This window comes from Onychomys torridus, chromosome 7, assembly GCF_903995425.1.
Source record: "Onychomys torridus chromosome 7, mOncTor1.1, whole genome shotgun sequence".
Taxonomy (NCBI): Eukaryota; Metazoa; Chordata; class Mammalia; order Rodentia; family Cricetidae; genus Onychomys; species Onychomys torridus.
The window spans coordinates 41,806,452-41,878,540 of NC_050449.1; the positions used below are offsets into that span (position 1 = coordinate 41,806,452).

Sequence of the window (72,089 nt, forward strand, 5' to 3'; positions counted from 1 at the left end):
AAAACAAAATAAAGTTACAAATTTGCTCAACTGTTAAGAGACAAAGCTGGGATTCATTCCATGATGTTCAGAACCCAGTCTCTTTAGTAACCCAACACTATGATGCTCATGGTTGTATTCATTTATTGACTGATGTATCTGATATCCATTTATCCATACAGCCATTACTTACCAAATGGCTCTGATAGTCAAAACAATTGAGCCAGATATTTTACCAATTAAAGGGGGAAAAAAATCACATTTATACACTCGCACGTGTGTGTGTGTGTGTGTGTGTGTGTGTGTGTGTGTGTGTGTGTGTTGATCAGAGAACAACTTTGGGAAATCTCTTCATTCCTTCTACATGTGAGTGCTAAGGAATGAAACTGAGGTTCCCAGGCTTAGTGGTAGGCAACATAACCACTGAACTATCTCACTGGCTTCGAGCCAGGATTTTATACACAGAGAAAAACAACCATAAAATGTATTCCTGAAAGTGTATCTAATGAACATGTTCTCTGTGGACAAGCTTTATCTTCAGATCAACCTATCCAGTTCCATCTTCTCCCAATTTTGTCTTGCTGGTAAGTCCCTGGCCAACTTGCTCAGATCTGAAATTATTCCTAAGATCAAATGCTTCTGTTGACCCCCACTTTCCACCACAGATCCAGGAGAAAGTCTACAGAAAATGCCTGCAGTCTTGACTAATGCAGAGCAAACTGCCTTGAAGATGAAGGAAGAGAATAAGTCTCCTCCAGAGGCTGGGGATGAGATCAGCAGATAGACTTGTCTAGCATGCATTAGGCCTGGGTTTGACCCCTAGCACCCTGTAAACTAGGCATGGTGGCACACATCTGCAATGCCAACACTCAGTAGGAGGCAGGAGGATATTTTTTAAGTTTAAGATCATCCTCAACATATTGAACATAGTAAGTTTAAGCCTAGCCTAGAACACATGAAACATCTCAAAAAATAAAATTTTAGGGCCAGAGAGAATTATAGCTCAGTGGTTAAGAGCACTTTTTTTTATTTGCAGAAGACTCAAGTTCAATGCTCAGCATCCATATGGCAATTTACAACTGTCTATAATTCCAGTTTTAGGAACTCTAACTCCCTCTTATGACCTCCTGGGACACCAGACAAGCATGTAGAGTGCATCAATATACATGCAAGCAAAACCCACATACTGGTTTAATTAATTAAAGTAAGAAAAAATTTTAAGATAAAGTTTCCTCCACACACACTGGTACAGTGCCAGGGCAGAGAAAGCAGGAAAGTGCCCTCCAGGGCCTATATCATAAACTTATATTTAGGTTTATTGTTTCTAAGCCTTTGTGTCTCAAAGGCATGTGGCATTGTCTTCAGAGTTACAAATGAGAAAGCAAATTTATGAAAGTCAAATGACTGGCGGACCTCAAACTCATTGAGTAGCGAAGTTTGAATTTCAGTTGAGGAAGGCTTAACCAGTTGATTATAATGCCCTTTCCCCCATGCCAGATACCTCAAAACTGTTAGCTGGGACAATGGTGTGCAGGAGCCGGCCAGCATCAGATCTGATCACATGCATGACTTTCTGAGTCCACATTCAGGATTTCATCTTGAAATCAGCTGTAAAGAGAGTTTCCACAGAAACTGGCAGAAGACAAATGGGGCTTTGATGTCTTCAAAGTTGGCTGTGGGACATTAACCTGGGAGATGGAGAGTGGTTATGTAAGTGGGGTTAGGGGCAACTCTGTAGCTGATCTTCATGGTAAAGCCAAAACGAGTTAGAGAAGAGTTATCCTCCTAAAAAAGGAGAACCATCCTGGTAGCACCCGCACTCACCGGCCTCAAAGAGTTCTGAACAAACAGATATGGTACCTATGAGGGAGCAGGGTAAATCTTTTGGAACTTAGCAGCAATATTCTTTGCTTTGCTTCATTTTTATGACATTTTAAAAGGGGTTCTAAATTTATTTTTGTCTCTGTCTTTTTAAGAACATGCTAACAGCCTAGATCCAACCAGTAGCCATTAGTTACCTGACTTCGGGTGTCAACGAACACCAAGAGATGAAGAAGAGCAACAAGAGAAGCTATTGAGTCCACATTTTATTAATGAAGGCATTCTGCTGGTTAATTGATGGAATACTTCAATCTAATCGTTTAAAGTATGTGAGATGGTTAATATTGATGGTCATCTTGATTGGATTAAAATACCCAGGGTATTAGTGAAAGTGTGCTTTGGGTGTGTCCTTAAGAATGTTTTCAGGCCCTGCAAGGTGACTTGGTAGATAAAGGTACTTGCTGCCAAACACAAAGACTTGACTTTAGTCCTCAAAATCCAGGTAGTGGAATGAAAGATCCAACTCCAGCAAATAGTCCCATGAGTTCACACAAATACCATATCATACATACCCCCCACTCCCACACATAGACACTAAAGAAATATTGTTTTTAGTAAATGATTTAAAAAACTTTTAAAGCAATGTTTTCCGAGATTAATGGAAAGGCTTCAAGTGTCACCATGGGCCAGGGCCAGGACTGAACAGGAAAGCTAGCTGGACACTGGCATTCTTTGTTCTCTTCTTTCTGTCAAATCTGTCAAAATGTGAGCAAGGAGTCACCTGTTGGCACAGACAGAAGCTGGTCCTCCTGCTTCTGGGTCTTCATGTCTCCCTGCCATGATGGACTACATCCCCCGAATTATGAGGCAAAATCAACACTCCCTTCATGCAGTTGCTTCGTATCGTGTATTTGGTCAAACAATAGGAAAAGTAACACACATACTATGGAATATTGAAACACATCAGCACATGCCTTAGGGCACATAATCGAGAGGCAGTAGCCTGACACCAAACTGCCTTCAGATTGAGCAGGCCTTTTTGACCACAGAGCTTTTGTGTGGCCTAGCAGGGAACACATCTTGGGGGGCAGAGCTGAACTTCGGGGTGCAGTCAGAAAGGCACCACATTGTCGTACCTTGATTTCTCTGCATACTTCCAGCAAATATTTGCAAAGTGGTACAGAAGTCTCTTTTCCCAGATCTCACCTTGCAAAGGGGACATGATAGATCTTATTCCTAAGGTCTGGCTAATTACAAAAGAGATGAGTTGAGGATTCAGAACATACATCCACATACAGCCTTCATCATGTCTCCTTTCTTCCTCAGGTAGCTTTTTCTATGAAAAAAAGGAATCTTAGAAGGTCTTATTAATAAAAACAAACCTGGCCATTATTGGGGTGAATACTAGAAGATCAGAGAAGCAGAACAAGCCACAGCTACCTCACCTTGCCAATTCCTCAGCTGATCTCGTTTGCTCAAACTGGAAGCCTCTGTGTCCTCATCTGAATGGATCTCAGCTGACTGCTGCCAAAAGCCTAAAAGCTTAACCAGGATCTAGTTCCTCATCCTCATGCCTTAAATACCTTTCTGCTTCCTGCCATCACTTCCTGGGATTAAAGGCTCTTGTTACCAGCCTAGCTGTTTCCAGTGTGGCTTTGAACTCACAGAGATCCAGAGGGATCTATGCCTCCGGAATGCTAGGATTAAAGGCATGTATGCCACCATTTTCTGGCTTCTATATCTAGTGGCTGTTCTGTTCTTTGACTCCAGATAAGTGTATTAGGGTGCACAATATTTTGGGGAATACAATATCACCACAACCAAGTTTAGATCCAAGTTATCAAAAGTAGAGACAGGCTAACAAGTAATAAGGCTGTTGACAAAGCTTAGATTTTGAACTCTCTGTCTTGACTGGCACTTCTAATGCCCTTTCTGGGGCATCAGATAGTGAGGACTCACTCAAATGGGAGGTTAAGATGAGTACCAGGGGGAAGATGGGTGGGACAAGTGTGCCTGAATAAGTTAACTGTTTGACCTGAAGTTAAGAAGAAAGAAAATTCTTTAGATGTTTATTTCTAAATTGCTCCCATTGCAAGTGCCAGGGTGTATGAGTTAAAAGAGTGAGAAGTACAGATTCCCATGCACCATCCAGAAAACCTCATTCAGTTGGTCAGCAGTTCAGTCTAGGTGTGTCTATATATCTCAACATCTTCTTAGCCAATTAAGCATGCATACTCAGAAAAACACATGTCACATTTTTCTCATCTGTAGAATTGTGTGTGTGTGAGAAAGAGAGACAGAGACAGAGAGAGAGAAAGAGAGAAGGAATACATGTAAGGGAGGGAAAGGACCTTGGGGAGAGAAGGATGAGTATGCAGAGGATATGAGCAAAGTACTATGCTATATATGTGTGAAAATGCCATACAGAAATCCATTATTTTGCACACTAACTTAAAAATTAATTAACATAATGCTAGCTTATCAGATCATGAGTATTCAAGCACTTGAGGGAGGCTAACTCTGAAAATGCCCTTCTGGGAAAAACACAAAGTATGTCCTGCGGTTGCTGATTGGCTATGGGAGATGTCCCGTAGCTCTCAAACAAAAACACTTGAACATTTTCTATAAGTTTAATTATAATAGTCTTGGTTTCTCTATAATCTCCATAAAATTGCTTTCTAAAGGTGGCATATGAATCACAAAGTCTGTTTTGTTTACTAATCTTGACTAGTGGTATACTGGACTATTGTGGTCTCCATAAACATTTTTATACAATATTTTTTTCTGTGTAAATTTACATTGTATTAGTGACTACTATATAATCTTACTAGCAAACAAACAAAAAGCTTAAAGGGGGCTGTTGTATGTAAAAGAAGCTGGAAACATTAATTCAACTCTAACTTTTAAATGTAAAGAGTCTCTTTTCAAATCAAATGTTAAGTGTGGTGGCTTTGTGCAACAAAGAAAAATGAAAAAGTGCAAAAACAACCATGAATCCAACAAATAAATCTTCTTGGACACTTAATCTACTTGCCCCTTGGGTATTGTTCTTGTAAAACTTTCCACAGTAGCTTGTACAAAAGAAGAAAAATACTTTGCATCTACATTCCTCCCTTTGCTTTTGGCGGTTAAGTCTGGCCACAGGGTGTGCATATGGTCTAGGCTTGATAATCAAAATAATCCATCCCCCTGGCCAGTGGTCCCTGGTTCCAACATGGACATGTGACCCAGACTGGGAAAGTCAGTCTTCCCTGTGACTTTTATCTATATTTATGCATGACGAGAGAGTTCTGTTGCTCTGGAATCCCAAGTCATGGGGTTCATATAACCCTTCTTCTTCCTCCACCAGCAACAAATCTTTCTGAAAAGGGAAGTGAAAAGAAAACTTCCATGCTAAGACATGTGGCAGGAAAGAAGCCTGACAATGTCTGTTAAGCATCAGCACACATCGGCACACAGCATCCCTCACCTTCTCTGTCTCCTTGCTGATGAGCTAATTCAGGGCTTGCCATCTCTTTTCGGCTGGTGGGAGGCAGATCTCTATCACTGTATAAGAGTCTTATCATCTACAGAGGACTAAAGCTATCAACGGTTTTTATATCATCGTTAGAGAAACCACAGGCACTGCTCTGCTAAAGCAATTTGCCTTTCTCCAGAGCAAGGACAAGATATTGTCTGCCAGTACAAAACGATGAATTTTATGTATCAAGTAAAATAAAAAAGACTGCAATTCCCCAAGTATTATTTGACCTTGCATTCATGACAATGGGAAAAGATACAACTCGAACCACTGGCCCACAGAAAGGCGATGATACATACCATTAATGTTACATCAGAAGGAACTCCCATAAAATTCTGGTATCAAATGATACTGTTATACAAATACAATGTCCATGCCATATAAAGTGAATGAAAGTGTGTGGACTAGAACATATTTGCTTCATGTGGTAGAAATGATTGATATTCAGTGCATGAAGGAATTCCTGGTTCCTATGCAGCATGTAAAAGAGTTTGAAGCGCTTACTGGCTTTTTTTTGCATTCAGCTGTCACTGAAAAGTTCTACTGTACAAGAATTTTCGTGTAAGTCATTTTGTGATCCATGGAGTAGACTGGAAAGGGACACTGGGATTGTTCTACTACTACAGCAGCTGCGTGTCAGCAAAGATGTGCACCTGAATGCAAATGCCTGTGTTCCTTTATCATTAGGGAACTCCTCAGTTTAAATTACCCAAAGCTAATGGGAGTAAAAGTGTCAGGTTGTCAACAGTCACTGAGCAACTACAGCCACTCGATTTCAGTGGGCTAGACAAAGAAACAACACACTCAATTTCTGCATTTAGGTTTATCTGCTACAAAGCAAAAACATGTTTGAGACTAATTCTTTATTATTATAGTAAGACATACAAGATTAAATGTGTCATCTCAACCATTTCTAACTGCTGTCCAGTGCTATTAAGTAAGTTTATGTTATTACAGCAGCAATCCCTAGAACTTTCTCCTCTTACAATGCTGAAGCTCTATACCCAGAGAGTATTTATACCTCCTCCCAGTAATACCTTCTTCCTGCTCCCTGTATCTTCCCAGTAATATCTTCTTCCTACTTCCTGTATCCCCCAGTAACACCTTCTTCCTGCTTCCTGTTTCCTATATCTCCCCAGTAATACCTTCTTCCTACTTCCTGTATCTCGCCAGTAATACCTTCTTCCTACTTCCTGTATCCCCCTAGTAATACTTTCTTCCTACTTCCTGTATACCTCCCCTAGTAATACCTTCTTCTTACTTCCTGTTCCTATAATGTTTGATTACTGTAGCTAGTTTGTAAGTATGAAATCATACAATACATATTTTTGTATGTATTTGATGAGCTTAATATCTGTGTTCATCCATGTATGCATTGTCCTTTTTAAGGACTGCATAATATTCTGCATTTATATATGGATATACAGATATGTAACAGGCTTTCTTTTAGCCACCAACCAGCTCCCGAATCATGACATGGAGACTTCATATTAGTTTTGAATGCTTGGACTTATCTTAGCTCTTATTTTTTGCTAGCTCTTATAACTGAAATTATCCTGTTTTTCTTCATCTACATTTTGCCTCAAGGCTTTTTACCTTCCTTCCTTCCTTCCTTCCTTCCTTCCTTCCTTCCTTTCTTTTCTTCCTTCCTTCCTTCCTTCCTTTCTTCCTTCCTTCCTTCCTTTCTTTCTTTCTTCCTTCCTTCCTTTCTTTCTTTCTTTCTTTCTTTCTTTCTTTCTTTCTTTCTTTCTTTCATCCTTTTTTTCTGTCTGCCTGTGTGTCTTACTTTCCTGTGTCTCATATTTGGCTAGCGGCTGCCTGGCTTCTGGCCCCAAGTATGTCCCACTCATTCTCCTTCATTCTCTTCCTTCATGTCCTCTCTTCCTAAATTTCTCCTCCTACTTAATCTCTCTGCCCACCAGCCCCACCTGTCCCTCACCTGCCTAGCTATTGGCCATTCAGCTTTTTATTGGACCAATCCAGTGCCTTAGGCAGCCAAGATAAAACAAATGCAACACGTTTTTACATAATTATACAAATGCAGCACAGACAAATGCAACACATCTTTACATAGTTAAAATAATATTCCACAACACATATGTATATATATATACAGAGTAGACAGAAATGATGGGTGGACAAGGAGCTCTTCATGTTCTGTTCTCAGGCAACACTCAGCTTCTTGGTGTTTGGCTGCAGTGAACAGCAACAGTAGGCAGGTGGGAGCAGCAGTCTGTGTCATGCCCTCATGTTCATCATCTACAAAGGACTAAAGCTATCAATGGTTTTTATACCATCCTTAGACACACCAAAGCCACTGCTCTGCTAAAGTGTGTTTTCCAGGCCTCGGTGGCAGGACCCTGTGATTTAACAGTGTTAAAACTTCAGTGTAGGTGTAGGAAGTTGAGTTCTTCAGCCAATATCACAGCTTCCAAGTAGCTCTAGGTATCAGGAGTCCTCTGCTCTAGGGGGCAGCCAGTGTTACAGGTCATGTGCAGGTCTAGAACACAGGGATTCCTTAGCCCTTAACACTGGCCAGTGCTACGGGTTTTAGCCTAAAGTCTGAAACCCCCATTCCTAAAGACTTGATGGTATTTTAATACTTTCAAGTGGCCATGACCTGCGGTCTCTCCTCTCTGGTTCCTTGTAGCCTTTTACTCATCTTCAGTCTCAGCTTCCCAAGCACTCTCCATGGCCCTTCTTCCTACTCTAGCCACTCTTGAATGGTTCAGCTGCTTCCTCTTCAGCTAGCTGTCCAGTAGAGCTCCCACAAGTCTGTCTGCTAACCCCTGTCACTCTGCTATCCCTACCACTTCTTCCTCCTCGTGCCCACACTACTGAAAGTGAGCTAGAAAAGATCACATGGAGAGGAACCTTTTATCGAGGCTGATGCTACCACACCAGGGAAGGTAACATGGGAGTGTCTCTCGGCTGACTCCTTTAGAGTCCAAGCGGCCTGCTTGTATCACAGACAAAGTGCAACCGCTCGTTTTAGACTGTGATCACAGTCATCGAGATTAATAATTTGACCAATCACAGCTTTGCCTTTTTAGCACCACTTCTGCTCATTCCCTTTTAGCCAACCAGGGAAAGTGTTCCCTTCTGATCTAGTTGGAGGTGATCACAGGTCATCAAGGTTGCAAAGGTTAGTGATCCTCAGTCTGACATAAGTGATTTCTGATGGCCCTAGCTGAGGTGGTGATTTCCAGAGCTGGGGCAAACAGCTGTGACTGTTAGGTAGCTTTCTCAAGGTGTCCACAGTGTTCCAGAGAGCTGGTTCTGTCTTGATGTTAGTCCCACCATTTGACTGACAATTCATTTGCTCAAGGTACCAAAGGCAAGATAAGAGACTCAAAGTGCCCATCCTCCAATGTTCTTGTTATTACAGGAAAGTGAACATCAACAGAAGAGTTTGCCATACATAAACAATGTACCATGAGCACTAACAAGACTTTTAAACAGCGCTTAACCTCTGAGGATCTCGATTCTGCCACCAAAGAAATCTGCAATAACCCCCCTATATTAGAAACTCCACAAGAGCAGATAGGATGATCATACCATTCAAAGGCAGACTCGTGGCAAATTAGCACCTGAGAAATTTGGCATATCTCAGATGAAGACAAGTGACCACACAGTACCCAGCCCCAACTGCTACATCTACAACATGACTCCTCCACCTAAGACTCAGGGAACATGGTGGGAAGAAAGATTATAAGAGCCAGAGGACTAGGAAGTCTAATATGAGATTGTGTCCCCTAGAAGTGATGGGGAAGTTACACGTGATACCTAAATAAGACCCAAACAATGGCAATATTAATAAGCATGCTATCAGGAGGGGGGCAGTTTCATAGGGTCTTACCCTTAAAATAGTTTTTTTCTAACTTTATTAGTTCTTATCGGTGTTTTTCAGAATCTTCAAGGTCTTTTAAATATAAAACAATGTCTTCTCTAACCAATGGCAGCCTTATTCTCTCTTTTTCTGCAGTCTGGTATTTTCCTTTTCCTTCCTAATTTCTCTTACTGAAATTAGTAGCACTGTGTTAATGTAACAGTGTCTGTGAAGCTCAACAATTTCTGTGTTGTTCTTGGCTTTAGAAATTAAACTTTGAGTTCTTTCCAACTGAGCATTATTTTTGCCATGACGTCTTTTATCCTTCTTCCTTGAGGTGACTTCCTACTATTGAGAACTGGGGTGTTTTTCTTGAAAAGGGATGTTGACTTTGTCAAGTGCTTGCTCCTTGTATGTTGAAATACATCATGTCCCTTTGTCCTCTGGTCTGTTAACAAGGTGCCCCCCAAAGCTGACTGATTTTCATATGTTGAATAATCTTCCTATCCCAAGCATAACTCCTCCCTCCCCCTTTATTGCTTATGGTGTGGTTTTTTTTTTTTTGTACAGTTTTGGAGCCTGTCTGGATCTCACTCTGTAGACCAGGCTGGCCTCAGACTCACAGAGATCCACCTGCCTCTGCCTCCTGAGTGCTGGGATTAAAGGCGTGCACCACCACTGCCCAGCAATGTGTGGTCCATTTAATGAGTTGCTGAACTCAGTTTTCTAAGAAACACCCAAGGGTTTTTAATGTATGTGCATGGGGGAAATGCTAGTTTCCTCCCCCTGTTGAGAACCTGTCTGGCTTTGTATCTGGGTAAAACTAGCCCATGAAGTGAGTTTTGTGGGTGCCTCTTCCTCTTCTGTTCATTGGAAGAATTTGAGAAGAATTTATGTTAATCCTTTCAATGTTTGGTGGGTTTTCCTGTGAAACCAGCTAGTCCTAACATTTGTTTATCGGCAAGTCTCACTGCCCTTCCAGTTACAAATGTGTTTTGGAAGTTTTTATTTCTTCATGGTTTAATCTTTATAGGTTGTTTATTTTCAGAAATTTCTCAACTTTCTCAGAGTTATAGAATTCACTAGTACATAACTGATTTTAAATAATCATTCTTTAAAGATTTATGTGTATGAGTGGTTTGGCTGTCTGTAATCTATCTCCTTGATCTCTCTCCTAACTCTTTTCTTCTCCTTCTGCCTACTGAGGTTTAGTTTGTTCTTTGTCTAGTTCTTTGAGGTGTGGAGTCAGTGGTTGACTGTCACATCTCCTTCTAGGATCTCCCTTTTACTACGGCTCTCCTTCTGCTCCACACACTTGACCTGCCGGGGCTCCCTCTTTGTCTCAGATAGTTTGAAAATCCCCCTGCATACACCTCTTTGACCCACCAGTTCTTTAAGAGGACACTGTTTAACTTCTACATGGCATGAGATGTTTTTCCCTTCTGCTATTGATTTCTAGTTTCGTTTCACTCCATTGTGCAGAAATGGGTTTTCAAAAAAGGCTTGATAATAACAGTAAAGAATATTTCTATGAATTCAAATGGCTTGCTCAAGTCATTATATGTTAACAGCATAGTCAATATCTACTGTAATGTAAAACTATCACTTCAAGGGTAGAACACTATGAGCTATTTAGATCTGAGGCTTTTAAAAGAATAAATAACAAGTAAATGACTTAAAAAGTCAAGAGTTTTCCACCAACATCTGATAGCTTTTCTTTAATTCTGTATAAAAATTTTAACTATCACTACCTTCATTAATTGATTGATTGACTGATACAGGGTCTTATAGACCAGGCTGTCCTCAAACTTGCTGTGTAGCCAAGTATGACTTTACACCCCTGACCTTACTGCTGCCATCTCCTGAATGCTGGGATTACATGCATGTGCCACCATGGCCAGCTTATGTGATGCTTCTGATCAGAACAGGACCTCATGCCTGTTAGTCAAGCAACCTCCCAACTGAGCCATTTCCTCAGATCACACTAGATTTGTTTTTGAAAAACACTCAAACATTCTAACAAAATATGAAAAATACCATCTAAAGAAAAATGTAAGCAAACACCGCTGTGGTACAGGATCCCTTACTGCTGTGGGTATTGATTCCCCAGAATGTGACTAGAGCTCCTGAAGAACAATGGAATTGAGTTTTGATTTCAACAATGACATGTGACTGTGTCTATCATGTGACACAGTGCAACTGTAGAGAAAGAGAAGTAGTAGTTATTCAGGGATGACTAAAATTAGAGAATGCAGGTTGTTAGTGAGAACCGGGTCTGTGGAAGGCATGTTGTGAGTTATTTAAGGAAACTCCGTTGCATTTGAAGAATCAGAGTAAGGAAACTAGAAACCAAATCACACGAAGACTCCGATGAAGGAATTTGAGAATGTGTGTGAAGATGAAACGTAAACAACTAATGACATGATGGTTGGAAGAGCAAGGAGGTCTATATCGAAGCTCCCTATGGGGAGAATGAGAACCTATCAGGAGCTCAATACAAGAGTAAATTTTGAGAGCTTTGGGAGATGCTTAGTTAGTAAAGTGCATGTTTTGGAAGTGTGAGGACCTGAGTTCAATTCCTCGGAGCCCTTTTGTTTTAATGGTGTAGTGATATATGCTTACAATTCCAGTGATGGTAAAGCAGAGATTGGAACCTCATCCATATTAAAAGCAGAAAATGGAAGACACCTGACAAACACCCAAGGTTGCCCTTTTACATACATACATACACACACACACACACACACACACACACACACACACACACACACAGAGGAAATCAGGCAGCTTACACCTGCCTGTAATTCCAGCTCCAGGGGATCTAACACTCTCTTCTGGCTTCCTTGGCACTTGCTATTATATGTACACACACACCCACACACACACATACACACAATTAAACATAAAATCAATCTGAAAGAAAGAAAATTTGATTTTTGTATTTTTATTGTGAATTGTTTTGAGTCTAGTCCAAAGATGTATGACTGGATGATTGTGTTAATGTAATAACATTATAGTTTCACTTCTTTTCACTCATAAACACAACCCAAACTTGGGAATTATCCTTAATAAAAATATAGCAAGTCTTGAGAAGTAGATAATTGTGTTTTCTGTCAAGAGAAAATCTCCAGGATGAAGCTTATAAAGTCTTCTGAGGTCCCTGGAAGAACTCTCATATCACACTTCTTGAGTCAGCTAGGATCAGAATCAAAGCCGGTTTTACTCAGTGAGTTTGCAGAATTATGACTGTGGCTGCAGAACTGCAGTGAAGTAGAACAACTGCTTATCACATCTTAAGGAATTTTTCTAAGCAAGAAGACTGCTATTGTGGTCCTGAAAATTTTTCTTCTATGCATTATATTTTCTCTGGTCAGATCACTTAAGCTATGTGTTTCTGGGCTGCACCTTCCTTTAAAGTTAGGATAATATTGGCTGGAGAGGTGGCTCAATGTTTAAGAGCACTTTCCACTCTTTCAGAGGACCAGAGTTCAGTTCCCAGCACCCACATCGGGCAAGTCACAACCTATAACTTCAGCTCCACAGGATCTGAAGCCCTCTTTCTGGCCTTTGCTGGCATCCTTGAACACACTTGACATTACTAACAGACACACTCACCAATACACCAATACATAAATAATAAAAAGATACTTTAAAAAGTAAGAAATGGATATGATGGTTTACTATTTAAACATCAAGCTTAGAAGTGGAAACAAGTCTTTAAGTGTGCATGGCTCTTCACAGCTTCATGATATACAATGCCCAAAAGACAAAAACAAACTAAATGTTCATCAACAAATAAACAGATAAACAAAGTGTAGTACATACATGATATTCACTCTTTGAAAGGGAGGGCATTCAAATACACTTGATATGGGTGAACCTTAAAGACATTGTGCCAAGTAAAATAATCCAGACATGACTTCACATGAATTTTATTATTTCATTTATATGAGATGTCTAAAACAGTCAAATTCATAAAAAAAGAAAATATAGTTGTAGATGCCAAGGGCTGTGGGTCAGGGGAAGTGGTGAGTGGTTATTTAATAAATAGGTTTGCTATTTCTATTTAGGATGAAGAAAATTGTTCAAAATGGATTAAAATGATGGTGGTGTGATATAGGACTTCATTTAGCACCACTGAGCTGTAGGACTGAAAATGGTTTGAATGGTAAATTTCATGTTATGTACATTTAACTATAATTCTCAGTATTTATTTCTTCATAAATTTGATTGCATTGTCTATGCAGAACATATGAGGTTGGAGAGAGTAGGGGTAGGGAGGGCTAGAGATATTTTCTGCAACTTAAGACCCTCTAGCAAATGTAGGTTAAGAACATAGCAACTTGACCTGCAACCACGTTGTCAGGTGGATGGGTGTTCTCACTGCAATATGCAATTGTCATGTCCCAAGCATCGATAATACCCACATTAAGGTCCCTGAAAATGTCCCTTAAAATAAGATTCTGAATGTTGCCATGGAAGTCACTGAATATCTCTGCATTTTCTTTTATTTCTCTGATATTTTCACTCTTAATTATCACCTTGGTCTCCGGGCTTCGTAAGAACAGTCTCTCTATGGCCTTTTTGACATTGATGACCCTACGAATGAAAATGTTGATGGGAAAGGGTCTGAAGTGTTGGCCCAAACTAACAACAATTGCTGTGCGACTGTCTCCTGCCACCTGGTCAATTTCCCGTGGGATATAGTTGTCATCTTTCACAGAGTACAGCGTTTGAGTAACAAAGGGATGGCTGTGTTTTTTCCACTGTACCAAAATATGTTGTTTAATATCCAGAAGAAGATGAGTTTGAAATAACCCAGTTCCATGAAGGTCAAGAAATGTCAGGGCTGTTGGAAAACAAATCAATAAATGTCTTAATAAAAAGAAATAGCATAATTTGAAAATGCACACAATCTGTAAAACTCTGACCATGATTACATCTAACTGAACAATGGTACTTTTACAAGGCAGAGAATTTTTATTAGGTGCCTTAAAACCTGCACAAAATTGTGAAATTTGTATCAGAATATATGAATAGAAAAGATAGTGCTAGTATCTATGATTAAATAACTAAATAATAACTCTTATTAAAACTTAAAGCCTGGGGCTAGAAAGATGGCTCAGCAGTTAAAAGCACTGGGTGCTCTTCCAGAAGACCAAGATTAGATTCACAGCACCCACATAGTCATTTCTAACCAACTGGAACTCAAGTTCCAGGGGATCTGATGACCTCTTCTGGCCTCCATGGGCACTGCATTCACATGGTACATAGACTATATATGCAGGCAAAACATCCATAGATGTAAAGAAAAACAAGTAATAAACCTTTTGTAAAAATAAAAATAGCTTAAAGCCAGAAGTTTAGCATATTGACAGTAGTAATAAAATAAAGATCAGAGGAGAACAAAGAATTCTAATTATTATTATTTAAAATGCCTCAACAGTTGACTATAATTTCAAATTAAAAATAAAACACACTTTTTGTAGCTTTTTTTAAGTAGTACACCCATTGGCGCAGTGTGGAATCACCCATGAGGTAAATCAGTTTTCTTGTCAAGCAGTTATTTATATCTTGCATCTCACTGAACTCATTCTGTTTACAAAATGTTGAAATCCACCTTCCTTTGAAAATATAGCCACTGGGGAAAGGCGTCTTCATCCCAACTTGACATTTCTCTTTCTTGATTTCATTCCCTAGCAATAAATAATAAAAATCCCAGACTCAGTCATTTTTTTTATTATCAGAAAATACTTGAAATATTTCAAATACTTCCCTCATCCTCTTCTCCCTCTTTTTCTTCCATCTTTGTTTTATTCTCTATATCAGCCTCCCTTTTTCTATAAATATTTATTTAACAAAATCATGTTCAAGGTATGAATAAAAAGTTCTCACAGGGTAGATGCTCTTAGAGCAGGGATCTCTTTTCTCTTGAGCCTTTGCAGTGTTTCCTTGGGATCTACCTTGTCCTGAAAGCCATTCAGAGGTGAGACAGTAAACTGTAGTTGGGAAGAAACTGTAAACAGGGGAATATTTCAACAATTACATTGTCATTGGTGAAACTTCAAGTCTCCTTATTCTCAAGGTGTTAACTCATGAAAGAGCTTAAACACACTTGGCTAATAAGAGGCCCACATTGTTTGTGCCAAAATTATGTTTTCTGGTTAATAATAATAACACTTGAAATATTCCATTGTGTCTAAGACTGAACATAACATTCTCACTGTGGTCTGCCATATGGTGAAAAATAACAGTACCACGAGTGCATTGTTCTGAACACTCCACTATTGACATAGCCTGGCTATCTTCATCAACTCATACTGAATGTTCCACCCGTATGCAAACTAGTTAGCGTTAACTGTCAATTTGACACAGAGTGAAATAACCTCTTCTAGAGGACCTAGGTTCAATTTCTAGTGCCCTCATGGCAGCTCACAACTATCTGTAATTCCAGTTACAGGTGATGTGACACCCTCACACAGACACACATGCAGATGAGACACCAATACACATAAAACAAAAAATAAATCTTAAATAAATAAATAAAAACATAAAGTAAAATAAATATATTTATAATTAAAAAATTCCAAGCATAAAATCCCTTCTTTAAAACCAAGGGTAGCTCATTTGTCCCAGAAAATGAGAGTTCAAAATGTTTAAGGAAGAATAAATATGTCTCAATGTAATGTAGTTGTTTACATTATCAAGTTGTGAATACAATGCCAAGAGCACACTGAACTTACTGTTACATGGAGAGACTGTGATGGCCAAATTCTTTATCACTTCAACCGCCATGTTGGACCTTCAAGAAATAGGAAAATAAGTAAGCCTAACTTCTGTCCAGACCTTTAAGAATGAGTATCTGGTTTAGATGGAGTGAAGCACTCTTAATTCTCTGCAAGTGGTTGTTGTGATTGTGATACATTTAAGATGTTCTGATGAAATAAATGGGTCAAAATTTTAGAAAATGGTTTCTCTGCTAATGGTGGGGAAATCTGCAAATCCATGGTGTCACTTACTTGCAGTCAACCAAATCTATCTATCTGTCTGTCTACTCAGGCTCCAATTTTAGCTCTCAAGCATGACCAACCTGATGCTTCATGAATCCCAAGGAAGAATGTGGCCCAAAATATATACAGACCACAACACCATGTCACAATGTTCCAGGGTTGGGCACTCATGTATGACTGTCTAACGCCAGCTATGCTCTTTACCTTTCCATCTGTAGTAATTCAGGGCCTCACCAAACATTTTCTGGCATAGTGCTTCTCCCATGGAAGAGTCCTACTCTCAGAATTTCTGATTCATTTTTTCCAGGTCAAGCCTAAGAACTTGTTTCTTTTCACTTCTTGGGTGAAGCTGAAGCTACTGGTCCAAGGACATCTCCTTGACAACACTAACCCAGGCTATTATATTACCTTTCTAGTCCTTTTGTTGAGGCCAGCCTATTTTATTATCCTATACAAAACCTTTATATGACTTTTCCTCAATGGTTTATAGAATAAAGACCAGGCCATATACAGCCTTCTAAACATATCTACCTCTCTGGCTTCTTCCTCACCCCCTTTTCACCTTCCCAAGTCCACTGGGAGTCTCTTTTCCATGGTCTGATATCTCCTTGAGAGTAGGAATGAGGTCACTCTTGTTTGCTCTAATATTCCGAATGTTTAGCCTGGTAAGCACCATCTCCAGGTATCACAATTCAACTGATGACTGTATCTCATGAAATCGAATTCATTTTATAAGGAATGGTGGAAGGCAGGATTCTCCAGAGCCAGAGCTGTGGGAAGGTAGGAAGTATAGAACCAGCACTTCAGAAAGTTCCTAGAAAGACACAGGGATCATTTTCCAACACTCAAGGATTGCTCAAATCCCAGAAAAGGAGTCTTTGGCACAAGTGAGAAGAATGTATAGTACAGCTAAGCATTTATTATCCTTCAGCTAGCCCAAGTAAGGTTGAATATAGTAAGAGAACAAGACCTGGCCACCTTGTCAGTTTGGTTCCAAAGGCCAAATTTGATAGTGTCTTAAAATATGTGTAGCTTGCATAAATGTATTCATTTTGATGTATCTTTTAAAATAATTATGTGTGGAAGCATTACATTTTAGAAAAATGTCTATAATATTACATACATGTTTGCCAGTCACTTGGGGACTTTGGATTTTCTGAGACAGAACCAGGAGACTATGCAAAGATGGGTCTTCCTATTGAGGCTTAATGAAGTCTACCTTAAGGAAGGTTGAGATGCAGCCAGTGAGAAAGGTGGAAATGACACACAAATGGCCCTACTCTGAGAGTAAGAGATGGTTCTGAGATGGTCAAGGCAAGAATACCTCTTCCTGTGTCCTCTTGATCATTTTTCTTTTTCTTTTCTCTTTGTAACTTTAATTTTTGTTTTATTTTATGTGTGTTGGTGTTTTGCCCACATGTATCTCTGTGCCCATGAAGGCCAGAAAATAACATTAGATCTCTGGATCTGGAGTTCTAGGTGATTGTGAGCCACTATGTAGGTGCTGAGACATGAATCCAGATCCTCCGAAGAGCATTAAGTGCTCCTAACTACTAAGCTATATCTCCAGCTCCATTAATGATCATTTTTTTCAAATTAAAAAAATTTCTGAAAAGGCCCAGTCTCTTTTAGCTGACCCAGAAGATAAAGGTGTGGATTTTCCCATGCATTTTTTGGTGGTGGAGGGGGAGAAAGGGAGTCTTGTAGGGAGAAAGAGTTGTCACATTTGAACTTGAATTTCCAGGACTCTGTTCTGTCCAGTTTGCTGGATACATATCATGAAAACAAGACCTTCCAACAGCAGTAGTTTCCAGACTGTGTACCTAAAGGCTCTTAAAATGAGTCATCACTTCAGCCTGGAAACTATTAAATCTAGTTTAATGGACACAAAATTCAAGTTTCTGAGAAAAAAAATTATTCCATCATTTTCAAGTTACATTTCACTTGTTATTGCACTCAGCCCAGTCACTGAGACCCCCCTTAACGTCACTGAACTAAGCCTGTGGCCCTCAGTGGCTCCCTGCCCCACAGATGACTTCTGAGGCTCTGCCTGCCTCATTGCCAGTTTCTGAAGCCCCCAGCATGCTCTTGTCCTGTACCCCCTCCCTCTCTTGAGAATAGTATTTTCCCCTTTGCTCACATGGCCTGGCCCCTTACTTTGTTTGGGTTGCTGCTCTTATTTTATTACTTACTAGTAAAAGCTCTATTTGGAAAAGACAAACCTCTTTGGCCAAAATAATAAGATAAAGGGGTTTTATTTTTCAGATCTTGATTAGGAGAAATAGGAAGTGAAGTTGAAGAAGGGATTGAAGGGGAAACATGATCATGGAGACATGGTGGGAGAGATAGTGTCTGACCTGGTTATTATTTTAAAGTAATGTCAATGTCATATTTGAATCCATTACCCAGGGTTTCCTGCTACATATTTTCTTACTTGTTCATTGTCTTTTTGTCTTATGAGAATGACCACTCCCTAGAACTCTGTGTGGGATATAGGAAGGGCTATTTATAGACTGATTGAACGAATGGATGTAGGAGCATGGAAAAATACATTCTCACAATTCTTACTTCTCAGAACATGAACAGTATAATGGCATGTTGGGAAAGAACAGCATGCAATTGGAACAAAGGACTAGCCCTTCTCACTGTAACACGGAACACTTCCTGGAAACAACAGCAGGTAATCTAGGGCTTGGGAATGTAAATTGTGAAATAAATGTTCAGCTTGATTGACAGAGAGGAAAACAGCATGAAGAGTGTAAACAGGTTAGAGACCAAATTCATCTTTAGAGCTGTGCAGCCATAGCAATGATTTGAAGCAAAGAAGCATTGATATGTATTACTATTATATATGTATTTTAGAAACACGAGTGAGGACACAAAGAACAGCCCTTGAGATCACTGACAGAGTCTAATTGAAGTCTGATGAGAGCTCATCCTAGAGAGAGGCAACAGTGACAGACAGAAATGAGTGGGTTCAGGAGACAGTTCAGAGGTACAATTTATAGGATTTGATGATTGATTGGATTAAAGGGTAAAGTAAACTGAGAAATGATCCTACTCATTTAATTAATAGTATGTGATACAGTATTTCGTGAATACATTATAGGCAATACTGGTGCATAAAAAGAGTTACTGAATCTGGAACTACCTTGCACCATGGAAAACAAGATGTATATACTTGTGTAAGACACTTCACAGCTGTGTTCCTTTCAGCCAATGGTCCCAGAGGTCACCCAGGGTGCCTGCTGAGCTACCTCTGGAGGATGAATCTAAGTATGATTTAGTCAACACTGGCATGACAGTTTGATTAGTCAAATTTAATATATTCAACAGTTTGGTCAGATCCAAAGTCTCCCTTTTGGTAGCCCTTAATGAATTTGAAGCCGTGTTTACCTCTGGAAAAGTAGGTGTTCCTTAATGCTGAGGTAGGAGACATTACTATTCTTGGTTTTCATGTAGGTCAGGGCCTCGCAGGGAACATTTGGAGGCTTCAAGCAGTAGAAGGCTTCATGATCCCGAGCATCCAGATATTGACACTGCTCGGCATCTGTGTTTAAGGTCAGGCCACATTCAGTGAAAACAGGGGAGGTGCCATTAAGGAACTGGCCAGTGAAGATTATTCTATCATAGCCTTGGTTCCTTGCTCTCCAGAGAGCTGACACTCCTTCACTGGAATGCATGAGCAGGATAGACAGGAAGACCGGGCCCTCCCAGAACAGAGTGAAGCTGACAAGGTAGGTGCCATTGTTGAAGTCTGTCACCTTTCCAGAAGCTCCTGCCTTCAGGGCTGGGGAGAATATCCTGGTTCTCAGGAAGTCCCCACCATACTCCTTTCTGTGACCAAAGTGGTCCTTGGCTACCAGCAGGACGTCCAGCTGGTCACCTATGCAGTATGTGCCACGAGGGTTGAGGATGGTGGCTGTGCTCTCTTTGGCGCTGGTGGTGGTGCTGAGGTTGGCAAAGGGTCTGGGTGGAATCTGCCGGTTTAGCTTCTCCAGGATTTCCATGACCATAAGCTCCACCTCTGCTGTTGGGGCTGATGTGTTCTGAAGCCCTTCGGTGTGCAAAATCTCCTTGAAGATGTGCCATTTTCTCAGAGTGATGGGGTTGTTAAAGCGAAACAAAAACTGGAGCATTGAAAAGGACACATTTACTAATAGCAGTTAAGAAAGCTTGCTTTCAATATAAATTAGTATGACCCATTTTATACCTTTCAGCATGATGAAATTACCTGTTAGAAATCAATTCTAATTCGCTTTCAGTTAGGGAATGAGAGGAATTGATCTCCACATAGTGTGCCTACGGTTGCCAGCAGATGCTCTTTCAGATTCATTGGCTTGAAATTAAGTAGGTATAATAAATATGTATTTCATTGTTGAATCTAAATTTTTTTCATCCTACTATCCCTTATTTATCTTTTCTTTATGAAAATCATCTCCCCATATTTACAAAATCTGGAAAACAAAGCAAATATGTCAAATTATATTCTCGCCTAAAGTTTATTTTATAGCACTGTATGTTTTATGGTCCCTCTCTTACCTCTCATTTGTATTTTTTACGAAGTTGCAATTGCACCAAATATATAGTCTTAACACTTTTTTTTGCAACTGTACTATATACTATAACTATTTAAAGCTTGCTAAATAATTTTTGTGATCTTTATTTTTATTGAGTTTGTTCTATCCCATCAAGAAAACACCATGGGCCATGGGCCCTATGATATTAGATAGCCATAATATATTTACTTTTTATCATTGTACATAATGCTTAGATATTTTCCAGTTTTTTACGTATAGAATTACCTTTTTATGGTAGGTTCTTGGGAATGAAACTACACAATCACACATTACTGAAGTAAGTACCAACCAGTCAAAGAAGGTGACGTTTTTGACTGCCAAATACATTCGTTCTTTTTCTGAGACAGTTTCTCTACTTAGCCTTGGCTGTCCTGGAACTCACTCGGTAGACCAGTCTGGCCTCAAACTCACAGAGATCCGCCTGCCTCTACCTCTTAGGTGCTGGGATTAAAGGCATGAGCCACCATTACCAGCTGCCAAATATGTCCAAAAGTAAAATTTTAAATTGTCACCAGCAACATATAAGACTAACTTTCATGCTACACTTGTCTCATGGGTCATTACAGCAGACAAATTAGAAGAGTTATAGCTAATGACCTTTTTCTAGAATGCCAAGAGAAAGATTTAATTGAATGAAATATTTGCTTACCATTCAATAAATGCCACTGTAAGCATCTGAATGATGAATTAATGGAAAGAAAATGTAACCCCCAATTTCAGATCCTTTCAGGTCTTGAGAGTCTCGCTTGCCTACAGAGGTGTGTATTTACCCAACAGGTTCCTGTTACAGCAGGTTGAAATGGCACAGAGGGGCCAGGGTCAGAAAGCTACTGTGTTTGTCTATTGGGTCATTTGAGTTTTGCTTTTTAGTAGCTGCAACATGCTATTTCATCTGTTTTCAAATAGTTTTCTGGTACAAAGTAATTATGGAAAAGTAACTATACGGTATCGTAAATGTCACAGAATCAGATAGCTGCCCAGTTGAAAGAACCATGCAGACTCCATCTTTGTTTGATGACTTTGGATGACTGCACGCTCAGCCAGAGAAGGGGGTTATCCTCACATATCTCAGAAGACTAAATCTCTCTCCCCAAATCTATCAGTTTAAATATTTCCGGCTAACTGTGGAGTATTGGCAGCAAAACTACTTGAAGATTTAACAGATGAAGTTGGAATTTTGCTACTGTATAAAAGTGTACTTATTCTAATATCTATGTTTCAAATTTCTTTTTGCTTGAATACTGTTTACTAATATATTTTCTCTTTTAAATTGTTTATTTTTCACATCTAATTTTTTTCATTTAAGTTTTAATTTTTTATTTAGTTGCTATCAGATTGTCATATGATAACCATTTAACTTGTAGTCCCTTCAGGGTTGGTTTTTTTGGGGGGGGGGCTTTGACATTTTAAATTTAGTGTAATTGTGTGTGTATGATGAGTAGTTGAGGCACAGTGCATGTGGAGGTCAGAAGACAACTTCGTGGAGTCAGTTCCCTCATTCTTCTTTTAAGAATAGTTCAGGGATTGAACTCAGGTCGGCCAGTTGGTGCAGCAAGCACCTTTTCCCACTACCTTGCCAATGGCAGTCTCTCGGTCTCTCAGTTTCACAGAAAAATATCATTCTTTTCTAAAATTGCTTGACATTTTTAGACAAATTTAATGTTCATATTTGAAGCCTTGAACAATTGATTGTTTTCTAGCATTTGACTGTTCCTTCATACTTTCATTTTCTAAATATTAAATTCTAATTTAAAATATTTTATTGCTTTGGCCATTCACATTTCATCATGTGTATTAAAAGGTGTATCTTGGGGCCAGGAAGATGGCTTAGCAGATAAAGGCACTTGCTGCCAAGCCTGATGACCGAGTTCAAACCCCAGAATCTACTGTGTGAGGGAAGAACTGTCCCCCACAAGCTGACCTCTGACCTCCACATGCAAGCTGTGGCATGCACAAGCACACTGAATTTTAAAAGGCAAAAAGCAATTTTTACAGTATGTTTACCAAAATAGGTTCACTCTACTGGTCATTCTGATAAAGATGATGTGCTATTTTCATTTATCTTAATAATAATCGGATTGATTATTGCTAATATATCACAAAAGGAAGATACAAAAAGTTGCTTACAACAATTTTCTCAGGAAGCCAAATGTACCGAAATTAACAAACATGTGGACTTATGTAGTAGAATATTATTTTAAGGTGTGTTACTTTTGTTCATGTTGCATTTGTTTAACTCTGTGAAGCTGTGTTACTGTGCCTGTGTAAAACACTTGTTGATCTAATACAGAACTAGCCAATAGCAAGGCAGGAGAAAGGGCAGGTGGGGCTGGCAGGCAGAGAGTATAAATAGAAGGAGAACTCTGGGGGACGGGGGAGAGAGAAGATCTAGCAGCCAGAGGAGGAGGATGACTCCAGGGGCCAGCGACCTAGCTACACACACAGCAAGCCACAAAGTAAGAGATTTACAGAAGTTAGCGATAAGTAAAAGTCCAGAGGAAAAAGACAGATGAGATAAGTAAAGTTAAGGAAAGCTGGCGAGAAACAAGCCAAGCTAAGGCCGGACATTCATAATTAAGAATAAGCCTCCGTACGTGATTTATTTGGGAGCTGAGTGGCACCCCCCCAAAAAAAGAGCCTAAAAACAACAACAGTAGACATACCTTATTGGAGACAACTTAGCAAATTGCAAAGACACCATGAAAAAAAAGAGATTGCAATAAATTGGCCTGAGACAGTTTAGGTAGCAAAAACATTTTTAAAAAGAATTTATCATTTTTAATTGGCAAAAGGTATGTGTATGTTGATAATGTATAATGTGATATTTTGATATATGTGTATGTTGAGAGATAATTTAATCAAGCTAACTGACATACCCATCATCTCACATTTATCTTTTTTTGTGTGAGAACATTTAAAATCATTTTTTTTAAGATTTATTTATTATGTATACAGTGTTCTGTCTGCAGGCCAGAAGAGAGCACCAGATCTCATTACAGATGGTTGTGAGCTACCACGTGGTTGCTGGGAATTAAAATCAAGACCTCTGGAAGAGCAGTCAGTGCTCTTAACCTCTGAGCCATCTCTCCAGCCCCCATAAAATCTTTAACAATTTCAGTTACATGATATATTATTGTTAGCTAGTCACCGGCTAGATGACTGACTCTCTGGAATGTATTTGTGTAGATGCTTTGAACCCTATGACCAACATCCCCTCATCTCCATTAGCGTCCAGGTTGTAGCCCCAGCTCACAGCTATTCTACTTTCTACATGTAAGTTCAGTTTTTAAAATTGTGACTACAAGTGAGATCAGGCAGCGTTTGTCTTTTTGGATCTGGCTTGTTTATTTAGCATGTCTTCCATTTTTAACCGTGTGTGTGTGTGTGTGTGTGTGTGTGTGTGTGTGAGAGAGAGAGAGAGAGAGAGAGAGAGAGAGAGAGAGAGAGAGAAACAGACAGACAGACAGACAGAAAGTATATTTTTTGTCTATTCATTCCTTAGTGGATATTTGGGCTAATGGATGCTTAGGTTGACCTTGTCTATTATGAAATTAACTGAAAGTGTAAATGCTGAATCACATAGTAATTCTATTTTTTAATTTTGAAAAATTTATTTTATTTTCAATTATGTGTGTGTAGGCATGAGTACAGGTGCTCTTGGATGCCAGAAGAGTGTTGAATCCCTTAGAGCTTGAGTTTCAGCTGATTATGAGCTGTCCAATGTGAGTGGTGGGAACCTAGCTCAGGTCCTCTTCAAGAACAGCAAATACCCTTAACCATTACACCATCTTTCCAGCCCCTATTTTAAGTTTTTAAGGAATCTTCATAATGTTTCCCATAATGCATGAGCTAGCGTATATTCTCACAAACAGTGCACAAGGTTCCTTTTGTGCCTCATTCTCACTGCAACTATCTTTAGTCTTCTGTATATAATGGCCAGTCTAACAGATACAAGGCTGTATCTTATCATAGTTTGTCTCTCTGACGATTAGTTGTGTTGAGGGTTTATATGCATGTTGGTCATTCATATTTCTTCCTTTGAAAGATATCTATTCCAGCCCTCTATGCATTTTCTAATAGCATGGTTTATTTTCCTGCCATGGAGGTTTGAGTTCCTTACACATGTAGTTATCAAACCTTTTATCCAATGTACAGCTTGCAAATATTTTTTTTTTCCATTGTGGTACACTCCTGCTTTACTCTGTGGATTGTTTCCTTGGCTGCATAGGTTTAGGATGCATTCCCATTTGCCTTAGCTTTGCTCTTATTTCATATCCCTTTGGAGTTCTATACAAAAATCCTTGCTAATAACAATGTCAAGAAATTACCTATTTGCTTCTAGTGTTCTATAACTTCAAATCTTCCCTTTCAGTCTTTGCTTCATTTTGCATGAATTCTGTGCACGATGTTGAAAGAGGGCCACTGACATTCTTATGCATAGATTTCCAGCTTTCCCAACACTGTATGTTCTTGGCATTTTTAGAAAAGAACAATTGGCAATAAATGCATGGATTTGCTTCTGGCTCCCTGTTCTATTTTGATGACTGTATTTTGTGGTAGATTTTTGAGAACAGACGCTTAAATATTTCCAGCTTTGTTATTTTAGATGGTTCAGGGATTTTAATGATACTTTCAAATTTTATAGATTTTTATATGTCTATGAGAATATCTTTGGAATTCTGATATTTCATTGACTCTGTGCATGGTTTTGGGTCATATAGAAACATTCTAATCTATGAACACACTCTACTTTTCTCTGTACCTTCAGTTTCTTTCATGTTTTATAGTTTTCAGTGTACTGGACTTTTATCTATGTGGTTTAATATATCCTTAAATATGTTACTGTCTCAGATACTTGTACACATGAGATTGTTGCCTTGATTTCTTTACTGGATTCATGCAGAGTGGTTCATACAGAGCAATGTTGCTGGTTCTTGTATGTTGATTTGTACCTTTTGTTTTGAAGATCCTAAATTGTTTCATGTTCCCCAGTCCATCTGACTTAATATGACCAATCACTATGTAATCCCCCCCCCATTTCTGTTATCTTCTCACCCTGGTTTCTATTTAGTTAACCATGTTTTAAGAACTTGGCTCCCAATCTTCATCACTAAAGGTTCTGATATTCTCCAGGTAAACCTTTAGTATCCATGGCTGTAGATCCTTCAATGCCTGCATGTCTTTGTGTCTGACCCCTTTCAGACCTATAGCAATACTCCTATTGTAAATCTGTTTCTATTCTCTACCCTAACTTAAATACAACTGTACATTTTCCTTCCTATTTTATGCTTTCTTCTATTATATCATTTCCTTAAGATTTTGAATCTATTCGAGTATCTCTATTACATTTGTGTATTTGGGAGGAGGGCATGTGCCACAGCACATACTTGGGGTCAGAAGACAACTCTTGGGACTCCTCCCTCCAAATGAGTCCTTGGGATGGAGCTCACAATGTCAGGTTTGATAGCAAGCACCCCTATACCAACTGTTCCATCCCACTGGTCCTCAAGTATCTCCAGTATGTGAACACCTAATTCTCCTTTAACTGCTGTCCTCCCTCCTTCAAGTTGAGTGTCTTGAGAGTTCTTGCCCATCCCTGGAGGCAATTTCTTTGCCACCACCCATTATTTGACTTAGTGTTCACTTTTTACCTCATTATTAGCTACACTTTGTTCTCACTCTACAGCTCACTCATGACAATGTCTCAGATTTTCACAACTTCAGCTATCACTAGAGTCTAATGCTTAATAAATCAGTTTTTAAAAAAGCATGCATTTCTCAACAGCAGACTTGTGTATTCAATTGTGTATCAAAGGAACATCTTTACTCAGGTGACTTCAAAAGACCCTAAAGGTAAACATTCATATTTAAATTTATCTTTTGTCCTCCAATATCTTTCCTCCTACTTTACCTCAATAAATGATATCACCATCCATGAACTTGTACAAACCTCATATGTAGTGCCTGATTAGCCCCACATCTTCACTTCCCACGGTTAATCAAATTTGCTACCAATTCGTTAATTGCTCAATGAGCTGGCCCTTTTTGAAGCTATGGCCCCATTAAAAGATAATGAATGCCTATGCCTTCAAAGTTAATCTTTCTCTTCTTTTTCCCCCAACTAAACCATATTAGAAACACTTACAGTGCATCAGCTAGAGTCATCAAGTCACTCTGACTTGTGTGTGTGCATGTATGTACATGTTCACGTATGCATACATATGTAGATGCAAGTGAAGGGCAGAAGGTAATGCCAAGGGTCTTCCTCAGTGGCTCTTCATCTTATTCTTTGAAACAGTCTCTTTCTCCCTGAAACACACAGATTCAGCTACACTGGCTAACCAGAAAGCCCCAGGCTTCTCCAGCTCTGGAATTACAGTGTATGTTGCTACACCCTATTGCTTTTTTTTTTAATGAGTTTTTAGAGTCTGGAGAGATGGCTCAGAGGTGAAGAGCACTGACTATTTTTCCAGAGGTCCTGAGTTCAATTCCCAGCACCCACATGGTAGCCCACAACCATCTGTAATGAGATCTTCTGTGTACATAATAAATAAATAAATCTTTTAAAAAAAATATGCCACCAGCTGCCAAGAATTGGACAGGTCTTTTTAAAAAATGAGTTTTAAGGAACTAAACTCGGGTCCTTGCATTTGCATGGTGAGCACTTTACCAATCATATCATCTCCCTAGCCCTCTAACCTTTGAGGAAGCTTTGAACTAAACATACCAACACATGTTCATATCCACTCTCTTTCCTTTGTGAACACATAATCTACAACTTTACACTGAACTTGCTCAGAAATGTGCCCAGTCTTACCTGTTCTTTCCCATAGACATATATATGGTTCCCACATTAAATCCTCATACTTATTTTATTGAGAGAGGGTGTTGCTTTGCAAATAGCCTGGTGCTTCACTTATCTGCTGCAAACAAATCTTTATTTGCTCTCTTTCTTTATATCTTGATACTCACCAACATGCAAACCCACTGCCTTTGACTACAAAATTAATGACCCATATAGGATCATTTGCTTGAAGTCCCTGAGCTTTTGCTACTCAGTTCCTGATAGGAGGGACCAGTGACCAATGGCACTTTATCACAGGCATGCTTTCCTCCTTGCTGGAAGCAGATTCTGAGCCTATAAAGGAAAGCCCTGTCTTAGAGATTAATTCACTATATTTGCAACTTCTTCCATTCTAGAAAATTCCTTAGCCATGCTGAAACTTTGGTTCAAAAGTTTCCTTGGACCAGCAAGTATTGTTGGAAGCATTAATCTATTAGTGAAGCCGTGATAACAGTCTGGAGAAGGACTAGGTGGGTAAAATGCATGTGAGGGTTCTTAGCGGGTCTAGCAGATTGCAACGTGTAGGGATCTGGGGGAACTGAGAGAAAACTCTGTCCCCACAGGGGTCTGTTTGGAGACACCTGGCACAGGAAGCCTCAGAGCAGATCTGGAAAAGCAAAAGGAATCTGTCCTTGTTGTTGACCCCTGAAGTTTCAGGAGGCTGAAAAACATTGCCATCCTTTAGACCTGACCAAGGTAAAGGACACTGAGGAGATTACGGCAGTTTTATTTTGTTTACTTTTTATGTTTAAAAACACCAGAGGCAGGGGCATAATTTTACAGTTTAAATATTCTGAAATCCTTTGACAGTGGATCAAATTCAAACCTGAAACCCAAGTAAAGAGTTATAAAACTTATATATTCTGATAAACTAATTTTCAGCATGAATATGGGAGGCCTCCCTCTTAGGGAGCCCATGCCCACACTGGAGTGTGTGATGTTCTCTCTTTCTAGAAAGTCCTGCTTCATACTGACTCATCCCAAAATTCTTTTCTGTTGTGAAGTCAAGAATTCTGACTTTGATTAGAGGTTTCTGAAAAGAGCTCAGTCTGTAGGAGGCAGCAGGCTGGGGCTCCTGTTTCCACTCCCAGCATCTTTACCAGTGACCAGCACAAGCACTAACTCTAAAGCAAGGTCTGGAGGTCCTTTGGCTTCTCCCCAACTCTGCTCTGCTCTGCACTTTGGGCTTGCATCTTATCTTGTTCCCTTCGCTTTTGTTTTCTGAAACTAGGACTCCCTGGAGAGCTACCCCCCCCCCCAAAAAAAAAATACTGTAGCAGAGTGGAGAAAACCCCAAGTGAGTGGTCCTGATAGAATGTGTATGTTGACATGGACTTAGCCTGGCCTGGAGAGGACTCTAAAACTAATTGTTAAAGCCATCGCCCTATGGGCCAAGCTCAAGATGCATGGCAAAGATTTCCTTGGAAGTCTGAGCATGAGTGTTTATGAATGATTAGTGTGTACAAAGACTAGCAACCACAGCTTCCTCCTCCTGGATGTTTGCAGCCTGAGAACTGGCCTACATAGATCTCCTACCAAGACTAGCTAACCCCTCTCCCGTGCTGTGCCTAACAAACATGCCGAGGTTTCAGGATGCAGTGGTAGCAACAGCAGTCAGAGCAGTGGTGTGGGGGCAGTTGGAGAGGCCCACCTGATCCCAGCTTCATTGTGTGGTGTCTATATGTCTGTCCTTCCTTTGTTCCCACACCACCCCTAGCCAGGGTTCCAGGACCCAAGCCACATGGAATGTGGCAAGAACTGATCTCTAACATTATAAGCAACTCTCTTGAATGCATGATTGATAGCTTCCAAGAATTTGTCAAGGTGTCCAGCTCTAGGGTGGTACCCAGGTGAGTGACTGTAATCAGGCAGGACATTTCTAGAATTCAAAACACTTCAGAGGCAGCTGCTTTGTGTATGACCTTCTCTAGCCTCTCTCTTGACCTTGAAAGCTTCCTCTTTGCTTTCCCAGTTCTGGCCTCTTCCTGGATACCACGTTTTCATTCCCCTCTTGGTTGCTTTGTAGAGCCAAGTAAAGGGTCAATACCCTTTCCTAAAGGCGGTTTCTAAGGCCTGCTTCAAGTGGACTCAGATCTGTAACAAATAATTCATCAGAATCTGTCCTCCAAACCACTGTCTTGTTTTAGCAACCCTTAGATATTTAAGGTACAATGCTCATGCGTTCTGTGTTTCAGCTTCCTATATTTTCATCAGAATATAAAGTTAAATATTATTAAAATGTTTTCTCAGTTCTATAATGAAACTAAAGTTAAGAAAGACAAAAAGGAACCATAGGATTAAAAACAAATACATACGAAGTTATAGGTATGAAATATATTTTTGTGTAAAAAAAATGCATTTAGATAAAAGAATTTGAGTTGGTAAACTAGTTTTGTTCAAAAGCAAAGGATTGTTCCAAAAGGAAACAGAAGGAATTAAGAACAAAACCAGAAATCTCAAACATACTGCAGAAGGTCCAAAAAGTTGCCAAAAAAGATACATGAAAGCTAAAGTTTAAAGTATAATTGTGTGGTATACCTAAATTGCTATAAATAAGTGTTATTTTAAAAAGCTGCCAAGTTGGGTTTTACCGATACTTAATAACATTTCATCAGTCGGTTCACTCTGGCACTGAGAAAAAGAAACAAAAGCAAATGGTAAGATCCCCACATATTCTCAGGCAGTTGACTTTTCATTTTGCATTTGGGGTATTTTCAACATAGAGATTAAAATAAAGACAGTCCAAACGGCCCACAGCAAATGATTACAGACAAAAGAAGAATGCCAGCTGACAGGCTTGGCCCTGGGGAGGAGCACGTGTCCCTAGCTAGGTAGGTAAGAACTTGACTCAACAGAGAGAGCTTACAGAAGCAGGGCAGGGTTCTAAAGGGACTGATGTTTGCCACAGCTGTGGGGAAACAAGAGGTCTAGAAAATAACTGTCCTCGGTGGAGTGGGGAGCGGGGAGAGAAAGAGAGAGCAAGCCGTGATCCCTCTGAAAGTAGGAGGAGGGAAACCATTGTAAGGGAGGATGTCCTGCCCTCCCAAAGCAGGTCATCCACTCCAAGGCCAGCTGCCCTCGAAGCCTGAAGTTTTCCCAGAAAAGCTCACTCAAGCAACTACAGACCACCACAGAGATTCCTTGGGTAACTCTTGGACATGGCAGATGAAAATGCTAATTTTCTTCTCACTGCCGAGGCTTTCAAAATGAGTCTTTGTAATAATAAATAGTGATGTCTGTACTTCAAAGCCAAAGATTATTGTCAGCCCCAGGACTTGTGTGTGTGACAGAGATCCCAGCTGGACTCTGTAAAATGGTATCAGTAGTGCTCCAAGGCTTCAGGAACAGTCCCCATAATCCTTCCCCCAAATTAAATGTAAGCCCATCTTCCATGGAAACAGAAGGAATGGGTGACATGGCAAGGCTGCAGACTGACCAAAAAAACAGCTGGGAGACTCAGAGCTACAAGAGATTCTATTATCCTATACAGACTATTAAGGACTTTATGACTTGTGGCACCCCAAAAACAGACATTAGCTGCTCTAGTCACTTGTGTTCTGGGGAATAAAAATGAGTATAAAGTCCATGATCTAAAAAGTCGAACGGACTTGTCTGTTCTGTCCCTCTGATAAGCCAGGAGGAAGGAACAAGCCACTGCCTTTCCTTAGCCTGTGACACAGGAAAGGTACATCCTGCGAAACAGAGAAATAATTAGAATTTACACAGACACTTGCCATGGAATAAATAAATACCTTTCAGTGTTTGCTCATACAGTCTCAGAATGGATGGGGAAACTTGACAAGGCCAGATTTTTCTAGAATAAAACCTCTCCCTTCTAAGTCTCCACAGCCTCAAGTACCTCCTGATGAAAAGACCACCTAGATCTATGAACTGCTAAAAGTCTTGAAATGTTTCTTCCAACAAGAGAAAAAGACAATTTAACTTTTAAACTACACGAATTTATAAACTACATAAATTTATAAATCTTTCAGTAATCGAGCCGGGCGGTGGTGGTGCACGCCTTTAATCCCAGCACTCAGAAGGCAGAGGCAGGTGGATCTCTATGAGTTCAAGGCCAGCCTGGTCTACAGAGCGAAATCCAGGACTGGCTCCAAAGCTACACAGAGAGACCCTGTCTTGAAAAAAAAAAATCTTTCAGTAGTCATAAACTTATTTGGTTAGGTTTGTTTTATTTTTTTTGTTTCTGTTTTTCCGTTGCTCAGCATGGTTGGTATAATAAAATATACTTGACGATTACAAATTCATACCATCTTCCTTCCCATCCAGTCTGATACTGGATTTCTTCTTGAAATTGCACTTTTGTGCTTTGCCATAAGCTCGATATATCACTATCAGTGTGAATGGTAGTGGGTTTGTTGTTGTTGTTGTTTTAAATTAATTTTATTTAATATTTTTTCATGCAAAATATTTTGGTCATGTTCTTTCCCACTCTCTTAGCTACTGTGAGATCCTCCCCGCTTCCATTCCCACTCAACTTCATGATCTTTCTCTCCCAGTGTTGAGAAGGGGAAGTAGACACAGGCCCACCCCTAACCAAGAAGCTATTGCAATTGATATCTGCTGGGAAAGGAAAAATCCAGTGGAGTGTTATTGTATATATCAACCACACTCCAGGGCAGGTCCCATGCCTACAAGTAGTTGACCAACACAAAACAGACTCCAATTTTGTTGTTGTTTTGTTTTGTTTTTTGTTGTTGTTTTTGTTTGTTTTGGTATTTTTTATCTTACTGAATTTGGGGGGGCATTTTTGGTTTTGTTTTTAGTTTGTTTATTTTCATTTTCACTTTTTGTTTTGGGGGTTTTGTTTTGTTTTAACACAAGGGATCTCATCCTTAAATTCAAAACCACAATGGCCATTCAGTATTCTGACAGTCTCATGAGGGAACTCTGGGTCACCATTAAAGTAGAAATGCTATGTATATACACCTGACACTAGAACATAACTACTACACACTCTAGGGTGCTTCATAGGAGAGGGGCAAATGTGCTAATAACACAGCTAAACACAAAGCCTCCTAATCATTTGTGGAGACGTTCCTGGTGCTCTGGACCCCCTCCCTGCTCTCTTCTGCTAGGAGCTAACAGATAGGAGAGGCCTCAAGTGTCTCCCATCTCAGGGAAGATATTGACAGACAGAACTAGGTAATTACTAAGTTTGCCCACAGTTCAATTCATTAAAAAAAAGAAACTCCATACAACCAGCTCAGGTTTAAAGAAGACCACCAGCTAACCTAACAAAATCATGAGTATATCGCTGATGAATAGCATTATGATGGGACCACCAGTGTGGTACAACCCTTCAAAGAGAGGCATTAAGACAGAGGTTTGCTGCCTGCAGATGTGGTCTGCATAGTCATGCCTCCAGTTAGGCTGCATGAAAGTTCTTACACCCATATGTAAAAGCTGACAATAAAACACATAACCAACCTAGAGCAGGTTCCCTCTGCTCAGAATGGTCTCCTGCAGGGACAAGACCCCACCCTATAAACTCAGAGATTGGATTTACTTTAAAATCTGAAAGGAGGGGTGTCCCTTTTGCCTCAGATTAACACAATTTGATAGTGCCCTATTTTATCTTACTAACTACTTAATCCCAGAGCCAAGATGGAATAGGAGCCAAAGGATTCAAGTGAGCCCAAAATACCTTCTCCTGTGGACTGGGGTCACAGCTCACACTGAAGCCTTTAAAAAGTCAAATAGGTAGAGAGGAGAAGAAAAGGATTCTCCCATCCTCTGCCCACCTTATTGCTCTATTTACTTATACAGGCTTTAAAATTTTTATTTGTTCTCTCTCTCCTCTCCTCTCTCTCTCTCAATCTCTCCCTGCCCCCCTCCCCCGTGTGGTGTGTGTGTGTGTGTGTGTGTGTGTGTGTGTGTGTGTGTGCGCGCGTGCACGCGTGAGCGAGCGAGCAAATGTACATGTAGATGACACACAGCAAGTGTACAAAGATCAAATAACAACCTTGAATGTAGGTCCTCCCTCTATCTTATTTTGAGACAGGGTCTCTCTTACTGTGCTACACCCACTAGATTAGCTGAGCTTCTTGGGATCTCCTGTTTTGGCCTCCATCTCCCTGTAGGAGTGCTGGGATTGCAGGCATACACTACTGCAATGCCAGCTCTCTGTAGGTTCTGGAGCTTCAAACTCAGGTCCTCATGCTTACACGCGAGCACTCTGCCCACTGGGTCCTCTCCCCTGCCCCCTGTTTATAGAGTTTTAACCTCCTACCTGCTCACGCTCTTCCATGTCTTACCAGAAACATTAACATACTCAGTGCTGCTGCACTGTAACTAATGGGTTTTAACATGCGAACTGTAAAACAGGTAAAACAACAAATAACTCTTTTTGTCTTCCTTTTTTCATTGACTATCTCTCAACTCAAGGATGATTGCTATTCTTGGTTGTCAACTTGACTACATCTGGAATTAACTACAATCCAATGGCTAGGCACACGCTTGAGGAATTTTTTTTCTTCTTTCTTTCTTTCTTTCTTTCTTTCTTTCTTTCTTTCTTTCCTTTCTTTCCTTTCTTTCTTTCTTTTTTTGTTTTTTGTTTGTTTGTTTGTTTTGTTTGTTTGTTTTTTGAGACAGGGTTTCTCTGTATAGCTTTGGAGCCTGTCCTGGAACTTGCTCTGTAGCCCAGGCTAGCCTCAAACTCACAGAGATCCACCTGCCTCTGCCTCCCGAGTGCTGGGATTAAAGGTGTGTGCTACCACCACCTGGTGAGTTTTTTTTTCTTAGTTAAATCATTTGAAGTGGGGAGACCTATTTTAATCAGGATCTTTGAGGTGGAAAGATACACCTTTAATCCAGATCTTCTGATCCAGGCCACACCTTCTGGTGGCAGCTTATATAGAGGACATGGAAGAAGGAAGCCTGCTCTATTTGCCTCTTTGTCCTGCTCTGGTAGCAAGTCCATTCTTTCACTGGAATTCAAGCCTATTTCTTCATGATACTAGTGTATACTGAAGACCAGCTGAGACATCCAGCCTCATGAACTAAACAACTACTGGATTCTTGGACCTTCCATTGGTAGATAGCCATTGTTGGACTAGCTGGGACCACAGTCTGTAAACCATTCTAATAAGTCCTGTAGATAGATAGATAGATAGATAGATAGATAGATAGATAGATAGATAGGTAAGTTCTGTTTCTCTAGAGAACCCTGGCTAACCCTCCAAGGTACCATTTTGTTCTTTTGTTTTGTGTAGCAGGAATCTTAAATGGTCTTATTAATAAAATTAAACCTGAGTCCAGTTATTGGGGTGAATGCTAGAAGATCAGAGAAGCAGAACAAGCCACAGCTTCCTCACCTTGCCAGTTCCTCAGCTGATCCTGTTTTCTCAGACTGGAAGCCTCTGAGTCCTCATCCAAATGGATCTCAGCTGAACTGCTTCTTGAAAGCCTGAATACTTGACCAGCCAAATGCTTCTAGTTTCTGGGCTTATATATCTTTCTGCTTTCTGCCATCACTCCCTGGGATTAAAGGCATAAGTCACCATGCCTGGATGTTTCCAAAGTGGCCTTGAACTCACAGAGATCCAGAGGGATTTCTGCCTCTGGAATGGTAGGATTAAAGGTGTGAGTGCCACCATTTTCTAGCCTCCGTATCTAGTGGCTGTTCTGTTCTGTTTATTAGGGTGTACATTATTTTGGGGAACACAAAACCACCACAGTTTTGAGGTAAGGTTTTGCTATGTACCCTATTCTGGTCCCAAATTCACTATGTAGCTGTGGTGGTTTGAAAGAAAATGGTCCCCAAAGGGAGTGGTACTATGAGGAGATGTGCTTTGTTGGAGTAGATATGGCCTTGCTGGATGAAATGTGCCACTGTGGGGCAGGTTTTGAGTTCTCCTATGCTCAAGCTACTCCCAGTGTCACACAATTCACTTCCTGTTGCCTTCTGATCAAGATGTATCCAGCACCATGTCTACCTGCACACTGCCATGCTCCCTGACATGATGATAATGGACTATCTGAATTATAAACCACCACCTCAATTAACTGTTTTCCTTTATAAGAGCTATCATGGTCATGCTGTCTCTTCACCTCAATAGAAACCCTAAGACAAAAGTTGGTACCAGGAACTGGGGTATTGCTGTAATAGGCCTGGCCATGTTTTTGTTTGGAGGAAACAGGACTTTGGTTCTTTGGGTTAGGAAAGCAGTGGAATGCTTTAAGCACTGCTTAAATGACCATACTAGTGTGGTTCTAAGAGTTATTTGAATAGTCAGGGGCTGGCTCAAGAGGTTTCACCAGAGAAGAATTTTAGTATGTTGCCTAGAGGTCATTTTTGCTATATTTTGGTGAAGAATGTGGCTTTTTGTACATGTCTGAAGAGTCTACTTGAGGCTAAAGTTAAGAGATTTGGATTAATTCCATTGGCAGAGGAAATTTCAAGACAGCTTAGTATAGACTCTGTCATGTGGATATTAGTGGTAACTCTAATGAAGATATATAATGAAAAGGAGCAAGCTGAATAAGGAAAAATACAAAACATACACTTTGAGGAGAAAAGGAGTTCCAGGACATGGAATGGAGCTAAGTCCTGTGTTCAAGGAGATAAACAGATTAAGAAAAAGGATAAGGCAGTGGTGGTGACCTCAGGGCAAGATCCGACCCAACTAAGTTTCCAACTTGTGAAAAGGAACTAAAGAAAAGCTTAGAGCTGAGTGTGGTGATACACTCCTTTAATCCTAGGCAGAGGCAAGTGGATCTCTGAGTTTGAGACCACCATGCTCTACAGATACAGTTTCAGGACAGCCAAGTTTGGGCAGTGAAGGAAACCACAAAAAACAGGAAGTTGGTGAAGATGTAATTGAATGAGGGGGCCATATGCGAGCCCCAGCAATAAGCAGAACTAGGCAGGTTTGGCCACATGATTCTGGCTTTAAGGATAGAAGAAATGGGTTTTTGAGTAATCCTCTGTGAGTAAAGAAAGCCATTGAGTCCAGGCATGTGTCAGGGTGTCCCTGAATGGAGGCCTAGAGAAGTCATTTCATGAAACTGTGAAGTTGAAGCCTGGATTGCCTTGGTGAATCCAAGATGTCAGAGATAGAATCATGGGATATCTGTGGAGGGGAGTTGCTAACAGGAAGTGGAACCAGCCCAGGAGGAAGAAGTATGTTGCAGTCAACAAAGTTGAAAGGAGTTGGAGATCTGAAGATTGTTTTGACATCAAACATGGAGATGCAGAGTTTGAATATTTGCCCAGCTGATTTTCAGTCTTGCTTTGGTACAGTATTTCCTCACTATGCTCCCTTTCCTACATTTTAGAATAGTAAAATATATCTTGTGCCATTATATGTTGGAAGAATGTGATCTGCATATTGATTTTAATTTTACAGGGGATTACAGTTAATAGATTTCCAGGAGTCTCAGAGAGACTTTGGACTTTGAAACAAATTTGAGACTATTATAGACGATAGGGACTTTTGAAGTTGGATTGAATGCATTTTTGCATTATGATATGACTACAAGCCTTTGAGGGCCAGGGCATGGATTGTGGTGGTTTGAAAGAAAATGGGTCCCAAAGGGAGTGGCACTATTAGGAAGGGTGGCTTTATTGGAGTGGGTGTGGCCTTGTTGGATGAAGTGTGTCACTGTGGGAGTGGGCTTTGAGTTCTCCTATGCTCAAGCTACTTCCAGTGTCACACAATTCACTTCCTGTTGCCTTCTGATCAAGATATATCCAGCACCATGTTTACCTGCACACTGCCATGCTCCCTGCCATGATGATAATGGACTGAACCTCTGAACTGTCAACCACCACCTCAATTAACTATTTTCATTTATAAGAGTTGCCTTTGTCATGGTGTCTCTTCACAGCATTAGAAACCCTAACTAGGACAGTAGCCAAGGCTGCTCCCAGATTTGTTACATAGCCCTGACTAGTCTTAAAGGCATACATGATCTTACTTCAGCCTCCAGAGTACTAGAATCACAGGTTTGTTCCATATCACTCAGTTACTAGGAGGTACCGGTAGGACTCCTCTGCTTACAGAGGAAAAAGAATCCTCCCTTTAAAAAGACTGTATGTACCTTCAGAGCTGTTTATTTCTATTTCAGCTGGAACACCTTGGAGATGCTTATGAGAAATCAGCCAAGGTCTCCAAGTCAATCTGACTCTTTATTAAAGACAATATGGAGTAAACATGGCTTATTACAATGTTAAACTGGGCAAGCCCAGAAGTGTTTGTGTCCACCATCTTTCCTTTTGAACACAAGATCTAGGACTGTACATTGAGCATGCTCAGGAATTTACATCTTAAAACTGGGCAATCGAAGAATATGCCTGCTTCTTCACAGACTTTTCTGTATGAGTAAGTATGAGCTCCCCTAATAAGATCCTTGACTGTCCATCATTCAGAGAGAACATTGCTTTGCAAATGATGTCAGCACCCTCCTTGCCTGCAACAGGTATATCTTCCTCCATTCTTTTATGACTGAGTTGTACTTTTGGATTCTGAAATTGCCAAGATATGAGCCCATGACATCTGATGACAAATTCTGCCTTAAATTGGTTGACTTTTCTCCCTCCTCATTGTTAATGCCCTCTCTCAAGTCATTGTTACTTCTCACCTAGGTCAGATCACTGAAAAACCTTTCTTTACTTTGTTACTGACAAGTTATTTACTGAGTGTCTGATACTTGTCTGGCATGGGGTTATGGCAACAAGTAAGTACATACCCAAATCCTTGCTGTCCTGGAGTTTATCACATGGTAGGTGAAGGTAGACAACTATCAGTTGACATCATGGTAAATTCTGCAGTATGGTAGCAAGTGAAAAGTACTACAAAGAAGAAGCCAAGCAGAGCAAAGGAACTGCAGAGAGGCAGAGTGGGGACTGTGTTGGTGTCAAGAAGATACCCTCTGAGCAGTCGGATGAAAGTGATTAGGGCAAGGAGAAAGGGGGAGTCAAATAAGACTGCAGAAAGGGTAAATCCAAGCAATGCTGAGTGGACTATACAAAGAATAGTAATTCTTCAGTGATGGAAGGAAAGAACTGAAACAGATACAGTTGAATTACAGCCACACAGGCTATAGGAAGAGATCATCTTGAGACAGATGGCAATGGCAAGCAGTAAAAAAAGGCACTAATGCACCTGCCACTAAGGAAGCAGTACCTGCATGTGTACATTTATTGTGCAAGGGAGTGGTGTAGAACAGACATTCTTCTTATGCTGCCTTGCTAGGGTAGTATACTTTTAACATCTGCTTCTCAAATTTTCAGAGTAGCATCCAAGTGAAGCCACTCTGACCCTCCCTGGGATATTCTGTAATAGGAAACGATTCTTACCTTTGCATGGTCTTTTGAAGTCATGAAGACTACACAGAAAACAATCATAAAGAACACCATCAGGAGCGGTTTCCGAGCTGGAGCATTTGGAAACAAACCAAGCAATGTCCTAGGAATGAAGACAGAACTCATCACACATTAATTAAGAACTGACTTGGATAAATCTGAGAGCTTTGCTTGCTCCTCCTCAGTTATTTCCAGAGTGGGCTCACTCTCCTAGGATTTTGCAAGTCACCACTAGAAATCACAGAGGGAGTCTTTCCCTGAGGCAAGGAACCAAACAGGTGGAGAGACTGCAGGTTTCTGACTTGGGAGAGGTCTCGGGGCTATGTGAAACCGGTCTGGAAGCTTTGCTCATTTTCAGGTCAGGTCAGCAATCATTTACATGAAGAACCTCCTGAAATTCCTCCATATTCATGCTGATCTGATGAGTGTCTTTCTCCCAGGGTCAGTGATAAATAGAGCTCTCATTTAGTTGTTCAATTTTTAAGGCAGCTTCCTTCCACCTCAAATTTTATTTTAGTTTTAGTTTATTGATTGATTGATTTTTTTTCAAGACAGGGTTTCTCTGTGTAGCCCTTATTGTCCTGGAACTCACTCTGTGGACCAGGCTGGACTTGAACTTACAGAGATCCACATGCGTCTGCCTCCCTAGTGCTGGGATTAAAGGCTTGTGCCCTCACTGCCTGGCTAGGTTTTACCTTTTTATGTCACAGTAGTTGAACAACAATTTCCCCCAAAGCATAAAAGTTTCTGAAAGGCTCAGTGTTAAGTGTCCAAAGTTTTTATCTTACCTTTTACTTTTCATCCAGAAACCCAAAAGTATGAGAGAAAGTGCTAACTTCTGACAGTGTTCCTCAGACATTTTATTATTAGAGTCACAGTATGGGAAAGATCTCAACTCAGCACATCTCCACATATGTACACATATTATTTACATAGCGTTAACACAAATCAATATTTATCCTTACTATACATGAAGAAGCAATATTTCCTAGCTGTTCCACTTGATTCCATGCCATTCTTTCCCACTTCAAGGTATGTTCATGCCCATATCACATGATTTGGCAATCCCCTGCAGCAAAGCCCCAGCTAGTCTGCAGTCCATCCACTTGCCCCCATAGTGAAGCCAAACAAGAAGATTAGAAAAAACACACCTATAGCTGAGTACCCTCCTCATGGTCTCATGGGCTCCTTCGGCATTTAGAGCTATCCAGAAAGGCTCCTCGGTCTACAGGCTCTTTATATGTCTTTCAGCGTTGGAGTTTCTATATAAAGCTTCAATGATCAAAGGCTGACATTTGATTTGTAGGCACATTGCCATCAGGGATTGCCAGTCTTTAGTGACCTGTTCATCACAATGGGAGGAAACTCTGAGGTTTGCTTTTAGAGAGGTCATGATGGTAGGGTACGGGCTGTTAGTTCTTCTCTGCCAGCAAGGCTTTGCACACTTATGGCAGGCTGTGCTTCCCTCACTCTGGTTTTATTTGGCTGCCCAATCTGTCTATAGTCGTTCACCTCCACATAGCAAAGGTGGAACATTGGAAAGAAGAAAAAGCAAGTCTTTTTCTAAGACTTACATGCCTGGTTCTTGGCAGTATTTCAAAAGCTTGTAAATTCTTCTCCTTTATTCTAAACTATCATTGATATCAAACACTCCAACAATTTCAGTAAACTCTGAGACCACAAGTACAGATCTCAATCCCACTGTAGCCTGCATGGTGTAGGAGGGACTGTGAGGGACAGAGGTGACATGATACCAGAGATGCCAGGCAGCTATAGAGAGCTACCTGTCAGGGGACATTCCATCACCACAGGACACAGGACCTAATATGTATACACTCTTTGCTCTTCAGAAGGGTAATCTGTAGATAGATTTTTCTTTGGACCACCGGCTCACAAAAGAATGACACAGAGACTTTTTGTTAACTATAAAAGCTTGGCCTATAGCTTAGGCGTGTCCCACTAGCTCTTATAATTTAAATTAACCCATTTCTATTCATCTATGTGTTGCCACTAACTCATAGCTTTTACCTCCCTACTGCATGTCTTGCTCCCTCTGTGTCTGGCTGGTTGCTAGGGTCCAGCCTCAGCTCAGGTTCAGGGTGTCAGTGCAAGGAAAACCTCTGACCACCAAGTGGGTTGCACCCAAGTGGCTCCCAATAGCTCAGGCTCTCTTTATTTATACTTAAACAGGGTTTTCTTTTTTTAACCAGGGTTATATGAACAGCTTTATTATTGGTTTCTATTTTTTACTTTAAGAAATACATCATAATTTAAGGAATACATCATGATTATTATGAAAATTGCCATTGTTCCCCTTTATGCTTCCCCAAATACACATTCCCACCCCCTGCATAACCTTATCCTAGACATAGAGTTCAGCACTTTTGCAGGCTTAACTAAGTATCAAGCCAGAAACAACCTGCTCTTGCAGCACTTATGTCAGCTGGCAGCTACTGAGGTTACAAAGTTAAAAAGTAATGACATGGGCACAATGCTTTAAGGACAACAGTATTCAAACCAAGACAATTCTTTCACGTCTGTGAGATATATTTTTATACAGTTCCTATTCGTATAAGAGGGTCCCATATCTCAACCTCTCTGTAAAAGGCAGACCTTGATAAAGCACTCTTTTCCCATCTCACTTTATATACCATACTTCTTCCACCAATATAAACTTCTTTAGATGTTAAAGATGGATCTATCCATCCCACATTTTGCATTGTATTTTCTCCTCTTGGAACATACAAGATCCTACCAAAGATTCTATGCTTGGTGTCCAGGGAATTTACTCTCAACAGTTGGCATGTATGTGTATTCCTGAGGCCTTTTCCCTATTCTGTGTATGCATGCCTTATTCTCCTGTCTAGAACTGTGAGATATGGTTAATGTTCCAAGTGTTGTTTTCTAATATGTACCTAACTATCTCTATTGAGTAAGAAAAGTTCCCAGGATTAGAAGTTGTAGTTACTGATTCCAGGTAAGAGATTTGAGAAGCATTAGCCCCCTGTTGAATCTTAGAGGAAAATATTCAAGAAAGAGCAAGAGCTGGAGAGATGGCTCAGCCGTTAAAGGCTAGGCTCACAACCAAAAATATAAGAAAGAGCAGAATATCTAGGGAAAATTGCAGCTATTGCATGTGTGACTGACAGAATAAAACTAAAAAAAAAAAAAAACACCCAAAGAACCACCAATATAATGAGAGAGAAAAGAGCCTCCAAGCTGCACAAATTTTGCAAATTCCCATGTTGTCTTGTGGACTACTGGTTCTTGCCAAGTGAGATTCTATTTCCACAGGTGCCTTGCCCTAAGGAAATCCATTGGATAGGTAGTCATATGCTGACCCGAGACTAGGCTGCATGGCTCCTGACAGCTGGTAACCCACCTTTCTTTGTCTCTGAGTCTTCTCTGACCCCAGAAGTCCCACCTAACCTCTTCCTGCCTAGCTATTGGCCATTTAGCTCTTTATTAAACTGATCACAGTGACACATTTCACACAGTGTAAAGGAATATTCTGCAATGTTTTATTTAGACAAAGAGGGGGGAAAAGAAAAGATTTTAACTCTAACACAGTAAAAGTATATACAATAAGAACAATTATCAGGTATTGTCTAAACAAAAAGGGAAGGTTTTAACTTTAATAAAGTAAACTATATACAATAAGAACAATTTTCAAGTAAGATTTACATTTAAAATGTCCAATCCCATATGTACTTGAAAAATTTGGAGAAAGTACTATATTATCTATCCTATCTCAGTGAGTCCAAAGTTTTATACCTAAACCACTTTTATCACAATTTGTATTATCAGTCTAAAAATATTTTTTAGACCTTAAAACATTTCCTTAGATAAACAACTTAAGCTATCATGTCTCTCAACCTTACACATTTTACATCTCTTTTGTAAGTTTCTTTTCTGAATTTGGTAACAAAGAAAACTTTAACTATAACTATTTCATCTTCCACCCCATCAGAGCCCAGAGAAGAATATAACATTACCTGAGTAAACAGGGGGTACAGACCAAACAACTTCCATAACTATAGAAATGATAGAAACAGCAGGATGCCTAGACAATCACCCAAGGTTCCTCTGTAACATTAGGACATCCATCTTTGGCCTACAGGCCTAAAATATCTGACAGACTTTTCTGTAAAGCAGAATTTTGAATGACTGCCCTACCTTGTCTTGGCAAAATTTGGCAGTTGTCTTCTTTTGTGTTCTGATTGTTCAGTTTGGACAGCATTCTGTCAGCGGTTGAGGCAAGGGCAATTTCTTTGCCCATTGACTAACCTTGCTACAAATGAAAGCAAACTCCATATTGAGGTTCTTTGATGCCCATTATCCTTTTTTGAAATAAATCTGTGCTGCCAGGAGCAGATGTATCTCACTTTCATGAAAAAGCCTTATGTTATTAAAACATTTTAAATGTCATATTCTATAGGTCTTTGAAGTGTTTGAAGATCGCCTGCCTCTATAAAATATATCTCTGACCTTGAAAACATACTCAATATGACTACAAATTTGATAATATAGCTGACTAACTATATTAACCTGCATTTCTTTATCATCCTAAATAGTTTGTAATAGTAATGTTTAAGGATTTATATTACATTGTTAAATGAGTTGCATGGGTACAAGATCTTAAACAAGAGTACAAAAATATGTACAGTATGTTCTAACAAATAACCTTATGTTTGTATCAATATACAAAATTCCATACCAATGTAAAATATTTGAGACTAGTGGTTGTTCAAAAGTAGACTCAACAATCTACTCTTTAATCCCATCATTTATATACTATTTCCCACTTTTTCCTTCAGAAAGAGATTCCTGAATCTAATCTATGTGGGTATTGGGAATCGAACCAGGGTCTCTGAAGGAGCAGCCAGTGTTATTAACCTCTGAGCCATCCCTTTAGTCCCTGCTGGGAGGTTTTTGATTGCTTTTTAAAAGCCTCTTGCCTAGCACACCTTTATTCAAACTTTCTACTGCTTTGTGATTTGGTTTTGGTAGTTTGTGTGTTTCCAGAACTTTGTCCATTTCTTAGACAATGTCAAACTTGCTGACAAAAAATAATTTTTTATTTTAGAATAAATAGTATACAATAATTCTCCTATGGTTTATCTGTTGAAATGTCTCTTTTTCTTTTATGATTAATTAAATTATGATTATTGAATGTATCTCCTTTCTCTGCATTTCACTATTACCTGCCTCTGTCATCAGTCTATTTGGGGTGGGTGGTCAAGCTTAAGCTGTTGAAACTACCAGGCTCTAACCCTAAGATCGTCAGTGGTATTAGTATGTTAGCTTTCACCAGCAGGAACAGAAAGCAGCTTGACAAGAGAAGTCCATTCCTCTCCTTCAGCCTGAAGTCTCACTATAATGCTCTTAGGGACAGATTAGAATGAAAAAAAAAAAAAAAACAAGCAAACAAAAACCAAAACAAAATAAAACAGATGAAGTCCCACAGTCCCTGCTCCAAAATCACAAAGGCAGAAGATATCTTGGTGTGAGGGTGAATAGTTTAATAACAAGCACGCTATCTATCTGCTTGGGTTTCCTTAGGGTTTTTTTGTTTGTTTGTATGTGCAGTTCTGTAGATTGAACTTAGAGCCTTGCATGTACTGGGGAAGAATTCTATCACCAAGATACACTCCCCTCCCACCCTCATCATTTCTTTGGGGGGGGGAGCATGTGTAGGCAATACATGTGCATATGTATATGTGTGTTTGAGTGTGTGTGTGTGTGTGTGTGTGCGCGCGCGCGTGCGCACACGCGAGCGCGCATATGTATGGAGGCCTAGGGTTCACACTGAGTGTTCTCCACTTTATTTATTGAGGCTGAATCTCTCAGTATAATCCAGAGCTCACCAATTTGGTTAATCTAACTACCCAGCTTGCCCTGAGGTTCCCTGGCTGCTGCCTCCCCTGAGTGCAGGGATTACTGGCAACTTCCATGCCTACATAGTTTTTCATGGGTTCTGGGAGATCAAATTTCAGCTCTTATGCTTACATATCATGTGCACTACCCACTGGATCATCTCCCCAGCCCTCAACTGTCATTTCTAAGACATTTTCCAGAATCCCCTACTGTCTGACTCAGGCTGGGGATCTTTTTTTTTTTTTTTTGCTTGCCCAGAGAACCTATCTTAATTTTCATCACATCACTACAGTTTTGTGTGTTCATCTATTCTTGTATATGTATATCTAAAGCAAGAACTGTGTCTTTTATTTTTTCTGTCTTCTGTGTTTCTAAGTTTGTGTAATTAGATGGTTTAAAACATTATCTCACAGTGTGTGTAGTTAAGAATTAAGGATTGGCTTGGTTGAAGAGCTCTGCCTCAGTGTTGTTCATGAGGTTACTGCCAAGCTGAAGGTGGGTGACTTACTTCTCTCAGCCCTTGGCTAGTGCAAGGAGACCTGTTACTAAAACGACATTCTCATATGGCTGATGTCAGAGGTTGGGGTTGTTGCCTATATGATAGCAAGAGGTGTCAGTTCCTCATGATGATATGGATCCCTCCACAAGCTATGTGAACATTTTTATGATGCCATAACAGGCTTCCTCCCAAGTGAACAATCCAAGAATAAAGCCAGGGGACATTACAATTCTCTCTAGGACTGACCCACACACTTCAGCCCATTGGGTGACACTGGTTAGAAGCTTACTCAAAAGGAGATTCAACTGTAGAGGAGTTCAGAGAACTTATGAACAGTTTATTTGTAGCATGCTTTGATTAAGAACTGAACTGCCATTTGGCAGTATACTATATCAGAATTAAACTTCAAATCATTGTTTTAGAAGAAATGTGTCCCGTTATTAAATATGACTATATTATAAAACCCTGCTTTATATGTGCTGTGTTACTTTTGTGAGTTTTTTTATTTTTAATGTAAGAATAAGTTAGAAAGTGCAGAAAGATTTCTTTAGGTTCCTAAAAAGAAAAACCCTCCCCAGCACTCTGTCAGTCACAATCTAGCATCATGCAAATAGTCTTTGATATTTAACTACGTCACTGAACTATATGGTCATCAAAGCACATGTAGAATAGAGTAATATCAGGCATGTAATAAATGCTCAATAAAATTGTATTGAACAAATTAAAGAATAAAGAAGGAATACATTCTAAGGATGAAAACTCAGCTGTTCTTTATCACTCTTTCTAAAGACTCTTAGTAATGGGGTGGCCTGTGTGGGGTGTATAGGGTTGTGTCTTATGTACATAAGTCTGTGTTTCATATAGCGGTAGAAAGTGAAAGGTAGTGTCTGTACTTTGTTGCTCTTGCCAATTATGATTTAAATAAGATTTTAGTTCCACCTGAGTCTTAAACATAATAAAATATATAGTAAGAACATTTCAAGGTAAGCTGATGTTATCCTAAATTCATATGGAATTTCTGGATACATATACCAGCAATGTTAGTTTTCAAGACCACTTGTGGTGATATTGTGTTCCCCAATATATCGTGCACCCTAATAAATTTATCTGGGGTCAGAGAACAGAACAGTCACTAGATAGACATACAGGACAGAAAATGGTGGCACACACGCCTTTAATCCTAGCCTTCTGGAGGCAGAGATCCATCCACATCTTTGTGAGTTCAAAGCCAAACTGGAAACAGCCAGGCATGGTGACACATGCCTTTAATACCAGGAAGTGATGGCAGAAAGAAGAAAGGTATGTAAGGTGTGAGGACCAGGAACTTAGGCCTGATTAAGCTTTCAGGCTTTCGAGAAGCAGTTCGGCTGAGATTCATTTGGATGAGGACTCAGAGGCTTCCAATCTGAGGAAACAGGATCAGCTGAGAAACTGGCGAGGCAAGGAAGCTGTGGCTTCTTCTGCTTCTCTGATCTTCCAGCATTCACCCCAATACCTGGATCTGGGTTTGTTTTTATTAATAAGACCTTTTAAGATTCCTGCTACACACTTCAGAAACTAACTGCTTGGACCATGGCTGAGTTTTCAGCTCATGAAACCTAACAGCAAAGTGGTCCCATGGGGGGACCCTTGTTATAGCCCAAATACTGATACAGGCTTTTGTTGGTTATATTCTCTTAACAGAGTAAAGTCTTGGCTGCTGGTGCTAGGCTTTTATAAATGATTGGGTTATAAGGGCTCTGATCTCACCAATGGGCAGAACGATGTGTGAATTCATTGTTTGCTGGCATCATTGAGACAAGGAGCTTAGTTGGAGAAAGTGGGTCACAGGGGACTTGCCTGGAAGGGTGTATCTTGTCCCTAGAGTATGGAGAGCTCATTCCTGCTTCCCCTCATTCACAAGTTCTCCCTGCTCCCCACACAGCTGTGTGGAGGTGATCCACATGTGCTGCCCCTACTATGACGCCTTTTCCTCCTGGGCATATTGTAAAAGCAACAGAGCCAGACAAACATGGACTGAAGCCATGAGTCAAAATAAGCCTTTCTCCTTAGAAGTTGATTTCCTTCCTCAGATTATCAGCCACAAAACTCAAAAGTTGACTGACATAGCCATAAAAATATTTTTAAAAGAGGTGCAGCACAGTGGACTTCAGTTGTACTGTTCTAGCGTTATGCGGGGGCAGGCAGGCAGGTAGGACAGGGAGACCTTTTCCTTGAAACTTCACAGATGATAACTTTTTGAAACAAATCAGTCTTATCTGTAGGTCTGTATTTTGGTAATGATTAAAATGAATCACCCTGGGAAGAAGAAGAAGGAGAAGGAGAAGGAGAAGGAGAAGGAGAAGGAGAAAAGAAGAATCCCTGCTTGAAAAATAAGAGCAATTACAGAGATGTGGGACTTTAGCTGTTGAGGGGGAACAAAAGGAACACAGCTCAGTTTAGCAAGAAATATTGCATGGGTGAGGATGCCTTTGTGTCCAGAAAAATGACACTGTGTAAAGGAATGGATCTACTGCAAGGGAGTAAAGATATATAGGCTGCAAAAAAACGAGGTGGGACTGGAAGGATGGCTCAGTGGATAAAGGCACTTTCTTCCAAGACTTAAGAACTGATTTTTGGTACCTGGAACCCATATGATAGAAGAGAGAACCTTCTTTGCTTTGTCCTCTGATCTGCCTATGCTGCTGTGACACGAACACACACACACACACACACACACACACACACACACACACACACACAATTGAGGGCAAAATGGAGAAATATGTCAAGACCTAGAAAAGAAGAAAGGTCCCATGGAAAGAGTGGAATGGCTACCTGAATAGGTAGAAAGAATTTCAGAAGTCTGGAAAATGTGCTCCAGAGCCAAAAATTCAAAAGGTTGAGTGGTCCCTTCTAAGATGCAGGGTAGTGTGTCTAAGGCACAGACCTTAGAATGAGGAAGTTGTGAGTTCCTCTCCTGACCCTGACCCTTGCTCAGTCTCCTTGTTTGTAAAGTAAAAGTCATAGTGTTGGCATGCAGGTTTGTCACATTCATAAACTTTTTCTTACAAGCCAAGGTCAAAGTACATAGTAGGGATTCAATAAACAGTAATTTGGGCTGGTTCAGGCCTCTCTCCAATGGTGAATTTCCACAGCCCAACTCTTTGAGTTCCTGGATTTTTACCTCTACTTCATCTCTGGACATTTGCCACCTACACACTATGTCTAAGTGTCTCCAATTATAAATTCTTCTAAGCTACTACCCTGTCTCCCACCTACGCTGACTCTAGCAGTCGGTCCTGGCTCTTCATGTCCTATCCTCCTGATACTTGATGTCACCTATGTGGGCTTTAGAGAAGCTGCAGAAATCATTCTGAAAGTACACACCACTTTCAGATCCTCAAATTTCCCAAGGCTTCTACTTTTAAATAGATTTTTAAATTTTATTTATTTATTGTCTTATGTATGTGGTTGTTTAGCTTGCATTTATGTCTGTGCACCACTTGTGTGCCTGGTGTCTTTGGAAGCCTAGAGAGGACATTCAACCCCTGGAATTAGAGTTACAGGTGGTTGGGAGCCGCCATGTTGGTGCTGGGAATTGAACCCGAATCTTCTGGAGGAACAGCCAGTGCTCTTAGCTACTGAGCCATCTCCCCAGCTCTGTGATTTTCATTTTTAACAGCAATACATCAAGTACTGCCTTAATCAGTACCTGACAAAGCATATCTGCTGGAAGGATTTTGAACTTTGGGCAATTTCTGCATATACATCATTGTTAACCAACTAAGGATAAGTGATTGGAGACACTGTTAGAGGAAATTGGCATTTCGATTCTTATTTTAACTCCCTGTATTGATTTTGTGTGCATGTATATGGAGCATGTGGGGGTGAGAGGACAGCTTGCAGGGGTCAATTCTCTCCTTCTACCATGTGGGTCCCAGGGATCACACTCAGGTCATCAGGCTTGGCATCATGCACTGTTACCTGCTGAGCCATGTCCCTGACCCTGTTTTGTCTTTTGAGATGGGATCTCATGTATCCCAGGCTGATCACACGTGCTATGTGGTGAAGGCTGGCCTCTTGATCCTCCTGCCTCTGCCTCCTCAGTGCTGGGGTTACAAGTATGCACAGTCATGTAGGTCAAACTGCTCATCAAATAATTGAACAAGAGAATATTTTAGAGATATGCAAATTATTTTTAAATTTTACCACAAATAGACATTTTCTATATCTTCCTAGATGATGTCATGATCATTAAAAAAGAATAATAGTAGCAAAGCTATTCCGTGTTTCTATTCTGACACCTTAGTTTAAGCTTTGTTTGGCAGACAGGAATAGAAGACAATAGATGATGTCAGGAGTTGAAGTGCATATATAGTCATGTGGGTGCCATTTAAGGAAACTGTGCTTCTAGAACCCTTTTCCTCGGTGTTTTCAGAATAGACTTACAGGGAGCAGGTGTGGAAAATGACACTGTATCCAGGTTTGTTTGTTTGTGTTTTTAAGTCAAATAATTTAGGTGCAATTTATAGGAAGTAAATTTTGACACTTCATTGTAGTTTCATGATTTTTTTGACAAGCATGTAGCTACCACCACAGTTAAACCTATGGAACAGTCCGTCACCCATCACTTTGTGACAAACCCTTGTCCCTACCCCCAGCTCCTGGCAGCCCCTCGCTGATTTTTCTATTTTAGTTCATGTTCTTTTCCTTAGCATCTAGTGACTGAGATCCCTACTGTTTGCTACTTGTGTATCTTTTTACTGCTTATTATTTCTTCCTCTGGGTGTGTCCCAGCCGTTCACCCATTTGGAGGAATTTGGAATTGTCTGCTATTTGAGCCAATTGCATATACAACTCCTGTAGCGTTCATGTACAGGGTTTTAGCTGAACAAAAATGTGTATTGCTCTGACTGTGCCTAATGTGTGACAAGTCTATTTTAACACCATTTACACTACAAGAAACTCAAAATGTTTCTCAACATATCTACACCCGTTTTCATGTTCTCTCCTCTCTCTCTCTCTCTCTCTCTCTCTCTCTCTCTCTCTCTCCCCTCCCTCTCCCCTCCCTCCCTCTCCCTCCCTCCCTCCCTCCCTCCCTCCCTCCCTCCCTCCACTCTACCACAGCACTTCCCCTGCTCTTGACTCTCTGAGACAGACTCTCCATATGCACCCCAGGCTGGCTTCATACCCACAATCTTCCTGCCTCTGCCTCCTGGGAGCTGGGATTCAAGGTTTATATCAGCATGCAATCTGGGAGCTAATATTCTATTAGGTATATAATCTCACTGTGACTCCCCTAATGGAAGTAGATACTGAGCATCCTGGAGAAATCACTTTTTTAATGTACTGAATAGGTTTCCATTATTGCATTTTATACATGTATGTGCACACATTAACCTTTCAACTACTCTCTCCTGTCCCTCTCTTCCTCAAACTACTCTCCTTCTTCCATTCCCACATACTTTTCCTTCTGTTTCGGGTGGTGTGTTTTTGGGTGGTGTGTGTGTGTGTGTGTGTGTGTGTGTGTGTGTGTGTGTGTGTGTGTATGTTCCACACATGAGAAAAAAACATGTAATGATTTTCTTTCTCTTTCTTCTCCTTTTATTTCCTCTCTCATCTCTTTGGATCTTTTTGTCTCCCTTCACAGTCCTCCTTCTACCTTGATATTCTCATTATTATGTGTATCATATTATTATGTAGATCTTCTTTGATGAAATATTTTTAAATATCTCCTTTTTCCAAACTTGGTTCATTTCATTATTGTTGAGTGTTTAGGAGTTTACAACATCTTCAAGTCTTGGAGAAAATACTATGTGTGTTCTTGGCAGTAATTTTAAAAAGCAAATTTTAATTGGTTTCTGTTTTTGAAACAGGGCCTCAGGTATCCCAGCCTGGCCTTGAACTTTCTATGTACAGCCTTGAATTTCTGATACTCCTGTCTACATCTCCCAAGTACTGGGATGCACTATCACTCCCATGTTATGCAGTGATGGGTCTTGAACCCAGGACTTCATGCATGCTAGGCAGTCCTTCTACCAACTGAATTACAGTTCCTACCCCTAAGCTTTTACTTCTGTTAAGGTCCAAGTTATCAAGTTTTTTTATACTAATATGTCATATCAAAGAATTTTTTGCATAATCCAGTATCACAAAGATTTTCTTCCAGACTTGCTACTAGATTGTTTTTTATTTTGCATTTAAGTTTATGATATGGTTAGAGTTAATGATTTTCTGTGAGTAAATGTGGGTCAAGGTTAATTTTTTTTAACATTTAGATTTCCCAGCATATCTTCTTGAAAAGACAAGTTTTCTTCATTAAACTATGTTTCTACTGTTATCAAGAATCTGTTGACCATATATATGTGCACAAGTATCTATTATTGGTCCATGTCTGTCTCTCCACTGATACCATACTGTCCTAGTTACTACAGCTCTATGGAAAGTCCTGAGATCAGGTGCTATGAGCCTTACAGTAGGTCCCTGAAAGGCCTCAGAAAATCAACATTGTCCAAATCTTGCTTGATTCTAGGACAACATGCATCCAGAATACCATGTCCTGAGTCAATGAAAGGTAAGAACAATTCAAGATATGTCCTCGTTCCTTCTAGAATCAAGTTATACTCAATGACCCAACTGTCCCTAAGAAATAAAACCCAGGGTGAAGAGCTTTGGAGGTCCCTCACCTGTGATGTGACAGGGGCATGTGCATGCCCATGACAAGGCTCAAGCAGCTTTCCAAAATCTAAGGTGAGTGGTTTATTGCAGATCCTGGACTCACTGCCTAGCTGGGAGACAAAGTTGCTTTGTCTGGCTTAGTGCCTATCTTCTCAGTACCCTGAGGGAAGAGACCTTTGCAGAGCCCGCCAACCTTGTTCTTCTGTCTCAAAACTGGCCCTTCAACTTTCCTTGCCTTTCTCCCTGAGTCTCAGGATCAAGCTATTTATTTCTATAACAAAGCACCATGCTGGGTTTTGAATTGGATTTTATTGAGTCTGTAGGTTAATCTGGGCAGAACTGATGTCATAGTAACATTGAACCTCCCCAGTCAGGAGCATCATAAGCATGCCCCATTTATTTATGCCTCCTATGCTAACTTGAGCCAGGATTTGCTCGTTAGTGTGTGGCATACAGAGCTTGTGTGTTTTATTGATTTTTGCCATGCAGAAATTGCTGCTGCTCTGAATCATTCTGTACTTTTAACTTTGATTTTAAATTGATGATTGGTAAAACAGAAGTAACACTTTATACTGACTTTGACCCCTATAGTCTTGTTGGCCTTAAATAGTTCTGGTAGTTTTGGAGTTTCATTGTGTTTGGTTGTCTTCTTTATTTTTTTTAAATGAGTTCTTTGGGTTTTTAAGTAAACAATGATGTCCGTGAAGAAAAACAACTGTTTCTCTTTTCCCTCAGTTTGTCCTTTAGTTCATCTCATTTTTAAAGTTCTTTTTAATTCTTATCTTATACATGACATCCCAACGACAGTTTCTCCTCTCTCCACACTTCCCAACCGCCTCCCACTCCCTCCCCTAGACCCACTCCTCCTCCATTTCTCTTCAGAAAAGGGCAGGCCTCCCAGGGATATCAACCAGACACAGCATATCATGTTGCAATAAGACTAGGCACTTCTCCTCATATCAAGGCTGAACAAGGCAACCCAGTAGGAGAAAAGGGGTCCCAAAAGCAGGCAAAAGAGTCAGAGACAGCCCCTGCTCCAACTGTTAGGAGTCCCACAAGAACACAAAGCTACTCAACCACAACTTATATGCAGGAAACCTGCCTCAGACCCATGCAGGCTACCTGATTGTCGGTTCAATCTCTATGAGCCCCCACGAGCCCTGGGTTAGTTGATTCTGTGGGTTTTCTTGTGGTGTCCTTGACCCCTCTGGCTACTACAATCCTTCCTCACCCTCTTCTACAGGATTCTCCAAGCTCCATCTAATGTTTGGCTGTGGGTCTCTGCATCTACTCCTTATTTCAGTTTTTAATAAGACTCTGAACAAGATACTGACTAAAAGTCAAAGCAACCATGAATCAGAAGATTGGCATCTGATATGTGTCATCAAAGATGACTCCTCACCCCCTCCAATTCCACTAGCAAATTTAAGGGGAAACTGGCAACATCAAATCAGTAGTGCAAATGCACACAAGGTGTGGTCAAATGATGTGTTACAAAGCTTAATTACTATGTTGGGTGGAACCTGTCACAGTTCCCCCACTAAACATCCCTCTTTTGTCAATATCTCAGAGCCAAGACCGTTAAAGAACACCTGTTGTGGATCTTTCTCCATTGAAGTGCCTGTGCTTTCACTTCTAAACAGAGGTTTCCTTTGCTGGCCTTCTACATCGGTCAATACAAAAAAGCCTCTCATCTCTCCAGTATCGTGTCCAAAAGAAATTCAGGACAAACCAACTGACCTCCAGTGTTGTGTGATATTTTGTTCATGTTCTGACAAATAAAGCTTGCTTGGAATCAGAGGGCAGAGATAGCCACTAGTTAACCATAGAAGTCTGGAGATCTGTACACAGGAAGTGTTAGGACGGTGAAGACAGGATCTCGGCCCTTTGGGAGGAGTCAGAGAGAGGTAGGAAGTGACTGTGGCTGCTCCCCTGTTTGCTGATCATTCAGGTTTTTACCCTGATATCTGACTCCTGGTTTTTATTGATAAAGATTAATTAGATTAATGCCTCCGTCCAGCTCACTCAGCACCTGTGGCTCTTCTCAGCTCTTCTCACCCCCCCCACTCTAAATCTCTCTAGCCTACGCTTCCCTTCTCCCCTGCTTTATATAGAATGTTGCCATTTCTACCATGCACTCTCTTGGTACTCTCTTTTGACTTCCTCTCTTTTTCTTCCTCACTCTCCCCGACTCTCTCTTCTCTATGGCATGACTAAATTTGGTCTACTAATTTCTTCTCCTGCTCTGGACTCTTCCAGATACCTGTGGCTGCATATTCCCTCATATCTAAAATTAAAAACCTTCCCCTCAACCATACCTTAGAGAAGTCATGTCCTCACTTTACATATCCAGCAGGCCTTCAGCACAGAACCAGGCTTGTGTTCATGTATCTGTTTCCTTATGGACATCTGCAGATGGAAAAATCTTTCTGTATAAGTTGTTATCACATCCCTCCAAACCCCAGCATTAGGACATGTCCATCTGTCTCAAGCCAGTTTCCTGCCTCTCCCCAGCCTGGTTTCCTGTAAGTCTTTTAGAGCTATTTTCCTCTCCCGAGTCACAGTGAGTGTGTAGAAGTGCCTGGGAGTCACAGTGTTTGCTGCCTCCTGCTCTCCTAGCATAAGTGCTTGTTCTTAGGCCAAAGGGTACTGGGAGAGCCTGGTGCTTTTCTCCTCAAACCGGCCCCTTCACTCCCCCCACCTGCACCACAGCAAAAGGCTTTCTCCATCTCTGGCTCAACCGCAGGTGCTCCTGAGTGTTCAGTGCAGGTGCTCCTGAGTGCTCAGTGCAGGTGCTCCTGAGTGCTCAGTGCAGGTGCTCCTGAGTGTTCAGTGCAGGTGCTCCTGAGTGCTCAGTGCAGGTGCTCCTGAGTGCTCAGTGCAGGTGGCTCGGAAGAGGCTGTAGGTGAGTTCAGTATCTTCATCAGCAAAGTCTCACAAGTTCCCACACTCCCCATGAGCCCCACCTAGCTTTCAGTGATTCCTTTTAAAACTTTAGTTCGAATGAGAGGGCTGCAGGTAGGGATATATGACTTGGAAGATGCCAAGTAAACTTTATAGGCATGACAAGATGCTTCTTGGTGGGCCATTTTGAGAATTCTGAGGCTGTTTGTGGACTGGGTAGAAAAGAGTTACCTGATGTGCAACATGTGTTATTAAACACAACACATCCATGGAGACTGCATGAAGAAAATGTAGCCTGATTATTCTTACCCATTGGCAAGTTTCATTTTCTTCCTGTCCTCTTCTGCTGAGTCGGTTTGTGTCCAGCTGCCCTTACTTCTCAGGGTTTCAAGGTACAGAGTCCTCCTGTGATGTTAATTTCTAAGAAGTCAGGCAAAACTGTAGCTGGAGTTTTCTCTCCAGGTCCTGCCTAGCCCCAGCAGTCTGACAGCCCACTTATAAAATAAATACACAGACACTTATATTATTTAAACTGGCCTAATGGCTCAGGCTTCTTGCTAACTGTTCTTATATCTTAAATTAACCCATTTATATGAGTCTGTAAGTTGCCTCGTGGCTTGTGGCTTACATCTTGCTTGTCTTGGCAGCGGCTGGCAGCGGCTCTCTGCCTCAGCCTTCCAGTTCCCAGAATTCTCTTCTCTCCCTACCAGCCCGCCAGAATGAGAAGCAGATGTTAAGATACTGGTAAGCCACAGCCATGTGGCAACTTAGAGATTAATAGAAATGGGTTGGTTTAAGACATAAGAACAGTTAGCAAGAAGCCTGACATGGCCATACAGTTTATAAGAAATATAAGTCTGTGTGTTTACTTGGTTGGGTCTGAGCGGCTGCAGGACTGGCAGGTGAGAGAGATTTGTCCTGACTGTGGGCCAGGCAGGACCAGGAAAACTCTAGTTACACAAAACTACCAGCCTGTGGGTTATCCAGATGTTTTACATTACTATGGGGATGGTGACACCTAGGGCAGCTATCCATAGCCCTTTGAGGCTCATTTCAAATGAAACAATGTGTGTTAGAAAGACAGGATCCCTGGGCAGAAAATAATTTTTTATTCTTCTCTTATACATTACATCAGACCCAGGTTTCCCCTCTCTCCACTGCTTCCAGTTCCTCTTCCCACCTCCCCTCTCCCCCAAATCCTCCCCTCCCCTGTTTCTCTTCAAAACAAACAAACAAAAACAAAAACAAAACAAAAAGAGCATGCCTCTCAAGGATATCAACCAAACATGGCATAACAAGTTACAATAAGACTAGGTACAAACTCTCATACCAGGCTGGACAAAGCAACCCAATAGGAGGAAAAGGGTCCCAAGTACAAGCAAAGAGTCAGAGACAGCCCCCACTCTTACTGTTAGGAGTCCTACAAGAACACCAAGCTATACAACCATAACATATATGCAGAAGACTTAGCTCTTACCTATATGAGCTCCATCATTGTTGCTTTTGTGAGCCCCTATGAGCCCTGCTTAGTTGATTCTGTGGGTTTTTCTTGTGGTAATCTTGACCCCTGTGGCTCCTGGAATCTTTCCCACCCACCCATCTCCCCCACACCATCCCCCACCCCTCTTCTGTGGGGATCCCCTGGCTCCACCTAGTGTTTGACTGTGGGTCTCTGCATCTGCTTCCATCAGTTGCTAGATGAAGCCTCTCTGATGACAATTGGGCTAGGCATTGGTCTGTTAGTATAGTAGGATATCATTAGGAATTATTTCATTGACCTTTTTTTTTTTCCAGTCGTGGTGTTTGGTTCTATCTTGGGTCTCTAGACTGTCTGCCTCTGGTTTCTAGCCACCCAGGCAGTGTCAGGCATGGGCTTGGGCCCCCTCTCATGGTGTGGGCCTCAAGTTGGACCAGTCATTGGTTGGTGACTCCAAATTCTGCACTACCATTACCCCAGCACATCTTGCAGGTAGGACAGATTGTAGGTCAAATGTTTTGTGGTTGGGTTGATGTTCCAGTCCCTCTGTTAGAAGCCTTGCCTGGTTACAGAAGATAGCCAGTTTGGTGTCCCCCATTATTGGAGACTTTGCTAGGGTCACGCTTGTAGTTTCCAGGGAATTTCCACTACACTAGGTTTCTCCATCGCCCCTCAAGTACCCCCCAAGTCCAGTAGTCTCTCCCAAGTACTCTCTACTTCCATCCCCACCCCAACAGACACACCTTTGATCCCTCCTATTCCCATCCCCGCCCATCCCCAGCAATCTCAAATGAGAAATACTTAAAGCAATGTTCAACATCCTTAGCTATCAGGAAAATGCAAATCAAAACAACAGAGATTCCATCTTACACCTGTCAGAATGGCTAAGATCAAAAACACAAGTGACAACTCACACTGGCAAGGATGTGGAGCAAGAGGAACACTCCTCCATTGCTGGTGGGGGTGCAAGCTTGTACAGCCACTTTGGAAATCAATATGGCAGCTCCTCAGAAATCAATTGGGAATTGATTCATCTCAAGACCCAACTGTATCACTCCTGGGTATATACCCAAAGGATGATTCATTCTACCACAAGGATGCTTGCTCAACTATTTTCACAGAAGCTTTATTCATAATAATCAGAAACTGGAAACAACCTAGATATCCCTCAACCAAAGAATGGATTAAAAAATGTGGTGCCGGGCGGTGGTGGCACATGCTTTTAATCCCAGCACTCAGGAGGCAGAGCCAGATGGATCTCTGTGAGTTCAAGGCCAGCCTGGGCTACCAAGTGAGTCCCAGGAAAGGCACAAAACTACACAGAGAAACCCTGTCTCAAAAAACAAAACAAAAAAAAAAAATGTGGTACATTTACACAATGGCATATTACTCAGCTGTTGACAACAGTGGCATCATGAAATGTGCAGGCAAATGGATGGAACTAGAAAAAAAAATCATCCTGAGTGAGATAACCCAGACTCAGAAAGACAAACATGGTATGTACTGACTCATAAGTGGCTATTAGCTGTAAAGTAAAGAATAACTATGCTACAATCCACAGACCCAGAAAGGCTAGGTAACAAGGAGGGATAAGGGGGGGGGGTGCATGAATCTCCCTGTAAAGGGAAATAGAATAGACTTTACAGAAAACAAAACTTTAAAGGAAATATGTATTGGGACTAGAGAAATGGCTCAGAGATAGAAAGCAGTTGCTGTTCTTGCAAGAGGGCCCTGGTTCAATTTCTAACACATTGCAGCTTACAACTGTCTGTACCTCCAGTTCCAGGGGAACCAATACTCTCTTCTGTCCTCTGTGGGCACCAGGTACACACATGGTACACATGTATACATGTAGGCAAACACTCATATGCTTAAAAACAATTTAAAAGGAAAAGAAAGCATATGTTCTTGAAGCTAGCCCATTCTATAGAATAGTCTGCAGCTAAGACTATCTTTGTGATTTGCTCTATTTTTGTCTGAGAACAAGATTTAAATGAGGAAAAAATTGTTCCAGCTGTAAATTTGGGGACAGGGATTGACTTGTAAATGGGATCTTATATTTATCAAGTTGGTAGAAAGATACAGTGGACCCTAGGGAAGAGGTCTTGAATGTTCTGTTGATTTGGTACGTGGAACTCCTGTGACCTGTGGTCTCCCACCCCCAAACAGTGTTCTTAAATGTACACATTAAAGTACGTATGATTACAAAAGGAAGTAATTACATTGAACTAGAGTTTTCAAACTATTTTACTTATGGTCATAAGAACACATGTCTTTGCTATTTATGATGTTGCATAGTGGCATGAAAAAAATATGTTGCATAGTACTATCTAGTGGTGCATCTAATTACTGTGATTTCAAAGTAGTGGTAAGAGTAAATGGCTTTTGAGGGACAGGGCAGATCAAGACAAGGTCTCACTCTGAAGCCCATGCCAGTCTTGAATTCATGGAAAGCTTCTCCTGCTCAGCTTCCTCAGTTATAGGCATGTACCACCACAGCCAGCTGTAATCCCATTTGTGAAACCTGAAACAGCTGCAACATGATACAAAGTACTGTGGTTTCTTTTGTGGGTGGGGCAGATCTGTGCATATGGGTGTGAAGTTACACCAGCATCTATACACACAATATGTATGTATGTGGAAGATACATATGCACGCACAGTTATGCCATCACACAAACACACGTGTGCAGTTAAACCAACATATATGTGAGTGTATATGGGAAGATGCTTATGTGTGTACAGTTTCACCAGCATGTGTATGTGTTGTATCCATGAGAAGATCAGAGGAGGATGCAAGTGCCCTACTCTACCACTATCACTGTCTTATTCCAGAGACAGAGTGTATCACCTAATCTTGCGCTAGGCAACAAATCCCAGCCAACCTCCTGTCTCTATACCCCATAGTGTTGGGGTTACAGGTACAGCCATCCCTGGGTTTTTTTTTTTAATGTGGATACTGAAGGTTCAAACTCAGGTCCTCATGCTTGCACAGCAAATGCTCTTAGCTGCTGAGCCATCCACCCAGCCTCCAGTTCTCATATCTCTTTCAGGTAATATTCCTCCAGGTGAGAACCCAATGAGGTCTTTGGAATCCTAGGACTTGAACAACTTTCCAAACACCATTCCCACCTTCTCTGTGGAGTTTATATTCCCAGACATCTAGTGAGTGTCTGAAGCCAGGGCAAGTATCTACTCCTTCTATACCAGCAGCCCCTGTGCTTCCTCCTACTAGTTTTAGATTTTATGATTGTGGAAAGCAATACACATTCTGAGAAAACCATACTTTGAATTTTGAAACCATTTTCTGGGCCACATGCAGTACAATACTCTCTTGTGTGGTGGTGTGCTCACACTCAGAGGGGAAACCTGGACCAGTGTGATGGCTCTGTGGGTAAAAGTACTTGCTGAACAAGCCTGGCGAGCTGAGTTTGATCCATGGAATCTACAGTGGAAGGGAGTGAACAAGCTCTAAAAAGTTGTTCTCTGCCTACCACACCAATTCCTTGGCACACATGCACCTGCACTCACACACATGGAATAATAATAATAAATAAAAGTGATTCTTTTTAAAAAGTCTCAGCACTTAGAAAGCATAAACAGGTTGATTTCTATGTACTCAAGGCCAGCCTCCTCTATAATGTGAGTTCCAGGCCTGCCAACGCTATAAAGTGAGACCCCATCTCAAAAAAAGGGAGGAGGAGATAGAGAGATGGATTGGTAGTTAAACATGCATACTGCTCTTACAGAGGACCAGAGTTTGAATCCTGGCACCCAACTCAGGCATTTTAGAGCCACCTATAACTCCAGATCCAGTGGAATTTCATGTCTCTGGCTTCCACAGACATGCATAGATCACATATAAACATACACACATATATAAGCAAATAAATACTTTTTTAAAAGGAGAAGAAAAGAGAGGGACAGAGCCAGTGCTCTACAATGCACCATGCTGCTAAGCTTGGACATTTGATAAGTTAGTTATAATCAATATATTTATGTCTCACAATATTTTCAGTTTGCAATGGGTTTATTGAGACTTACATCCACCATAAGCTAAAGAACATCTATTTGTTTTCATGTGCATGCATTCATACCCATATTAAAGTCTGTTTATAAACTAGATACAGTAAATTACCAACCAAAACAGCTAATGATCAATTGGACACTGCTAACAATATGTTACAATCAAAATTATGTAAATAATCTCTCTCTTACTACTTCAGTATATCTTACTGTATCATACTTGTGATGATGTGGATGACACAATACTGCTGTAAGCTGTAGGTAATGAAGACCACTGGAAGCTGACCCATTGATGAGGGTGGGGAAGGCCGCGCTCTGTGTAGCAGAACATGTATTTCAACTAAGGTCGTCTCATCAAAGCTGGTGACCAGTGTGGGCTATGTCTTTATCTGTGTGGTAGGCAGGCGCCTCAGGCTAGAAACACTTAGGATAAAGAGCCAAGGACTGTATACTGGAAGCTAATATACTGGAAGCTGACGAAGATCTACTGTCTGGCTTCAAAGACCGCCTCTACAAGTACGTATGCTGCCACCTTCACCGTGTGTGGTTTGGTCTCCAAGCTCTGTGTGCCATACATCTGCTCCATCTCCTCCTTCTCCTACTCACTGAAGCACATCCTTCAAGAGTTACAGACACTGTCCCTCTAACTCACAAATACATGAGCTGTGCCTTATTTAGGAAAGCTGGAGTCCTGAGCCTTCTAGAAGCAGGTAGAAAAAAACAGTCAAGAACCCTGCCAACAACAAAGGGATGGAATTGGAATGGAATATGAACAGCAAATACTTTGAAAATCTTTTTAAAGCTGCCTTATGGGGCTAGAGAACACTTGAGCCCCAAGAAGAAGAACTGTAAATTTCTTATTGTCTATAATACAAAACTGTTAAGTTTACTGGGAAAATAAAAGTGCCATATGCAGATGGTACCACCTCCATGGACAGTCCTGCCCAGGGGTTTGGCCCAGTAAATCTATTTATATTTTTCTTAGGATTCTTTTTCATCTCTAAATCTTAAATTGTTAGATCAAGAATGATAGATTTTGCACTTTAAAAATCTCTTCCTCTAAACACTTTTATAAATTTGAAAGTTATAGATCCAGTCAGTTTGTCAGCCTGTGAGTCTTAGAAACCCATTTGTTGAGAATTCATGTGCACAACCAGTAAAGCAGTGCAGAATACTACATGTGATGTTTTGAATAATAAGAATGGACCCATAGGCTCATATAGGTGTGGCCTTATTGGTAAGGTTGGCTTGGTGGAGAAAGTATATCACCAGATGTGTGTGGTCTTTGTAGTTTCAAAAGCCCATGTCATACACAGATCTCTGTCTCTCAGCCTACATGTGGATCAGGATGTAAATCTCTCAGCCATTGCTCCATCACATGCTCCCCACCATGATGATAATGAACTAAACCTCTGAAACTGTAAGCAATCCAATGCTTTCTTTTATAAGAGTTGCCTTGGTCATGGTGTCTCTTCAAAGCAACAGAAAGGTGACTGAGAAAGACTAGGAGACATCTAATTAAGAGGCCTATCAGCATTTGCTCCCCACTGTCATCTGTGTTTGCTCAATATTTTCAAGAACATTAAAAATTTAGAACCAAGAATGGTGGGTCAAACCTATAATCTCGGCCCTTAGAGGCTGAGGGGGGAGGACCCTCAGGTACTAGAGCCACACTTAGGCTACATAACAAGTCCCAAGACACCTTGGACTACAAGAGCAAAATTCTTTTAAAAAAATAATCGAATTTTACATAATTACCTTGATTTCAGGCTTCATCTGAAAGGTGGTTGATTGGCACCACTGTTCTTGGATTGGCATTGACAGAACAGGATAAGCTAAAGAGGCACTTTTGATTGACCAGGCACAGGGTTTCTAGAGAGCAAAGGTATGAATGCACCGTAACTCCTAGAGTCTCAGACATGGAGAGGTTCCTGACCTGCCTTCCTTCCCATTCTGTGTGCTGCCGGCAGGCAGCTCAGTTCTTTTACTGAATACCCTTTGCTTCCTCACTTCAGGGTGAGGCTAACTTCCAGAATGATTCCATCTCAAAAATAGGGTCACCTAAACAAGACCATGCCAGTATGGATGGGGTCGAATCTCATAAGGCCCTGCCCCTAGATAAAGAGCAGCAGATAAATTATCAATGGCTGCTGGGAGGAGAAGAATCAGTCTTCTCTAGGGAAAAGGCCCTAGAGAGGTAATCCAATCCTAAATTATGAACATATACACATAGGAGCAATGCTAAATGGACTCAGCAGGCTCTGTGTGTGTGTGTGTGTGTGTGTGTGTGTGTGTGTGTGTGTGTGTGTGTAAAAACAAAAATAAGAGGTTATGAATAGGAGAGGGAAAGGAGAGAGAGAGGAGGAATTAGGGAGGAAACAGGAAGAGGTGGAAATGATGTGAATATAGTACTCACAAATGAAACCCTCAAAAAAATAAAGAACATCCTCTTAAAATTTAAATTAAATAGGTTCTGGAGAGATGATTAAGAGCACTGGATGCTCTTCCAGAGGACATAGGTTTGATTTCCAGCACCCACATTGTAGGTCACAGTCATCTTTAACTCCATTCTCAGAGGATGTGACACCCTCTTCTGGCTCCCACAGGGACTGCATGCAGGTGGTACACAGACATATGGGCAAACCACCCATACATGAGACCCTATGTCAACAATGAAAGAATAGATAGATAGTGGCAGGGGAGAAAGGAACCAGGACACAGACAATCCCAACCAGTTAGCAAGAAAAATTTAAAAAGTCAAAAAGGAAAAGTTAAAAGGGCAGATTTTCTTCTGACACCAAACGTGTGTCATTTGTCAGACAACCCTGAGGTCACTGACACTAAGTGGATATACAAGAGAGCCACTGAACTGTGGCTCTGGCAGTCACTCAGCATAGACACTCCACCCCAGTCTTGTCCTCAGGTGAAGATTCCATGTTACAAGATCGATCGCCAGCACTTTTCACCACAGGTGCAAATGCACAAGGCCATCCAACATGTCTGACCTACCTACTGGACACTGAGATATCCAAACTCCCTGTCTTCATGTTAGTGTGAACTGAAGTTTCAGAGGGCAGGGCGAGGTGGGGTGGGGGGTTGGGGGGGAGCCACGGCAAGGCACAGGTATGTCTAAAGATTCTACCAGGCTAATTGACTGATTAGAATTCCATGATTGTGATGAGTTGGAACATTGTTGATCAGAGCTAAGATTATCTTAGACTAGTTTAAGTCCCCTTAATAGATATTCACTGCCCACCTATGTCTGACTTAATGTTCTTTTGATCACTGGATTAAAAAAAAAAAAGAAGCCTCTGGAATATATGAACTGAACTTAGCAGACCACTCACTTCCATCAACCAAAACTAAGAATTTCTCATCGGAGAGCATCTGAGAGTGCCAGAGAGTTTTGTTGCTTTGCTGTCCCACTTCTACTTGGCCTTCCCACTGAAGTATTGGAAAATACTTTGATCTGTGGCTTGCTCCGGTTCTGTAGCTATAAAACCCTTTATGAAACCTTTCCCACCTTGGAACACAGTATTCAGGACAACCTGAATCCGTGTCCCTGGGTCGCCGTCACTCCTAGTTGGCTCAAGCACGCACTGTCTCCTGCTCCTTTTGAAGTGAGAGCTGTGCTTCACATCGTGATGGCTTCACTGGACAGCTCAGGACACCCGGGTAAGCATCCTAGCTACTATTAGGGTTTATCATCAGTGTCGCAAAGATGAACAACCAAATGCAAGGACACACGGGGTGAGGGATGAGGAGGAGGGTCACCCACACCTCCTGTGACTCTTCTAGAATGTAAGGGCATTAACTAACCCATTCGCTCCCACGTTTCACTGTTGGGGAGTTTTTATCATTTAATTATTCTTCCTCCTCCTGGATTGTGACAGAATGTTCTTATTTTATAATCTGATCTTTGGCAGTGGTGAGGCCCCGTACTAGGTCAGTCTTAAGTATAAACTTAAACATAACCGAACGGTTCCCTACGAATATCAAGCGATCCTCATATCTTACCCTTAGGAGTGCTGTGTTGGGAACCAGGGGCAAAGGCCAGGAGGCAGGGTGGTGGTTGATGGGGCTGAAATGAGAATCGTTGAAAAAAAAATGAAACCGAATTCTCTTAACCACTGATTGAGAAAGAGAAAGATGTGGGGATGGAGGAAGGGACAGACAGCATGCGTAGGAAGGACAGGTGGATTGGGACATTATAAACACACTAACTGGCAAATTTTAAACAAGTAGAAAAGTCAGCTTCTAAAAAGTAACAGACAGTGGCAAAATTGGCTTAAGGAAAAATAAACAGCCTTAAATAGAGCAGCAGACACTAAAGAAACAGAATGGTTCAAAGAAAAAAATGAAAGAAAAGAGAAAAGAAAAGCATGGCGCCCTTGTTTCTCTTTAAATAAGTGTGAACCCTAGGTACTTCTGTCAGCTGCCTGAGGACAGAGATACAGCTCCACACGGCCACACACTGGGGAGCTCCCCTTGATTTTTGGGGACCTTGGCCCAGGCCAACCTAGAACTCATAGCTTCAACACTGAAAAGAATCTCAGGACTAAGAGATAGAGTGAAGCAGAATTGGAAATGTTACTGAAGGGATTTTAATATGGGCTTCAGGGTTGAGAGAAGAGAAAAACCCATCCCACTGGCTGTATGTGCTTCCCAAGAGAAAGTGTGGGGGAAAAGGACAGGGTCTTCTAGTGAGAGGAAGCAATTCATCATCGTAGTATTGGCCACAGATACCATTTTGGCAACTCAAGTCACACACAAAAGGTTGCTAAGAAACCCTCCCCCCACCTGTCTCTCTATGAGAGTTCCATAAGGTGGCTCTGGAGACACCTTGAATAGAATCACAGTCTGACAAGGTGGAGTCTGGAGCCGCAAGTCCTTTCCCTGCAGACAGGATTTCTGGGGAGATTCCTAGAAAATTATGGTTTATGGCTTGGGAAAAGCCTCAAGCAGTTGCTGGTGGCTCTGGAATTCACACTTCCTCTGCCCAAGAGAGACTTCAACCAGGTTCTTGAACTGGGGCCGTGGAGGAGGACATGAAGAAATGGTGATAATTAGCTGGGTTAAAACGTTTAACTTTAGTGCAACGGATGACGGTGTGAAACACTAGTGAGTGTCCATTTGAAATGTGTTTCCATCACTGTGACAGATGTCTGACTGAGACACCATGAGAAAGGGTTTGGGTCTGCTGGTTGTTTCAGAGGTTCGGGTCCATCATGTATGGCAGAGCACAGCAGTTCACATATGGCAGCCGAGAAGCAGAGTGGGGGAAGAGCCACCCTGCGGGCTTCTCCCTCACCCCCTTTGGTGACTTCTTTTGACAAGGGTTTTATGGGGTTTGTCTGGTGCTCTTCTCTGCATTAGACGGATTTATAAGGCTGGGAGAAAGAACACGAGAGAAGTGAAGTACCATTTTCACTGCATTCTAATGTGAGGTAAATCACTGTCCTGTCAGGGCCCCGAGCAGGAACTGGAGACACAGCCCTACACTGAGGAATTCTCCTCAGAGGCCTCTACTGGGAGGAAGATGGGGTTCTCGACTCTACTGCAGGAAAGAGCTCAGTCAGTGTGAAACAGAGTTGGAGTTCTTAAGAAAAGACCTCCAGGGGCTGGAGAGATGGCTCAGGGTGGAGAGCACTGACTGCTCTTGCAGAGGAACCTAGTTTGATTCCTAGCACCCAGGACAAGTGGCTCACAACTGTCTGTAACTCCGGCTCCACAGGGATCTGAAGCCTCTGCCCTCTGAGGGCACCAGCACAGAGGACACGTGCCCAACAGAGATACCTACGGTACACATAACTAAAAATAAAATAACCCTTTAAAAAGAATTCAACACAGATTTCAGCATGATTATTAACAGAAAGATAGGGGCCTGGTGTGTACCTGAGTGTGAATATGGACTTCTCAAGAGAGAGACTCCCTAAATGTCTTAAGAGCGGCCATATATAGGATTTTGGTGGCTGCCTAAAGAGTTTTAAGAGATTTGTCTCCCCTTGGTTTTTGCTAAGTGAGATCATAGGGTGGCTTGTTGGGTGTGATTATAGATACAGTAAGTAACAAAAGCCGCACAGGAGGGCAATGACATTGTCACTGTAAACCAAGTGTAGAGTCTCTTTTCCAAAAGACTCCCAGTAAGTTGAAGTTTTCCATGTGGGAAAGGAGTAAGGAAGGCCTCCTTGAAGGTCACAGGAACTTAGGCCTTCAGCACGGTTTATAGCTAACTATAAACGTTCCCGTCTGAAACCTTGCTTTACAAAAGGTGGTTTGTCTCTGTGTAACCTCCCAGTAGATTGTGTTTGTCATGCTGCACTTCTTTTTTTTCCCCTTGTATTTAAAACACTTCTTTCTCACATAATACATTCTGATCATGGTTTCCCGTCTCTCCACTCCTCCCAGTTCCTCCCCACCTCCCCTCCCATTCAGATCCATCCCCTTCCTGTCTCTCATTAGAAAACAAACAGGCTTCTAAAGGATAATAATAAAAAAAATATTAAAAGATAAACTAACACATTGGAATAGGACAAAACAAACCAACAGAAGGAAAAGGGCTAAGAATAGACACAAGACACAGATAGGGCACAGAGACCCACTTGTTTGCACACTCAGGAATCCCATTAAAAACACCAAAGTGGGAGCTGGAATACATATGCAAAGGACCTGTAAGGAAAAAAATAATATATGTGTAAGAAAAATAAAAATTAAACACATTTTAAAAAGCCTTGACACATTTTGAAAAAAAGACTTAACAGCTCCAGAGTGAGAGACCCCTTCCCCCCATTTCCCGCTATCTCCCACATCTTTCTGCCCTCCCCATCAATCCCCAGGTTTATCACCTGGCTGAGGGTGCCCAGATTTCTCCACTGTGGAAGTCACTCACCCTCCTTTCCATGGCTGCACTCTGGAAGGAGCTTGCCATGCACAGACCCATTATCTGTTGCTGTTGTTGTTGTTGTTGTTGTTGTTTTTTAAAAATTGGGTCCTTTTTATTTTTCCTCTGATCAGTTTTGTAGTGATATGCCTCAAAAAATATATCCTTCATGTCAAACTTTGCAAATTGTCCACATAAAGTTATTCCAATTTTCTCTCATGACTAAAACAATACTCTTCCTATGTCAGATGTGGTAGACCCTTTTGTTACACCCCCAATTACTTGTATAATTGTTTGAATTTCAATTTTACTTCAAAATTGCTCCCCTTTTTTTCTTTTTTCTCTGAGAATCAGCTTGTATTCTGTTGACCACTTACATTGTTTCTCGTCATTTTATCTGCTATTAGTATCTTGTCCTAGTCACAACCTCTTGATTTCCTCCTGGGTTCACTGGGTTGTTTTCTAACCTTGACTCAGGTAACCAGTTTTATTTAGTCTTTTTTCCTCGCATGGAGGCCATGCAAATCTCCTGCCTCATTCTCAGTTTAGTGTGTGTGTCAGCAAAGCCAGCCCCATTGAATCTTTTCTCATTGCTACTTTATAACAGATTTTACAGACATCGATTTCTTTCCTGATATAATTTGGTAGCATGCACAAGTCTCAGTATAAAGTGCTGTCATCATTATCCATTGTCAGATATTTTGCGTTTTCATTCTTATTCACATTTAAATGAGGAATTTGCAAGTTGTCCAGATTTCCTTTGTGACTCAGTATGTAAGCTACTTTTCATCTTATATATACTTGAAAATAATGGATTGCTCTCTGTTCCTTTGAGCTTTTTCCCCCCTTACTTTGCTTGGATTTCTACTAAATATAGGTATTGAATGCTGGGGAAATGGCTCTGTTGTTAAAAGCTCATGTAGAAGACCTGGGTTTAATTCCTAGCATTCACACGGTGACTTACTATTGTCAATAACCCCAGTTCAAACAGATCCAACGCCCTCTTCTGGCATCTGAGGGTACTGTATTTACAGGGTTCACATACATACATGAAGGCAAACAGATATACCAAAACTATAAATAAATTATCCTCTAAAAGTATAAATATGTAGATAGTGATGTTTTTATTCCTCTGTTCCATACCTTTCAGCTGACCTTCCATATTTTCTCAATTCTGTTCTTATTGGGTTCTTGAAGAGCTCTTTAATGTGAACTTCTGGCTCCCTAATTGACTTTCAGATTAAGACTGCTCTACTAATTTTTCTCTCTGAACACCTTTACATTTTCTGTTTCTGCTTCATCACTCTGTGAGGATGCTCAGGCTTGGTTCTGATTTCCATTTTGTGGAAATCCCCTTCCTTATACAGTGATTGTGTTCTCAGAGTTTGTATTACCCACACATACACCCATAGGTCACACCCAGCATTAGATTTTCTACGATTTTTGTGGTAATGTCTCTGAAAGGGACTAGTACAAACCCCCAGCCTTAGCTAATGCCCTTGGTAGTGGATTTATGGATCTGAAAGGATTCTTTAGTGTTAAGAACTTCTGTTTGAATCTCCCATTCCCATTCTCTCTCACTCATAATTATCTCAAATATCACTTCCACCCTTCCACCAAAACAGTTTTTATTAAAGGTTGTTTCCTCCTGAGATCTCATCATCTAGACTACAGGTTCTCAGCAAAAGGTGAGATCTGGTAATCTGTATGGGAATCTTAGGGGTTGTTATAGCTCCCTACAGGCATTTAGAGCAAGAGGCAAAGAAAGGTGAACATCCCCAAATGCGTGAGAGTGTCCCATACGATAAAGTACCATCTCAAACAAAATGACAGTAGTGTCCTCATGGGTAATGATAAGGGAATAGAGTTTAGATGTGACTCATTCATTTGCACCAGGGGGTTCTCCTCTACTTTCAGGGGTTGTTGATAGTGACTGGTACCACCATAGTTGGTGCTGAATGATTATATGAATTATGTTCACCTTTTTGTGATAAGATAGCAGTCCATGTTCTAGTGACGAAACTGTTAGAGAACTCTCTCTCTCTCTCTCTCTCTCTCTCTCTCTCTCTCTCTGTCTGTGTGTGTGTGTGTGTGTGTGTGTGTGTGTGTGGTGTGTTGGATGTCTAGGTGCATAGATTTGTGCATGGTGTATGAAGGCCACAGGTTCACATTAGCTGCTTCCTCTCTCATTCTTCAACTCATTTTTTTTTTGAGACAGTTTCTAACTGAACATGGAGTTTGTTATTCCAGTTAGAATGAATGGCTAGTAAGTTCCCAGAATCCTCCTCCTGTCTCCCACCCTCAACTGCCAGTGCTGAAGTTACAGGTACATGTGAATTAAAAAAAAAATAAAAATAAATCTTTTTTTAATAAAAAATACTTTATCTCAGAAGATAAGATATCCAGAACCAGGTATTGGGGTACCTTTCTGTAAACCCAGCACTCAGGAAGTGGAGGCAGGATTATCAGGAGTTGAGAGTCAACCTTGGAAATATTATGAGTTTGAGGCCAGTCTGGGCTACATTTTCTTTTTATAAGGCTGAGAATATAGCTCAATGGTAGAATGCTTGCCTAGCATTTATGAGAGCCTAGGTTTAACTCCCAAAACAAAGTGTCATGCTTTAAAAATAATGAAACAAAACCCAGTTATGTGACACTTATTCATGGAAAATAGAATATAGAGGAAACAGAATGAAAAGCTTAAGGTCATGGGATTATATCCATGATTTGATGGTAATTTGAGATGATACAGATGGCAACACCAGTGTGTGTGTGTATGTGTGTGTGTGTGTGTGTGTGTGTGTGTGTGTATGTGTGTATGTGTGTGTATGTGTGTGTGTGTGTGTGTACATGATGGAATGTTTGAGGACTATTTGGTAGATGACATGAAAACTTGGATCACTTTGTGGAGAGCTGTTATTTTTTTTCCATTTGATAAGATTCTTAACACATTTTAACATCCAAATGACTGTAGTAATCAGCTTTCTATCACTATTACAAAATGCCTGAGACAATTCACTTACAAAAAGAAAAGGTTTCTTTGGGCTAAAGCTTAGCAGAATCTAGTTGATGGTCAGAAGAAGCCCTTGCTTCTGTGTAGATGTCATTCTAAATGGTTTTATTAAATAAGAAACACAGAGCCAAATGCGGAGTTCAAAGCCCAGAGATCAGAGAGCAGTAGCCAAAAGCTGAGACCACCATCATGCCACTCGACGCCATTGCTGTCCTTCCCCAGAGAAAGAGACCTGCTTCCTGTGTGTCTGTCTTTTTATTGACTTTCTATTCTGCCTTCTCATTGGTTGTAAACCCCACCACATGACCTCCTCATCACTGCCTGTCTATACAGACCTCCAGGTGTCTATGATTGGTATTGAGATTAAAGGCATGTGTCACCAAGCTGGCTATGTCCTTGAACATACAGACTCTGCCAGCCATGTGATCGGATTAAGGGTATATACTACCACTGCCAGACTTCTGTTATGACTTGCTATTAGCTCTGACCCCCAGGCAACTTTATTTATTAACATACAAATAAAATAATATTTCAGCACAAAGAAAATACCACCATACTTTTGTTCTCTGGTAGGGGTACAAGATGGTATTGCCCAGGAGCACGTGACAGGATGAATGTCTCACCTCCTAGTCAGCAAACAAAAAAGCAACAAGAAGAACTCAGGGTCTCACTGCTTCCTTAAAGGACATTCCTCCAATGGCTCACAGACCTACAAGGCCTGCTAGGATTTGAATACCAAACTCCTGGATTAAATGTTTGTTGCCAGATGGTGGGCTTTGTGGGAGCGATTGGATCATGAGGGCTTTACCTTCATCAGTGGATTGGTCTGTGGTGGTATTGTGTTCCACGAAATATTGTGTGTTCCCCGAAATAAACTTATCTGGGGTCAGAGAACAGGACGGCCAAAATATTAAATAGGATAGGCAGTGATAGCACATGCCTTTAATCCTAGAATTCCAGAGACAGAAATACCTCTGGATCCCTGAGTTCAAGGCCACGTTAGAAACAGCCAAGCCTGGTGACACACACCTTTAATCCCAGAAATCCAGCCTTTAATCCCAGGGAGTGACAATGGAGAACAGAAAGATATATAAGGCGAGAAAACCAGGCACCAGAGCTAGTTAAGCATTTGGCTGGTTAAGCTTTTAGGCTTTGGAGCAACAGTTCAGCTGAGAGCCATTGGGATGAGGACACAGAAGCTTGCAGTCTGAGGAAACAAGACCAGCTGAGGAACTGGTGAGGTGAGGAAGCTGTGGCTTGTTCTGTGTCTCTGATCTTCTAGCATTCACCCCAATACCTGGCCTTGGGTTTGATTTTATTAATAAGAACTTTTAAGATTCCTGCTACATTGGTCCACTGATCAATGACCTTAATAGAAGGTCATTGGGTCATCGAGGTTAGAGCAAGTAGGGAAGGGAGACAAGATTTTAAAGTTATAGCTTGCCCTGACCCCTTCTCTCTCTGTCTTTCTGTTCCCTGGCCACCATGGGGTGAACAGCTTCCCCTGCTGCACAATCTTGCCTCTGTGATGACCCTCCCACATCCTTCCTCCCAGATCAATGGAAGCAGCCAACATTGGCTGAAACCATGAGCCCAAGGAAATATTTCCATTTTTAGTCTTCCTTTCTTTTAATGCATGCATGAAAGTGCATTTGTGTGTGGGCACACATTTGAGGACCAAGGTTGGTGTCTTCAATATTCCTCAATTGCTCTTCCAGCTTATTCATTGAGGCAGGATCTCTCCATCAGATACAGAGCTCACCAACATGGCTACTTTAGCTAGTGAGTTTGCTCTAGAGATTCCCCGTGTCTGCCCTCTGAGCCTGAAATTACAGATGTGTCACC

General features: G+C 40.9%; 1 protein-coding gene across 3 annotated transcripts; it reads right to left on the minus strand.

Moving 5' to 3' along the window:
* Nucleotides 1-13,065: 13,065 nt before the first annotated feature.
* Nucleotides 13,066-54,333, minus strand: LOC118586948 (NXPE family member 2-like). 3 transcript variants are annotated; one of them, XM_036192415.1, is made up of 6 exons: nt 54,264-54,333; nt 38,904-39,012; nt 19,556-20,289; nt 15,893-15,951; nt 14,630-14,845; nt 13,066-13,998 (listed from the first exon to the last, which is right to left on the minus strand). In XM_036192415.1, exons 1-6 carry the CDS (start codon nt 54,275-54,277, stop codon nt 13,463-13,465), a joined length of 1,668 nt encoding a protein of 555 aa, XP_036048308.1. In that variant the 5' UTR covers nt 54,278-54,333; the 3' UTR covers nt 13,066-13,462. The 3 variants fall into 3 exon arrangements, with proteins under 3 accessions (XP_036048308.1, XP_036048307.1, XP_036048309.1); XM_036192414.1 differs by lacking the exon at nt 54,264-54,333 and adding an exon at nt 40,061-40,133; XM_036192416.1 differs by lacking the exons at nt 14,630-14,845; nt 54,264-54,333 and adding an exon at nt 40,061-40,133.
* Between the last annotated feature and the right edge of the window lie 17,756 nt (nt 54,334-72,089).

Coding starts and splice junctions, on each gene's coding strand:
- LOC118586948 (XM_036192414.1), bottom strand. CDS start 40,083: ATGAGGAGGGTACTCAGCTATAG. Junction 15,952..19,555: donor GAACACCTACTTTTCCAGAG/GTAAACACGGCT, acceptor TATTTCTTGAAG/GTCCAACATGGCGGTTGAAG. Junction 13,999..14,629: donor CTTAAAAAAAGCTACAAAAA/GTGTGTTTTATT, acceptor GTTTTCCAACAG/CCCTGACATTTCTTGACCTT.